The following is a 72089-nucleotide window of genomic DNA, read 5'->3' on the forward strand; positions in this document are numbered from 1 at the left end:
CTCACTGCACTGCATCCCCACTGGTGCCAGTGCACTCTCTACACTCACTGCAGTGCATCCCCAGTGGTGCCAGTGCACTCTCTGGACTCACAGCAGTGCATCCCCACTGGTGCCAGTGCACTCTCTGGACTCACTGCACTGCATCCCCAGTGGTGCCAGTGCACTCTCTGGACTCACTGCACTGCATCCCCGGTGGTGCCAGTGCACTCTCTGGAGTCTCTGCAGTGCATCCCCAGTGGTGCCAGTGCACTCTCTGGACTCACTGCACTGCATCTCCAGTGGTGCCAAGGCACTCTCTCGACTCACTGCACTGCATCCCCAGTGGTGCCAGTGCACTCTCTGGAGTCACTGCAGTGCATCCCAAGTGGTGCCAGTGCACTCTCTGGACTCACTGCAGTGCATCCCCAGTGGTGCCAGTGCACTCTCTGGACTCACTGCACTGCATCCCCAGTGGTGCCAGTGCACTCTCTGGACTCACTTCTGTGCATCCCCATTGGTGCCATCTCACTCTCTGGACTAACTGCAGTACATCCCCAGAGGTGCCTGTGCACTCTCTGCAGTCACGGTAGTGCATCCCCAGTGGTGACAGGGCACTCTCTGGGCTCACGGCACTGCATCCCCAGTGTTGCCAGTGCACTCTCTAGACTCACTGCACTGCATCTCCAGTGGTGCCAGTACACTCTCTGGACTCACTGCACTGCATCCCCAGTGGTGCTGGTGCACTCTCTGGACTCACTGCACTGCATCCCAAGAGGTGCCAGTGCACTCTCTGGAGTCACGGCAGTGCATCCCCAGTGGTGCCAGTGCACTCTCTGGAGTCACTGCTCTGCATCCCCAGTGGTGCCAGGGCACTCTCTGGAGTCACTGCACTGCATCCCGAGTGGTGCCAGTGCACTCTCTGGACTCACTGCAGTGCATCCCCAGTGGTGCCAGTGCACTCTCTGGACTCACTGCACTGCATCCCCAGTGGTCCCAGTGCACTCTCTGGACTCACTGTAGTGCATCCGCAATGGTGCCAGTGCACTCTCTGGAGTCACTGCAGTGCATCCCCCGTGGTGCCAGTGCACTCTCTGGACTCACCGCACTGCATCCCCAGTGGTGCCAGTGCACTCTCTGGACTCACCGCACTGCATCCCCAGTGGTGCCAGTGCACTCTCTGGACTCACTGCACTGCATCCCCAGTGGTGCCAGTGCACTCTCTGGACTCACTGCACTGCATCCACAGTGGTGCCAGAGCACTCTGTGGACTCACTGCAGTGCATCCCCAGTGGTGCCAGTGCACTCTCTGGACTCACTGCACTGCAGCCCCAGTGGTGCCAGTGCACTTTCTGGACTTACTCCAGTGCATTCCCAGTGGTGCCAGTGCACTCTCTGCACTCACTGCAGTGCATCCCCAGTGGTGCCAGTGCACTCTCTCGACTCACTGCAGTGCATCCCCATTGGTGCCATCTCACTCTCTGGACTAACTGCAGAACATCCCCAGAGGTGCCAGTGCACTCTCTGGAGTCACTGAAGTGCATCCCCAGTGTTGCCAGGACACTCTCAGGACTCACGGCACTGCATCCCCAGTGTTGCCAGTGCACTCTCAGGACTCACTGCAGTGCATCCCCAGTGGTGCCAGTACACTCTCTGGACTCACTGCACTGCATCCCCACTGGTGCCAGTAAACTCTCTGCACTCACTGCAGTGCATCCCCAGTGGTGCCAGTGCACTCTCTGGACTCACAGCAGTGCATCCCCAGTGGTGCAAGTGCACTCTCTGGACTCACTGCAGTGCATCCCCAGTGGTGTCAGTGCAGTCTCTGGACTCACTGCACTGCATCCCCAGTGTTGCCAGTGCACTCTCTGGACTCACTGCAGTGCATCCCCAGTGGTGCCTGTGCACTCTCTGGCGTCACTGCACTGCATCCCCAGTGGTGCCAGTGCACTCTCTGGACTCACTGCACTGCATCCCCATTGGTGCCATCTCAATCTCTGGACTAACTGCAGTACATCCCCAGAGGTGCCAGTGCACTCTCTGGAGTCACTGTAGTGCATCCCCAGTGTTGCCAGTACACTCTCAGGACTCACTGCACTGCATCCCCAGTGGTGCCGGTGTACTCTCTGGACTCACTGCACTGCATCCCCAGTGGTGCCAGTGCACTCTCTGGACTCACTGCGCTGCATCACCCGTGGTGCCAGTGCACTCTCTGGAGTCACAGCAGTGCATCCCCAGTGGTGTCAGTGCACTCTCTGGAGTCACTGCAGTGCATCCCCAGTGGTGCCAGTTCACTCTCTGCACTCACTGCACTGCATCCCCAGTGGTGCCAGTGCACTCTCTGGACTCACTGCAGTGCATCCCCAGTGGTGCCAGTGCACTCTCTGCACTCACTGCACTGCATCCCCAGTGGTACCAGTGCACTCTCTGGACTCACTGCAGTGCATCCCCAGTGGTGCCAGTGCACTTTCTGGACTCACTGCACTGCATCCCCCGTGGTGCCAGTGCACTCTCTGGAGTCACTGCACTGCATCCCCAGTGGTGCCAGTGCACTTTCTGGACTCACTGCACTGCATCCCCCGTGGTGCCAGTGCACTCTCTGGAGTCACTGCACTGCATCCCCCGTGGTGCCAGTGCACTCTCTGGAGTCACGGCAGTGCATCCCCAGTGGTGCCAGTGCACTCTCTGGAGTCACGGCAGTGCATCCCCAGTGGTGCCAGTGCACTCTCTGGACTCACTGCACTGCATCCCCCGTGGTGCCAGTGCACTCTCTGGAGTCACGGCAGTGCATCCACAGTGGTGCCAGTGCACTCTCTGGAGTCACGGCAGTGCATCCCCAGTGGTGCCAGTTCACTCTCTGCACTCACTGCACTGCATCCCCAGTGGTGCCAGTGCACTCTCTGGACTCACTGCAGTGCATCCCCAGTGGTGCCAGTGCACTCTCTGCACTCACTGCACTGCATCCCCAGTGGTACCAGTGCACTCTCTGGACTCACTGCAGTGCATCTACAGTGGTGCCAGTGCACTTTCTGGACTCACTGCACTGCATCCCCCGTGGTGCCAGTGCACTCTCTGGACTCACTGCACTGCATCCTCAGTGGTGCCAGTGCACTCTCTGGACTCACTGCACTGCATCCCCAGTGGTCCCAGTGGACTCTCTGGACTCACTGCTGTGCATCCCCAGTGGTGCCAGTGCACTCTCTGGACTCACAGCAGTGCATCCCCAGTGTTGCCAGTGCACTCTCTGGACTCACTGCACTGCATCCCCAGTGGTGCCAGTGCACTCTCTGGACTCACGGCACTGCATCCCCAGTGGTGCCAGTGCACTCTCTGGACTCACTGCAGTGCATCCGCAAGGGTGCCAGTGCACTCTCTGGACTCACTGCACTGCATCCCCAGTGGTGCCAGTGCACTCTCTAGACTCACTGTACTGCATCCCCAGTGGTGCCAGTGCACTCTCTGGACTCACTGCCCTGCATCCCCAGTGGTGCCAGTGCACTCTCTGGACTCACTGCACTGCATCCCCAGTGGTGACAGTGCACTCTCTGGACTCACTGCACTGCATCTCCAGTGGTGCCAGTGCACTCTCTGGACTCACTGCACTGCATCCCCAGTGGTGTCAGTGCACTCTCTGGAGTCACTGCACTGCATCCCCGGTGGTGCCAGGGTACTCTCTGGACTCACTGCAGTGCATCCCCAGTGGTGCCAGTGCACTCTCTGGACTCACTGCAGTGCATCCCCAGTGGTGCCAGTGCACTCTCTGGACTCACTGCACTGCATCCCCAGTGGTGCCAGTGCACTCTCTGGACTCACTGCACTGCATCCCCAGTGGTGCCAGTGCACTCTCTGGACTCACTGCAGTGCATCCCCAGTGGTGCCAGTGCACTTTCTGGACTTACTCCAGTGCATTCCCAGTGGTGCCAGTGCACTCTCTGCACTCACTGCAGTGCATCCCCAGTGGTGCCAGTGCACTCTCTGGACTCACTGCAGTGCATCCCCATTGGTGCCATCTCACTCTCTGGACTAACTGCAGTACATCCCCAGAGGTGCCAGTGCACTCTCTGGACTCACTGCCCTGCATCCCCAGTGTTGCCAGGGCACTCTCTGGACTCACGGCACTGCATCCCCAGTGTTGCCAGTGCACACTCTGGACTCACTGCACTGCATCCCCAGTGGTGCTAGTACACTCTCTGGACTCACTGCACTGCATCCCCACTGGTGCCAGTGCACTCTCTGCACTCACTGCAGTGCATCCCCAGTGGTGCCAGTGCACTCTCTGGACTCACAGCAGTGCATCCCCAGTGGTGCCAGTGCAATCTCTGGAGTCACTGCAGTGCATCCCCAGTGGTGCCAGGGCACTCTCTGGACTCACTGCACTGCATCCCCAGTGGTGCCAGTGCACTCTCTGGACTCACTGTAGTGCATCCGCAAGGGTGCCAGTGCACTCTCTGGACTCACTGCACTGCATCCCCAGTGGTGCCAGTGCACTCTCTGGACTCAATGTACTGCATCCCCAGTGGTGCCAGTGCACTCTCTGGACTCACTGCAGTGGATCCCCAGTGGTGCCAGTGCACTCTCTGGACTCACTGCACTGCATCCCCAGTGGTGACAGTGCACTCTCTGGACTCACTGCACTGCATCCCAAGTGGTGGCAGTGCACTCTCTGGAGTCACGGCAGTGCATCCCCAGTGGTGCCAGTGCACTCTCTGGAGTCACTGCACTGCATCCCCAGTGGTGCCAGGGCACTCTCTGGAGTCACTGCACTGCATCCCCAGTGGTGCCAGTGCACTCTCTGGACTCACTGCAGTGCATCCCCAGGGGTGCCAGTGCACTCTCTGGACTCACTGCACTGCATCCCCAATGGTGCCAGTGCACTCTCTGGACTCACTGCACTGCATCCCCAGTGGTCCCAGTGCACTCCCTGGACTCACTGCACTGCATCCCTAGTGGTGCCAGTGCACTCTCTGGAGTCACTGCAGTGCATCCCCAGTGGTGCCAGTGCACTCTCTGGACTCACTGCACTGCATCCCCAGTGGTGCCAGGGCACTCTCTGGAGTCACTGCCCTGCATCCCCAGTGGTGCCAGTGCACTCTCTGGACTCACTGCACTGCATCCCCAGTGGTGCCAGTGCACTCTCTGGACTCACTGCACTGCATCCCCAGTGGTCCAGTGCACTCTCAGGAGTCACTGCACTGCATCCCCAGTGGTGCCAGTGCACTCTCTGGACTCACTGCACTGCATCCCCAGTGGTGCCAGGGCACTCTGTGGATGCACTGCAGTGCATCCCCAGTGGTGCCAGTGCACTCTCTGGACTCACTGCACTGCATCCCCAGTGGTACCAGTGCACTCTCTGGACTCAATGCACTGCATCCCCAGTGGTGCCAGTGCACTTTCTGGACTTACTCCAGTGCATTCCCAGTGGTGCCAGTGCACTCTCTGGACTCACTGCAGTGCATCCCCATTGGTGCCATCTCACTCTCTGGACTAACTGCAGTACATCCCCAGAGGTGCCAGTGCACTCTCTGGACTCACTGCACTGCATCCCCAGTGGTGCCAGGGCACTCTCTGGACTCACGGCACTGCATCCCCAGTGTTGCCAGTGCACTCTCTGGACTCACTGCACTGCATCCCCAGTGGTGCCAGTACACTCTCTGGACTCACTGCAGTGCATCCCCACTGGTGCCAGTGCACTCTCTACACTCACTGCAGTGCATCCCCTGTGGTGCCAGTGCACTCTCTGGAGTCACTGCACTGCATCCCCAGTGGTGCCAGTGCACTCTCTGCACTCACTGCCGTGCATCCCCAGTGGTGCCAGTGCACTCTCTGGACTAACAGCACTTCATTCCCAGTGGTGCCAGTGCACTCTCTGGACTCACTGCACTGCATCCCCACTGGTGCCAGTGCACTCTCTGGACTCACTGCACTGCATCCCCAGTGGTGCCAGTGTACTCTCTGGACTCACTGCAGTGCATCTGCAGTGGTGCCAAGGCACTCTCTGAACTCATTGCACTGCATCCCCAGTGGTGCCAGTGCACTCTCTGGACTCACTGCACTGCATCCCCAGTGGTGCCAGTCCACTCTCTGGACTCACTGCACTGCATCCCCAGTGGTGCCAGTGTACTCTCTGGACTCACTGCAGTGCATCCCCAGTGGTGCCAGTGCACTCTCTGGACTCACTGCGCTGCATCCCCCGTGGTGCCAGTGCACTCTCTGGACTCACTTCTGTGCATCCCCATTGGTGCCATCTCACTCTCTGGACTAACTGCAGTACATCCCCACAGGTGCCTGTGCACTCTCTGCAGTCACGGTAGTGCATCCCCAGTGGTGCCAGGGCACTCTCTGGACTCACGGCACTGCATCCCCAGTGTTGCCAGTGCACTCTCTAGACTCACTGCACTGCATCTCCAGTGGTGCCAGTACACTCTCTGGACTCAATGTACTGCATCCCCAGTGGTGCCAGTGCACTCTCTGGACTCACTGCAGTGGATCCCCAGTGGTGCCAGTGCACTCTTTGGACTCACTGCACTGCATCCCCAGTGGTGACAGTGCACTCTCTGGACTCACTGCACTGCATCCCAAGTGGTTTCAGTGCACTCTCTGGAGTCACGGCAGTGCATCCCCAGTGGTGCCAGTGCACTCTCTGGAGTCACTGCACTGCATCCCCAGTGGTACCAGGGCACTCTCTGGACTCACTGCACTGCATCCCCAGTGGTGCCAGTGCACTCTCTGGACTCACTGCAGTGCATCCCCAGGGGTGCCAGTGCACTCTCTGGACTCACTGCACTGCATCCCCAGTGGTGCCAGTCCACTCTCTGGACTCACTGCACTGCACCCCCAGTGGTCCCAGTGCACTCTCTGGACTCACTGCAGTGCATCCGCAATGGTGCCAGTGCACTCTCTGGAGTCACTGCAGTGCATCCCCAGTGGTGCCAGTGCACTCTCTGGACTCACTGCACTGCATCCCCAGTGGTGCCAGGGCACTCTCTGGACTCACTGCCCTGCATCCCCAGTGGTGCCAGTGCACTCTCTGGACTCACTGCACTGCATCCCCAGTGGTGCCAGTGCACTCTCTGGACTCACTGCACTGCATCCCCAGTGGTCCAGTGCACTCTCAGGAGTCACTGCAGTGCATCCCCAGTGGTGCCAGTGCACTCTCTGGACTCACTGCACTGCATCCCCAGTGGTGCCAGGGCACTCTCTGGATGCACTGCAGTGCATCCCCAGTGGTGCCAGTGCACTCTCTGGACTCACTGCACTGCATCCCCAGTGGTACCAGTGCACTCTCTGGACTCAATGCACTGCATCCCCAGTGGTGCCAGTGCACTTTCTGGACTTACTCCAGTGCATTCCCAGTGGTGCCAGTGCACTCTCTGCACTCACTGCAGTGCATCCCCAGTGGTGCCAGTGCACTCTCTGGACTCACTGCAGTGCATCCCCATTGGTGCCATCTCACTCTCTGGACTAACTGCAGTACATCCCCAGAGGTGCCAGTGCACTCTCTGGACTCACTGCACTGCATCCCCAGTGGTGCCAGGGCACTCTCTGGACTCACGGCACTGCATCCCCAGTGTTGCCAGTGCACTCTCTGGACTCCCTGCACTGCATCCCCAGTGGTGCCAGTACACTCTCTGGACTCACTGCACTGCATCCCCACTGGTGCCAGTGCACTCTCTACACTCACTGCAGTGCATCCCCAGTGGTGCCAGTGCACTCTCTGGACTCACAGCAGTGCATCCCCACTGGTGCCAGTGCACTCTCTGGACTCACTGCACTGCATCCCCAGTGGTGCCAGTGCACTCTCTGGACTCACTGCACTGCATCCCCAGTGGTGCCAGTGCACTCTCTGGAGTCTCTGCAGTGCATCCCCAGTGGTGCCAGTGCACTCTCTGGACTCACTGCACTGCATCTCCAGTGGTGCCAAGGCACTCTCTCGACTCACTGCACTGCATCCCCAGTGGTGCCAGTGCACTCTCTGGAGTCACTGCAGTGCATCCCCAGTGGTGCCAGTGCACTCTCTGGACTCACTGCAGTGCATCCCCAGTGGTGCCAGTGCACTCTCTGGACTCACTGCACTGCATCCCCAGTGGTGCCAGTGCACTCTCTGGACTCACTTCTGTGCATCCCCATTGGTGCCATCTCACTCTCTGGACTAACTGCAGTACATCCCCAGAGGTGCCTGTGCACTCTCTGCAGTCACGGTAGTGCATCCCCAGTGGTGGCAGGGCACTCTCTGGGCTCACGGCACTGCATCCCCAGTGTTGCCAGTGCACTCTCTAGACTCACTGCACTGCATCTCCAGTGGTGCCAGTACACTCTCTGGACTCACTGCACTGCATCCCCAGTGGTGCTGGTGCACTCTCTGGACTCACTGCACTGCATCCCAAGAGGTGTCAGTGCACTCTCTGGAGTCACGGCAGTGCATCCCCAGTGGTGCCAGTGCACTCTCTGGAGTCACTGCTCTGCATCCCCAGTGGTGCCAGGGCACTCTCTGGAGTCACTGCACTGCATCCCGAGTGGTGCCAGTGCACTCTCTGGACTCACTGCAGTGAATCCCCAGTGGTGCCAGTGCACTCTCTGGACTCACTGCACTGCATCCCCAGTGGTCCCAGTGCACTCTCTGGACTCACTGTAGTGCATCCGCAATGGTGCCAGTGCACTCTCTGGAGTCACTGCAGTGCATCCCCCGTGGTGCCAGTGCACTCTCTGGACTCACCGCACTGCATCCCCAGTGGTGCCAGTGCACTCTCTGGACTCACCGCACTGCATCCCCAGTGGTGCCAGTGCACTCTCTGGACTCACTGCACTGCATCCCCAGTGGTGCCAGTGCACTCTCTGGACTCACTGCACTGCATCCACAGTGGTGCCAGAGCACTCTGTGGACTCACTGCAGTGCATCCCCAGTGGTGCCAGTGCACTCTCTGGACTCACTGCACTGCATCCCCAGTGGTGCCAGTGCACTCTCTGGACTTACTCCAGTGCATTCCCAGTGGTGCCAGTGCACTCTCTGCACTCACTGCAGTGCATCCCCAGTGGTGCCAGTGCACTCTCTCGACTCACTGCAGTGCATCCCCATTGGTGCCATCTCACTCTCTGGACTAACTGCAGAACATCCCCAGAGGTGCCAGTGCACTCTCTGGAGTCACTGAAGTGCATCCCCAGTGTTGCCAGGACACTCTCAGGACTCACGGCACTGCATCCCCAGTGTTGCCAGTGCACTCTCAGGACTCACTGCAGTGCATCCCCAGTGGTGCCAGTACACTCTCTGGACTCACTGCACTGCATCCCCACTGGTGCCAGTAAACTCTCTGCACTCACTGCAGTGCATCCCCAGTGGTGCCAGTGCACTCTCTGGACTCACAGCAGTGCATCCCCAGTGGTGCAAGTGCACTCTCTGGACTCACTGCAGTGCATCCCCAGTGGTGTCAGTGCAGTCTCTGGACTCACTGCACTGCATCCCCAGTGTTGCCAGTGCACTCTCTGGACTCACTGCAGTGCATCCCCAGTGGTGCCTGTGCACTCTCTGGCGTCACTGCACTGCATCCCCAGTGGTGCCAGTGCACTCTCTGGACTCACTGCACTGCATCCCCATTGGTGCCATCTCAATCTCTGGACTAACTGCAGTACATCCCCAGAGGTGCCAGTGCACTCTCTGGAGTCACTGTAGTGCATCCCCAGTGTTGCCAGTGCACTCTCTGGACTCACTGCACTGCATCCCCAGTGGTGCCGGTGTACTCTCTGGACTCACTGCACTGCATCCCCAGTGGTGCCAGTGCACTCTCTGGACTCACAGCGCTGCATCACCCGTGGTGCCAGTGCACTCTCTGGAGTCACAGCAGTGCATCCCCAGTGGTGTCAGTGCACTCTCTGGAGTCACTGCAGTGCATCCCCAGTGGTGCCAGTTCACTCTCTGCACTCACTGCACTGCATCCCCAGTGGTGCCAGTGCACTCTCTGGACTCACTGCAGTGCATCCCCAGTGGTGCCAGTGCACTCTCTGCACTCACTGCACTGCATCCCCAGTGGTACCAGTGCACTCTCTGGACTCACTGCAGTGCATCCCCAGTGGTGCCAGTGCACTCTCTGGACTCACTGCAGTGCATCCGCAGTGGTGCCAGTGCACTCTCTGGACTCACTGCACTGCATCCCCAGTGGTGCCAGTGCACTTTCTGGACTCACTGCACTGCATCCCCCGTGGTGCCAGTGCACTCTCTGGAGTCACTGCACTGCATCCCCCGTGGTGCCAGTGCACTCTCTGGACTCACTGCACTGCATCCCCAGTGGTGCCAGTGCACTCTCTGGAGTCACGGCAGTGCATCTCCAGTGGTGCCAGTGCACTCTCTGGACTCACTGCACTGCATCCCCCGTGGTGCCAGTGCACTCTCTGGAGTCACGGAAGTGCATCCACAGTGGTGCCAGTGCACTCTCTGGAGTCACGGCAGTGCATCCCCAGTGGTGCCAGTTCACTCTCTGGACTCACTGCACTGCATCCCCACTGGTGCCAGTGCACTCTCTGGACTCACTGCAGTGCATCCCCAGTGGTGCCAGTGCACTCTCTGCACTCACTGCACTGCATCCCCAGTGGTACCAGTGCACTCTCTGGACTCACTGCAGTGCATCTACAGTGGTGCCAGTGCACTTTCTGGACTCACTGCACTGCATCCCCCGTGGTGCCAGTGCACTCTCTGGACTCACTGCACTGCATCCTCAGTGGTGCCAGTGCACTCTCTGGACTCACTGCACTGCATCCCCAGTGGTCCCAGTGGACTCTCTGGACTCACTGCTGTGCATCCCCAGTGGTGCCAGTGCACTCTCTGGACTCACAGCAGTGCATCCCCAGTGTTGCCAGTGCACTCTCTGGACTCACTGCACTGCATCCCCGGTGGTGCCAGTGCACTCTCTGGACTCACGGCACTGCATCCCCAGTGGTGCCAGTGCACTCTCTGGACTCACTGCAGTGCATCCGCAAGGGTGCCAGTGCACTCTCTGGACTCACTGCACTGCATCCCCAGTGGTGCCAGTGCACTCTCTAGACTCACTGTACTGCATCCCCAGTGGTGCCAGTGCACTCTCTGGACTCACTGCCCTGCATCCCCAGTGGTGCCAGTGCACTCTCTGGACTCACTGCACTGCATCCCCAGTGGTGACAGTGCACTCTCTGGACTTACTGCACTGCATCTCCAGTGGTGCCAGTGCACTCTCTGGACTCACTGCAGTGCATCCCCAGTGGTGTCAGTGCACTCTCTGGAGTCACTGCACTGCATCCCCGGTGGTGCCAGGGTACTCTCTGGACTCACTGCAGTGCATCCCCAGTGGTGCCAGTGCACTCTCTGGACTCACTGCAGTGCATCCCCAGTGGTGCCAGTGCACTCTCTGGACTCACTGCACTGCATCCCCAGTGGTGCCAGTGCACTCTCTGGACTCACTGCACTGCATCCCCACTGGTGCCAGTGCACTCTCTGCACTCACTGCAGTGCATCCCCAGTGGTGCCAGTGCACTCTCTGGACTCACAGCAGTGCATCCCCAGTGGTGCCAGTGCACTCTCTGGAGTCACTGCAGTGCATCCCCAGTGGTGCCAGGGCACTCTCTGGACTCACTGCACTGCATCCCCAGTGGTGCCAGTGCACTCTCTGGACTCACTGTAGTGCATCCGCAAGGGTGCCAGTGCACTCTCTGGACTCACTGCACTGCATCCCCAGTGGTGCCAGTGCACTCTCTGGACTCAATGTACTGCATCCCCAGTGGTGCCAGTGCACTCTCTGGACTCACTGCACTGCATACCCAGTGGTGCCAGGGCACTCTCTGGACTCACTGCAGTGCATCCCCAGTGGTGCCAGTGCACTCTCTGGACTCACTGCACTGCATCCCCAGTGGTACCAGTGCACTCTCTGGACTCACTGCACTGCATCCCCAGTGGTGCCAGTGCACTTTCTGGACTTACTCCAGTGCATTCCCAGTGGTGCCAGTGCACTCTCTGCACTCACTGCAGTGCATCCCCAGTGGTGCCAGTGCACTCTCTGGACTCACTGCAGTGCATCCCCATTGGTGCCATCTCACTCTCTGGACTAACTGCAGTACATCCCCAGAGGTGCCAGTGCACTCTCTGGACTCACTGCACTGCATCCCCAGTGGTGCCAGGGCACTCTCTGGACTCACGGCACTGCATCCCCAGTGTTGCCAGTGCACTCTCTGGACTCCCTGCACTGCATCCCCAGTGGTGCCAGTACACTCTCTGGACTCACTGCACTGCATCCCCACTGGTGCCAGTGCACTCTCTACACTCACTGCAGTGCATCCCCAGTGGTGCCAGTGCACTCTCTGGACTCACAGCAGTGCATCCCCACTGGTGCCAGTGCACTCTCTGGACTCACTGCACTGCATCCCCAGTGGTGCCAGTGCACTCTCTGGACTCACTGCACTGCATCCCCAGTGGTGCCAGTGCACTCTCTGGACTAACAGCACTTCATTCCCAGTGGTGCCAGTGCACTCTCTGGACTCACTGCACTGCATCCCCAGTGGTGCCAGTGCACTCTCTGGACTCACTGCACTGCATCCCCAGTGGTGCCAGTGCACTCTCTGGAGTCTCTGCAGTGCATCCCCAGTGGTGCCAGTGCACTCTCTGGAGTCACTGCACTGCATCTCCAGTGGTGCCAAGGCACTCTCTCGACTCACTGCACTGCATCCCCAGTGGTGCCAGTGCACTCTCTGGACTCACTGCAGTGCATCCCCAGTGGTGCCAGTGCACTCTCTGGACTCACTGCACTGCATCCCCAGTGGTGCCAGTGTACTCTCTGGACTCACTGCAGTGCATCCCCAGTGGTGCCAGTGCACTCTCTGGACTCACTGCACTGCATCCCCAGTGGTGCCAGTGCACTCTCTGGACTCACTTCTGTGCATTCCCATTGGTGCCATCTCACTCTCTGGACTAACTGCAGTACATCCCCAGAGGTGCCTGTGCACTCTCTGCAGTCACGGTAGTGCATCCCCAGTCGTGGCAGGGCACTCTCTGGGCTCACGGCACTGCATCCCCAGTATTGCCAGTGCACTCTCTAGACTCACTGCACTGCATCCCCAGTGGTGCCAGTACACTCTCTGGACTCACTGCACTGCATCCCCAGTGGTGCTGGTGCACTCAGTGGACTCACTGCACTGCATCCCAAGAGGTGCCAGTGCACTCTCTGGAGTCACGGCAGTGCATCCCCAGTGGTGCCAGTGCACTCTCTGGAGTCACTGCTCTGCATCCCCAGTGGTGCCAGGGCACTCTCTGGAGTCACTGCACTGCATCCCGAGTGGTGCCAGTGCACTCTCTGGACTCACTGCAGTGCATCCCCAGTGGTGCCAGTGCACTCTCTGGACTCACTGCACTGCATCCCCAGTGGTCCCAGTGCACTCTCTGGTCTCACTGTAGTGCATCCGCAATGGTGCCAGTGCACTCTCTGGAGTCACTGCAGTGCATCCCCAGTGGTGCCAGTGCACTCTCTGGACTCACTGCAGTGCATCCCCAGTGGTGCCAGTGCACTCTCTGGACTCACTGCACTGCATCCCCAGTGGTGCCAGTGCACTCTCTGGACTCACTGCACTGCATCCCCAGTGGTGCCAGTGCACTCTCTGGACTCACTGCAGTGCATCCCCAGTGGTGCCAGTGCACTTTCTGGACTTACTCCAGTGCATTCCCAGTGGTGCCAGTGCACTCTCTGCACTCACTGCACTGCATCCCCAGTGGTGCCAGTGCACTCTCTGGACTCACTGCAGTGCATCCCCATTGGTGCCATCTCACTCTCTGGACTAACTGCAGTGCATCCCCAGTGGTGCCAGTGCACTCTCTGGAGTCACTGCAGTGCATCCCCAGTGGTGCCAGTGCACTCTCTGGACTCACTGCACTGCATCCCCAGTGGTGCCAGTGCACTCTCTGGACTCACTGCAGTGCATCCCCAGGGGTGCCAGTGCACTCTCTGGACTCACTGCACTGCATCCCCAGTGGTGCCAGTGCACTCTCTGGACTCACTGCACTGCACCCCCAGTGGTCCCAGTGCACTCTCTGGACTCACTGCAGTGCATCCGCAATGGTGCCAGTGCACTCTCTGGAGTCACTGCAGTGCATCCCCAGTGGTGCCAGTGCACTCTCTGGACTCACTGCACTGCATCCCCAGTGGTGCCAGGGCACTCTCTGGACTCACTGCCCTGCATCCCCAGTGGTGCCAGTGCACTCTCTGGACTCACTGCACTGCATCCCCAGTGGTGACAGTGCACTCTCTGGACTCACTGCACTGCATCCCCAGTGGTCCAGTGCACTCTCAGGAGTCACTGCAGTGCATCCCCAGTGGTGCCAGTGCACTCTCTGGACTCACTGCACTGCATCCCCAGTGGTGCCAGGGCACTCTCTGGATGCACTGCAGTGCATCCCCAGTGGTGCCAGTGCACTCTCTGGACTCACTGCAGTGCATCCCCATTGGTGCCATCTCACTCTCTGGACTAACTGCAGTACATCCCCAGAGGTGCCAGTGCACTCTCTGGACTCACTGCACTGCATCCCCAGTGGTGCCAGGGCACTCTCTGGACTCACGGCACTGCATCCCCAGTGTTGCCAGTGCACTCTCTGGACTCCCTGCACTGCATCCCCAGTGGTGCCAGTACACTCTCTGGACTCACTGCACTGCATCCCCACTGGTGCCAGTGCACTCTCTACACTCACTGCAGTGCATCCCCAGTGGTGCCAGTGCACTCTCTGGACTCACAGTAGTGCATCCCCACTGGTGCCAGTGCACTCTCTGGACTCACTGCACTGCATCCCCAGTGGTGCCAGTGCACTCTCTGGACTCACTGCACTGCATCCCCGGTGGTGCCAGTGCACTCTCTGGAGTCTCTGCAGTGCATCCCCAGTGGTGCCAGTGCACTCTCTGGACTCACTGCACTGCATCTCCAGTGGTGCCAAGGCACTCTCTCGACTCACTGCACTGCATCCCCAGTGGTGCCAGTGCACTCTCTGGAGTCACTGCAGTGCATCCCAAGTGGTGCCAGTGCACTCTCTGGACTCACTGCAGTGCATCCCCAGTGGTGCCAGTGCACTCTCTGGACTCACTGCACTGCATCCCCAGTGGTGCCAGTGCACTCTCTGGACTCACTTCTGTGCATCCCCATTGGTGCCATCTCACTCTCTGGACTAACTGCAGTACATCCCCAGAGGTGCCTGTGCACTCTCTGCAGTCACGGTAGTGCATCCCCAGTGGTGGCAGGGCACTCTCTGGGCTCACGGCACTGCATCCCCAGTGTTGCCAGTGCACTCTCTAGACTCACTGCACTGCATCTCCAGTGGTGCCAGTACACTCTCTGGACTCACTGCACTGCATCCCCAGTGGTGCTGGTGCACTCTCTGGACTCACTGCACTGCATCCCAAGAGGTGCCAGTGCACTCTCTGGAGTCACGGCAGTGCATCCCCAGTGGTGCCAGTGCACTCTCTGGAGTCACTGCTCTGCATCCCCAGTGGTGCCAGGGCACTCTGTGGAGTCACTGCACTGCATCCCGAGTGGTGCCAGTGCACTCTCTGGACTCACTGCAGTGCATCCCCAGTGGTGCCAGTGCACTCTCTGGACTCACTGCACTGCATCCCCAGTGGTCCCAGTGCACTCTCTGGACTCACTGTAGTGCATCCGCAATTGTGCCAGTGCACTCTCTGGAGTCACTGCAGTGCATCCCCCGTGGTGCCAGTGCACTCTCTGGACTCACCGCACTGCATCCCCAGTGGTGCCAGTGCACTCTCTGGACTCACTGCACTGCATCCCCAGTGGTGCCAGTGCACTCTCTGGACTCACTGCATTGCATCCCCAGTGGTGCCAGTGCACTCTCTGGACTCACTGCACTGCATCCCCAGTGGTGCCAGTGCACTCTCTGGAGTCACTGCAGTGCATCCCCAGTGGTGCCAGTGCACTCTCTGGACTCACTGCAGTGCATCCCCAGTGGTGCCAGTGCACTCTCTGGACTCACTGCACTGCATCCCCAGTGGTGCCAGTGCACTCTCTGGACTCACTGCACTGCATCCCCAGTGGTGCCAGTGCACTCTCTGGACTCACTGCAGTGCATCCCCAGTGGTGCCAGTGCACTTTCTGGACTTACTCCAGTGCATTCCCAGTGGTGCCAGTGCACTCTCTGCACTCACTGCACTGCATCCCCAGTGGTGCCAGTGCACTCTCTGGACTCACTGCAGTGCATCCCCATTGGTGCCATCTCACTCTCTGGACTAACTGCAGTGCATCCCCAGTGGTGCCAGTGCACTCTCTGGAGTCACTGCAGTGCATCCCCAGTGGTGCCAGTGCACTCTCTGGACTCACTGCACTGCATCCCCAGTGGTGCCAGTGCACTCTCTGGACTCACTGCAGTGCATCCCCAGGGGTGCCAGTGCACTCTCTGGACTCACTGCACTGCATCCCCAGTGGTGCCAGTGCACTCTCTGGACTCACTGCAGTGCATCCCCATTGGTGCCATCTCACTCTCTGGACTAACTGCAGTACATCCCCAGAGGTGCCAGTGCACTCTCTGGACTCACTGCACTGCATCCCCAGTGGTGCCAGGGCACTCTCTGGACTCACGGCACTGCATCCCCAGTGTTGCCAGTGCACTCTCTGGACTCCCTGCACTGCATCCCCAGTGGTGCCAGTACACTCTCTGGACTCACTGCACTGCATCCCCACTGGTGCCAGTGCACTCTCTACACTCACTGCAGTGCATCCCCAGTGGTGCCAGTGCACTCTCTGGACTCACAGCAGTGCATCCCCACTGGTGCCAGTGCACTCTCTGGACTCACTGCACTGCATCCCCAGTGGTGCCAGTGCACTCTCTGGACTCACTGCACTGCATCCCCGGTGGTGCCAGTGCACTCTCTGGAGTCTCTGCAGTGCATCCCCAGTGGTGCCAGTGCACTCTCTGGACTCACTGCACTGCATCTCCAGTGGTGCCAAGGCACTCTCTCGACTCACTGCACTGCATCCCCAGTGGTGCCAGTGCACTCTCTGGAGTCACTGCAGTGCATCCCAAGTGGTGCCAGTGCACTCTCTGGACTCACTGCAGTGCATCCCCAGTGGTGCCAGTGCACTCTCTGGACTCACTGCACTGCATCCCCAGTGGTGCCAGTGCACTCTCTGGACTCACTTCTGTGCATCCCCATTGGTGCCATCTCACTCTCTGGACTAACTGCAGTACATCCCCAGAGGTGCCTGTGCACTCTCTGCAGTCACGGTAGTGCATCCCCAGTGGTGACAGGGCACTCTCTGGGCTCACGGCACTGCATCCCCAGTGTTGCCAGTGCACTCTCTAGACTCACTGCACTGCATCTCCAGTGGTGCCAGTACACTCTCTGGACTCACTGCACTGCATCCCCAGTGGTGCTGGTGCACTCTCTGGACTCACTGCACTGCATCCCAAGAGGTGCCAGTGCACTCTCTGGAGTCACGGCAGTGCATCCCCAGTGGTGCCAGTGCACTCTCTGGAGTCACTGCTCTGCATCCCCAGTGGTGCCAGGGCACTCTCTGGAGTCACTGCACTGCATCCCGAGTGGTGCCAGTGCACTCTCTGGACTCACTGCAGTGCATCCCCAGTGGTGCCAGTGCACTCTCTGGACTCACTGCACTGCATCCCCAGTGGTCCCAGTGCACTCTCTGGACTCACTGTAGTGCATCCGCAATGGTGCCAGTGCACTCTCTGGAGTCACTGCAGTGCATCCCCCGTGGTGCCAGTGCACTCTCTGGACTCACCGCACTGCATCCCCAGTGGTGCCAGTGCACTCTCTGGACTCACCGCACTGCATCCCCAGTGGTGCCAGTGCACTCTCTGGACTCACTGCACTGCATCCCCAGTGGTGCCAGTGCACTCTCTGGACTCACTGCACTGCATCCACAGTGGTGCCAGAGCACTCTGTGGACTCACTGCAGTGCATCCCCAGTGGTGCCAGTGCACTCTCTGGACTCACTGCACTGCAGCCCCAGTGGTGCCAGTGCACTTTCTGGACTTACTCCAGTGCATTCCCAGTGGTGCCAGTGCACTCTCTGCACTCACTGCAGTGCATCCCCAGTGGTGCCAGTGCACTCTCTCGACTCACTGCAGTGCATCCCCATTGGTGCCATCTCACTCTCTGGACTAACTGCAGAACATCCCCAGAGGTGCCAGTGCACTCTCTGGAGTCACTGAAGTGCATCCCCAGTGTTGCCAGGACACTCTCAGGACTCACGGCACTGCATCCCCAGTGTTGCCAGTGCACTCTCAGGACTCACTGCAGTGCATCCCCAGTGGTGCCAGTACACTCTCTGGACTCACTGCACTGCATCCCCACTGGTGCCAGTAAACTCTCTGCACTCACTGCAGTGCATCCCCAGTGGTGCCAGTGCACTCTCTGGACTCACAGCAGTGCATCCCCAGTGGTGCAAGTGCACTCTCTGGACTCACTGCAGTGCATCCCCAGTGGTGTCAGTGCAGTCTCTGGACTCACTGCACTGCATCCCCAGTGTTGCCAGTGCACTCTCTGGACTCACTGCAGTGCATCCCCAGTGGTGCCTGTGCACTCTCTGGCGTCACTGCACTGCATCCCCAGTGGTGCCAGTGCACTCTCTGGACTCACTGCACTGCATCCCCATTGGTGCCATCTCAATCTCTGGACTAACTGCAGTACATCCCCAGAGGTGCCAGTGCACTCTCTGGAGTCACTGTAGTGCATCCCCAGTGTTGCCAGTACACTCTCAGGACTCACTGCACTGCATCCCCAGTGGTGCCGGTGTACTCTCTGGACTCACTGCACTGCATCCCCAGTGGTGCCAGTGCACTCTCTGGACTCACTGCGCTGCATCACCCGTGGTGCCAGTGCACTCTCTGGAGTCACAGCAGTGCATCCCCAGTGGTGTCAGTGCACTCTCTGGAGTCACTGCAGTGCATCCCCAGTGGTGCCAGTTCACTCTCTGCACTCACTGCACTGCATCCCCAGTGGTGCCAGTGCACTCTCTGGACTCACTGCAGTGCATCCCCAGTGGTGCCAGTGCACTCTCTGCACTCACTGCACTGCATCCCCAGTGGTACCAGTGCACTCTCTGGACTCACTGCAGTGCATCCCCAGTGGTGCCAGTGCACTTTCTGGACTCACTGCACTGCATCCCCCGTGGTGCCAGTGCACTCTCTGGAGTCACTGCACTGCATCCCCAGTGGTGCCAGTGCACTTTCTGGACTCACTGCACTGCATCCCCCGTGGTGCCAGTGCACTCTCTGGAGTCACTGCACTGCATCCCCCGTGGTGCCAGTGCACTCTCTGGAGTCACGGCAGTGCATCCCCAGTGGTGCCAGTGCACTCTCTGGAGTCACGGCAGTGCATCCCCAGTGGTGCCAGTGCACTCTCTGGACTCACTGCACTGCATCCCCCGTGGTGCCAGTGCACTCTCTGGAGTCACGGCAGTGCATCCACAGTGGTGCCAGTGCACTCTCTGGAGTCACGGCAGTGCATCCCCAGTGGTGCCAGTTCACTCTCTGCACTCACTGCACTGCATCCCCAGTGGTGCCAGTGCACTCTCTGGACTCACTGCAGTGCATCCCCAGTGGTGCCAGTGCACTCTCTGCACTCACTGCACTGCATCCCCAGTGGTACCAGTGCACTCTCTGGACTCACTGCAGTGCATCTACAGTGGTGCCAGTGCACTTTCTGGACTCACTGCACTGCATCCCCCGTGGTGCCAGTGCACTCTCTGGACTCACTGCACTGCATCCTCAGTGGTGCCAGTGCACTCTCTGGACTCACTGCACTGCATCCCCAGTGGTCCCAGTGGACTCTCTGGACTCACTGCTGTGCATCCCCAGTGGTGCCAGTGCACTCTCTGGACTCACAGCAGTGCATCCCCAGTGTTGCCAGTGCACTCTCTGGACTCACTGCACTGCATCCCCAGTGGTGCCAGTGCACTCTCTGGACTCACGGCACTGCATCCCCAGTGGTGCCAGTGCACTCTCTGGACTCACTGCAGTGCATCCGCAAGGGTGCCAGTGCACTCTCTGGACTCACTGCACTGCATCCCCAGTGGTGCCAGTGCACTCTCTAGACTCACTGTACTGCATCCCCAGTGGTGCCAGTGCACTCTCTGGACTCACTGCCCTGCATCCCCAGTGGTGCCAGTGCACTCTCTGGACTCACTGCACTGCATCCCCAGTGGTGACAGTGCACTCTCTGGACTCACTGCACTGCATCTCCAGTGGTGCCAGTGCACTCTCTGGACTCACTGCACTGCATCCCCAGTGGTGTCAGTGCACTCTCTGGAGTCACTGCACTGCATCCCCGGTGGTGCCAGGGTACTCTCTGGACTCACTGCAGTGCATCCCCAGTGGTGCCAGTGCACTCTCTGGACTCACTGCAGTGCATCCCCAGTGGTGCCAGTGCACTCTCTGGACTCACTGCACTGCATCCCCAGTGGTGCCAGTGCACTCTCTGGACTCACTGCACTGCATCCCCAGTGGTGCCAGTGCACTCTCTGGACTCACTGCAGTGCATCCCCAGTGGTGCCAGTGCACTTTCTGGACTTACTCCAGTGCATTCCCAGTGGTGCCAGTGCACTCTCTGCACTCACTGCAGTGCATCCCCAGTGGTGCCAGTGCACTCTCTGGACTCACTGCAGTGCATCCCCATTGGTGCCATCTCACTCTCTGGACTAACTGCAGTACATCCCCAGAGGTGCCAGTGCACTCTCTGGACTCACTGCCCTGCATCCCCAGTGTTGCCAGGGCACTCTCTGGACTCACGGCACTGCATCCCCAGTGTTGCCAGTGCACACTCTGGACTCACTGCACTGCATCCCCAGTGGTGCTAGTACACTCTCTGGACTCACTGCACTGCATCCCCACTGGTGCCAGTGCACTCTCTGCACTCACTGCAGTGCATCCCCAGTGGTGCCAGTGCACTCTCTGGACTCACAGCAGTGCATCCCCAGTGGTGCCAGTGCAATCTCTGGAGTCACTGCAGTGCATCCCCAGTGGTGCCAGGGCACTCTCTGGACTCACTGCACTGCATCCCCAGTGGTGCCAGTGCACTCTCTGGACTCACTGTAGTGCATCCGCAAGGGTGCCAGTGCACTCTCTGGACTCACTGCACTGCATCCCCAGTGGTGCCAGTGCACTCTCTGGACTCAATGTACTGCATCCCCAGTGGTGCCAGTGCACTCTCTGGACTCACTGCAGTGGATCCCCAGTGGTGCCAGTGCACTCTCTGGACTCACTGCACTGCATCCCCAGTGGTGACAGTGCACTCTCTGGACTCACTGCACTGCATCCCAAGTGGTGGCAGTGCACTCTCTGGAGTCACGGCAGTGCATCCCCAGTGGTGCCACTGCACTCTCTGGAGTCACTGCACTGCATCCCCAGTGGTGCCAGGGCACTCTCTGGAGTCACTGCACTGCATCCCCAGTGGTGCCAGTGCACTCTCTGGACTCACTGCAGTGCATCCCCAGGGGTGCCAGTGCACTCTCTGGACTCACTGCACTGCATCCCCAATGGTGCCAGTGCACTCTCTGGACTCACTGCACTGCATCCCCAGTGGTCCCAGTGCACTCCCTGGACTCACTGCACTGCATCCCTAGTGGTGCCAGTGCACTCTCTGGAGTCACTGCAGTGCATCCCCAGTGGTGCCAGTGCACTCTCTGGACTCACTGCACTGCATCCCCAGTGGTGCCAGGGCACTCTCTGGAGTCACTGCCCTGCATCCCCAGTGGTGCCAGTGCACTCTCTGGACTGACTGCACTGCATCCCCAGTGGTGCCAGTGCACTCTCTGGACTCACTGCACTGCATCCCCAGTGGTCCAGTGCACTCTCAGGAGTCACTGCACTGCATCCCCAGTGGTGCCAGTGCACTCTCTGGACTCACTGCACTGCATCCCCAGTGGTGCCAGGGCACTCTGTGGATGCACTGCAGTGCATCCCCAGTGGTGCCAGTGCACTCTCTGGACTCACTGCACTGCATCCCCAGTGGTACCAGTGCACTCTCTGGACTCAATGCACTGCATCCCCAGTGGTGCCAGTGCACTTTCTGGACTTACTCCAGTGCATTCCCAGTGGTGCCAGTGCACTCTCTGGACTCACTGCAGTGCATCCCCATTGGTGCCATCTCACTCTCTGGACTAACTGCAGTACATCCCCAGAGGTGCCAGTGCACTCTCTGGACTCACTGCACTGCATCCCCAGTGGTGCCAGGGCACTCTCTGGACTCACGGCACTGCATCCCCAGTGTTGCCAGTGCACTCTCTGGACTCACTGCACTGCATCCCCAGTGGTGCCAGTACACTCTCTGGACTCACTGCAGTGCATCCCCACTGGTGCCAGTGCACTCTCTACACTCACTGCAGTGCATCCCCTGTGGTGCCAGTGCACTCTCTGGAGTCACTGCACTGCATCCCCAGTGGTGCCAGTGCACTCTCTGCACTCACTGCCGTGCATCCCCAGTGGTGCCAGTGCACTCTCTGGACTAACAGCACTTCATTCCCAGTGGTGCCAGTGCACTCTCTGGACTCACTGCACTGCATCCCCACTGGTGCCAGTGCACTCTCTGGACTCACTGCACTGCATCCCCAGTGGTGCCAGTGCACTCTCTGGACTCACTGCACTGCATCCCCAGTGTTGCCAGTGCACTCTCTGGACTCACTGCAGTGCATCCGCAAGGGTGCCAGTGCACTCTCTGGACTCACTGCACTGCATCCCCAGTGGTGCCAGTGCACTCTCTGGACTCAATGTACTGCATCCCCAGTGGTGCCAGTGCACTCTCTGGACTCACTGCAGTGGATCCCCAGTGGTGCCAGTGCACTCTCTGGACTCACTGCACTGCATCCCCAGTGGTGACAGTGCACTCTCTGGACTCACTGCACTGCATCCCAAGTGGTGCCAGTGCACTCTCTGGAGTCACGGCAGTGCATCCCCAGTGGTGCCAGTGCACTCTCTGGAGTCACTGCACTGCATCCCCAGTGGTGCCAGGGCACTCTCTGGAGTCACTGCAGTGCATCCCCAGTGGTGCCAGTGCACTCTCTGGACTCACTGCAGTGCATCACCAGGGGTGCCAGTGCACTCTCTGGACTCACTGCACTGCATCCCCAGTGGTGCCAGTGCACTCTCTGGACTCACTGCACTGCATCCCCAGTGGTCCCAGTGCACTCTCTGGACTCAATGCAGTGCATCCGCAATGGTGCCAGTGCACTCTCAGGAGTCACTGCAGTGCATCCCCAGTGGTGCCAGTGCACTCTCTGGACTCACTGCACTGCATCCCCAGTGGTGCCAGTGCACTCTCTGGACTCACTGCACTGCATCCCCAGTGGTGCCAGTGCACTGTCTGGACTCACTGCACTGCATCCCCAGTGGTGCCAGTGCACTCTCTGGACTCACTGCACTGCATCCCCAGTGGTCCAGTGCACTCTCAGGACTTACTGCAGTGCATCCCCAGTGGTGCCAGTGCACTCTCTGGACTCACTGCACTGCATCCCCAGTGGTACCAGTGCACTCTCTGGACTCAATGCACTGCATCCCCAGTGGTGCCAGTGCACTTTCTGGACTTACTCCAGTGCATTCCCAGTGGTGCCAGTGCACTCTCTGGACTCACTGCAGTGCATCCCCATTGGTGTCATCTCACTCTCTGGACTAACTGCAGTACATCCCCAGAGGTGCCAGTGCACTCTCTGGACTCACTGCACTGCATCCCCAGTGGTGCCAGGGCACTCTCTGGACTCACGGCACTGCATCCCCAGTGTTGCCAGTGCACTCTCTGGACTCACTGCACTGCATCCCCAGTGGTGCCAGTACACTCTCTGGACTCACTGCAGTGCATCCCCACTGGTGCCAGTGCACTCTCTACACTCACTGCAGTGCATCCCCAGTGGTGCCAGTGCACTCTCTGGACTCACAGCAGTGCATCCCCAGTGGTGCCAGTGCACTCTCTGGAGTCACTGCACTGCATCCCCAGTGGTGCCAGTGCACTCTCTGGACTCACTGCCGTGCATCCCCAGTGGTGCCAGTGCACTCTCTGGACTAACAGCACTTCATTCCCAGTGGTGCCAGTGCACTCTCTGGACTCACTGCACTGCATCCCCACTGGTGCCAGTGCACTCTCTGGACTCACTGCACTGCATCCCCAGTGGTGCCAGTGCACTCTCTGGACTCACTGCACTGCATCCCCAGTGGTGCCAGTGCACTCTCTGGAGTCTCTGCAGTGCATCCCCAGTGGTGCCAGTGCACTCTCTGGACTCACTGCACTGCATCTCCAGTGGTGCCAAGGCACTCTCTGGACTCACAGCACTGCATCCCCAGTGGTGCCAGTGCACTCTCTGGACTCACTGCAGTGCATCCGCAGTGGTGCCAGTGCACTCTCTGGACTCACTGCACTGCATCACCAGTGGTGCCAGTGTACTCTCTGGACTCACTGCACTGCATCCCCAGTGGTGCCAGTGCACTCTCTGGACTCACTGCGCTGCATCCCCCGTGGTCCAGTGCACTCTCTGGACTCACTTCTGTGCATCCCCATTGGTGCCATCTCACTCTCTGGACTAACTGCAGTACATCCCCAGAGGTGCCTGTGCACTCTCTGCAGTCACGGTAGTGCATCCCCAGTGTTGCCAGGGCACTCTCTGGACTCACGGCACTGCATCCCCAGTGTTGCCAGTGCACTCTCTAGACTCACTGCACTGCATCTCCAGTGGTGCCAGTACACTCTCTGGACTCAATGTACTGCATCCCCAGTGGTGCCAGTGCACTCTCAGGAGTCACTGCAGTGGATCCCCAGTGGTGCCAGTGCACTCTCAGGACTCACTGCACTGCATCCCCAGTGGTGACAGTGCACTCTCTGGACTCACTGCACTGCATCCCAAGTGGTCTCAGTGCACTCTCTGGAGTCACGGCAGTGCATCCCCAGTGGTGCCAGTGCACTCTCTGGAGTTACTGCACTGCATCCCCAGTGGTGCCAGGGCACTCTCTGGACTCACTGCACTGCATCCCCAAGGTGCCAGTGCACTCTCTGGACTCACTGCAGTGCATCCCCAGGGGTGCCAGTGCACTCTCTGGACTCACTGCACTGCATCCCCAGTGGTACCAGTGCACTCTCTGGACTCACTGCACTGCACCCCCAGTGGTCCCAGTGCACTCTCTGGACTCACTGCAGTGCATCCGCAATGGTGCCAGTGCACTCTCTGGAGTCACTGCAGTGCATCCCCAGTGGTGCCAGTGCACTCTCTGGACTCACTGCACTGCATCCCCAGTGGTGCCAGGGCACTCTCTGGACTCACTGCCCTGCATCCCCAGTGGTGCCAGTGCACTCTCTGGACTCACTGCACTGCATCCCCAGTGGTGCCAGTGCACTCTCTGGACTCACTGCACTGCATCCCCAGTGGTCCAGTGCACTCTCAGGAGTCACTGCAGTGCATCCCCAGTGGTGCCAGTGCACTCTCTGGACTCACTGCACTGCATCCCCAGTGGTGCCAGGGCACTCTCTGGACTCACTGCAGTGCATCCCCAGTGGTGCCAGTGCACTCTCTGGACTCACTGCACTGCATCCCCAGTGGTACCAGTGCACTCTCTGGACTCACTGCACTGCATCCCCAGTGGTGCCAGTGCACTTTCTGGACTTACTCCAGTGCATTCCCAGTGGTGCCAGTGCACTCTCTGCACTCACTGCAGTGCATCCCCAGTGGTGCCAGTGCACTCTCTGGACTCACTGCAGTGCATCCCCATTGGTGCCATCTCACTCTCTGGACTAACTGCAGTACATCCCCAGAGGTGCCAGTGCACTCTCTGGACTCACTGCACTGCATCCCCAGTGGTGCCAGGGCACTCTCTGGACTCACGGCACTGCATCCCCAGTGTTGCCAGTGCACTCTCTGGACTCCCTGCACTGCATCCCCAGTGGTGCCAGTACACTCTCTGGACTCACTGCACTGCATCCCCACTGGTGCCAGTGCACTCTCTACACTCACTGCAGTGCATCCCCAGTGGTGCCAGTGCACTCTCTGGACTCACAGCAGTGCATCCCCACTGGTGCCAGTGCACTCTCTGGACTCACTGCACTGCATCCCCAGTGGTGCCAGTGCACTCTCTGGACTCACTGCACTGCATCCCCAGTGGTGCCAGTGCACTCTCTGGACTCACTGCCCTGCATCCCCAGTGGTGCCAGTGCACTCTCTGGACTAACAGCACTTCATTCCCAGTGGTGCCAGTGCACTCTCTGGACTCACTGCACTGCATCCCCAGTGGTGCCAGTGCACTCTCTGGACTCACTGCACTGCATCCCCAGTGGTGCCAGTGCACTCTCTGGAGTCTCTGCAGTGCATCCCCAGTGGTGCCAGTGCACTCTCTGGACTCACTGCACTGCATCTCCAGTGGTGCCAAGGCACTCTCTCGACTCACTGCACTGCATCCCCAGTGGTGCCAGTGCACTCTCTGGACTCACTGCAGTGCATCCCCAGTGGTGCCAGTGCACTCTCTGGACTCACTGCACTGCATCCCCAGTGGTGCCAGTGTACTCTCTGGACTCACTGCAGTGCATCCCCAGTGGTGCCAGTGCACTCTCTGGACTCACTGCACTGCATCCCCAGTGGTGCCAGGGCACTCTCTGGACTCACGGCACTGCATCCCCAGTGTTGCCAGTGCACTCTCTGGACTCCCTGCACTGCATCCCCAGTGGTGCCAGTACACTCTCTGGACTCACTGCACTGCATCCCCACTGGTGCCAGTGCACTCTCTACACTCACTGCAGTGCATCCCCAGTGGTGCCAGTGCACTCTCTGGACTCACAGCAGTGCATCCCCACTGGTGCCAGTGCACTCTCTGGACTCACTGCACTGCATCCCCAGTGGTGCCAGTGCACTCTCTGGACTCACTGCACTGCATCCCCAGTGGTGCCAGTGCACTCTCTGGACTCACTGCCCTGCATCCCCAGTGGTGCCAGTGCACTCTCTGGACTAACAGCACTTCATTCCCAGTGGTGCCAGTGCACTCTCTGGACTCACTGCACTGCATCCCCAGTGGTGCCAGTGCACTCTCTGGACTCACTGCACTGCATCCCCAGTGGTGCCAGTGCACTCTCTGGAGTCTCTGCAGTACATCCCCAGTGGTGCCAGTGCACTCTCTGGACTCACTGCACTGCATCTCCAGTGGTGCCAAGGCACTCTCTCGACTCACTGCACTGCATCCCCAGTGGTGCCAGTGCACTCTCTGGACTCACTGCAGTGCATCCCCAGTGGTGCCAGTGCACTCTCTGGACTCACTGCACTGCATCCCCAGTGGTGCCAGTGTACTCTCTGGACTCACTGCAGTGCATCCCCAGTGGTGCCAGTGCACTCTCTGGACTCACTGCACTGCATCCCCAGTGGTGCCAGTGCACTCTCTGGACTCACTTCTGTGCATTCCCATTGGTGCCATCTCACTCTCTGGACTAACTGCAGTACATCCCCAGAGGTGCCTGTGCACTCTCTGCAGTCACGGTAGTGCATCCCCAGTGGTGGCAGGGCACTCTCTGGGCTCACGGCACTGCATCCCCAGTATTGCCAGTGCACTCTCTAGACTCACTGCACTGCATCCCCAGTGGTGCCAGTACACTCTCTGGACTCACTGCACTGCATCCCCAGTGGTGCTGGTGCACTCAGTGGACTCACTGCACTGCATCCCAAGAGGTGCCAGTGCACTCTCTGGAGTCACGGCAGTGCATCCCCAGTGGTGCCAGTGCACTCTCTGGAGTCACTGCTCTGCATCCCCAGTGGTGCCAGGGCACTCTCTGGAGTCACTGCACTGCATCCCGAGTGGTGCCAGTGCACTCCCTGGACTCACTGCAGTGCATCCCCAGTGGTGCCAGTGCACTCTCTGGACTCACTGCACTGCATCCCCAGTGGTCCCAGTGCACTCTCTGGTCTCACTGTAGTGCATCCGCAATGGTGCCAGTGCACTCTCTGGAGTCACTGCAGTGCATCCCCAGTGGTGCCAGTGCACTCTCTGGACTCACTGCAGTGCATCCCCAGTGGGGCCAGTGCACTCTCTGGACTCAATGCACTGCATCCCCAGTGGTGCCAGTGCACTCTCTGGACTCACTGCACTGCATCCCCAGTGGTGCCAGTGCACTCTCTGGACTCACTGCAGTGCATCCCCAGTGGTGCCAGTGCACTTTCTGGACTTACTCCAGTGCATTCCCAGTGGTGCCAGTGCACTCTCTGCACTCACTGCACTGCATCCCCAGTGGTGCCAGTGCACTCTCTGGACTCACTGCAGTGCATCCCCATTGGTGCCATCTCACTCTCTGGACTAACTGCAGTGCATCCCCAGTGGTGCCAGTGCACTCTCTGGAGTCACTGCAGTGCATCCCCAGTGGTGCCAGTGCACTCTCTGGACTCACTGCACTGCATCCCCAGTGGTGCCAGTGCACTCTCTGGACTCACTGCAGTGCATCCCCAGGGGTGCCAGTGCACTCTCTGGACTCACTGCACTGCACCCCCAGTGGTCCCAGTGCACTCTCTGGACTCACTGCAGTGCATCCGCAATGGTGCCAGTGCACTCTCTGGAGTCACTGCAGTGCATCCCCAGTGGTGCCAGTGCACTCTCTGGACTCACTGCACTGCATCCCCAGTGGTGCCAGGGCACTCTCTGGACTCACTGCCCTGCATCCCCAGTGGTGCCAGTGCACTCTCTGGACTCACTGCACTGCATCCCCAGTGGTGCCAGTGCACTCTCTGGACTCACTGCACTGCATCCCCAGTGGTCCAGTGCACTCTCAGGAGTCACTGCATTGCATCCCCAGTGGTGCCAGTGCACTCTCTGGACTCACTGCACTGCATCCCCAGTGGTGCCAGGGCACTCTCTGGATGCACTGCAGTGCATCCCCAGTGGTGCCAGTGCACTCTCTGGACTCACTGCACTGCATCCCCAGTGGTACCAGTGCACTCTCTGGACTCAATGCACTGCATCCCCAGTGGTGCCAGTGCACTTTCTGGACTTACTCCAGTGCATTCCCAGTGGTGCCAGTGCACTCTCTGCACTCACTGCAGTGCATCCCCAGTGGTGCCAGTGCACTCTCTGGACTCACTGCAGTGCATCCCCATTGGTGCCATCTCACTCTCTGGACTAACTGCAGTACATCCCCAGAGGTGCCAGTGCACTCTCTGGACTCACTGCACTGCATCCCCAGTGGTGCCAGGGCACTCTCTGGACTCACGGCACTGCATACCCAGTGTTGCCAGTGCACTCTCTGGACTCCCTGCACTGCATCCTCAGTGGTGCCAGTACACTCTCTGGACTCACTGCACTGCATCCCCACTGGTGCCAGTGCACTCTCTACACTCACTGCAGTGCATCCCCAGTGGTGCCAGTGCACTCTCTGGACTCACAGTAGTGCATCCCCACTGGTGCCAGTGCACTCTCTGGACTCACTGCACTGCATCCCCAGTGGTGCCAGTGCACTCTCTGGACTCACTGCACTGCATCCCCAGTGGTGCCAGTGCACTCTCTGGAGTCTCTGCAGTGCATCCCCAGTGGTGCCAGTGCACTCTCTGGACTCACTGCACTGCATCTCCAGTGGTGCCAAGGCACTCTCTCGACTCACTGCACTGCATCCCCAGTGGTGCCAGTGCACTCTCTGGAGTCACTGCAGTGCATCCCAAGTGGTGCCAGTGCACTCTCTGGACTCACTGCAGTGCATCCCCAGTGGTGCCAGTGCACTCTCTGGACTCACTGCACTGCATCCCCAGTGGTGCCAGGGCACTCTCTGGACTCACTTCTGTGCATCCCCATTGGTGCCATCTCACTCTCTGGACTAACTGCAGTACATCCCCAGAGGTGCCTGTGCACTCTCTGCAGTCACGGTAGTGCATCCCCAGTGGTGGCAGGGCACTCTCTGGGCTCACGGCACTGCATCCCCAGTGTTGCCAGTGCACTCTCTAGACTCACTGCACTGCATCTCCAGTGGTGCCAGTACACTCTCTGGACTCACTGCACTGCATCCCCAGTGGTGCTGGTGCACTCTCTGGACTCACTGCACTGCATCCCAAGAGGTGCCAGTGCACTCTCTGGAGTCACGGCAGTGCATCCCCAGTGGTGCCAGTGCACTCTCTGGAGTCACTGCTCTGCATCCCCAGTGGTGCCAGGGCACTCTCTGGAGTCACTGCACTGCATCCCGAGTGGTGCCAGTGCACTCTCTGGACTCACTGCAGTGCATCCCCAGTGGTGCCAGTGCACTCTCTGGACTCACTGCACTGCATCCCCAGTGGTCCCAGTGCACTCTCTGGACTCACTGTAGTGCATCCGCAATGGTGCCAGTGCACTCTCTGGAGTCACTGCAGTGCATCCCCCGTGGTGCCAGTGCACTCTCTGGACTCACCGCACTGCATCCCCAGTGGTGCCAGTGCACTCTCTGGACTCACCGCACTGCATCCCCAGTGGTGCCAGTGCACTCTCTGGACTCACTGCACTGCATCCCCAGTGGTGCCAGTGCACTCTCTGGACTCACTGCACTGCATCCACAGTGGTGCCAGAGCACTCTGTGGACTCACTGCAGTGCATCCCCAGTGGTGCCAGTGCACTCTCTGGACTCACTGCACTGCAGCCCCAGTGGTGCCAGTGCACTTTCTGGACTTACTCCAGTGCATTCCCAGTGGTGCCAGTGCACTCTCTGCACTCACTGCAGTGCATCCCCAGTGGTGCCAGTGCACTCTCTCGACTCACTGCAGTGCATCCCCATTGGTGCCATCTCACTCTCTGGACTAACTGCAGAACATCCCCAGAGGTGCCAGTGCACTCTCTGGAGTCACTGAAGTGCATCCCCAGTGTTGCCAGGACACTCTCAGGACTCACGGCACTGCATCCCCAGTGTTGCCAGTGCACTCTCAGGACTCACTGCAGTGCATCCCCAGTGGTGCCAGTACACTCTCTGGACTCACTGCACTGCATCCCCACTGGTGCCAGTAAACTCTCTGCACTCACTGCAGTGCATCCCCAGTGGTGCCAGTGCACTCTCTGGACTCACAGCAGTGCATCCCCAGTGGTGCAAGTGCACTCTCTGGACTCACTGCAGTGCATCCCCAGTGGTGTCAGTGCAGTCTCTGGACTCACTGCACTGCATCCCCAGTGTTGCCAGTGCACTCTCTGGACTCACTGCAGTGCATCCCCAGTGGTGCCTGTGCACTCTCTGGCGTCACTGCACTGCATCCCCAGTGGTGCCAGTGCACTCTCTGGACTCACTGCACTGCATCCCCATTGGTGCCATCTCAATCTCTGGACTAACTGCAGTACATCCCCAGAGGTGCCAGTGCACTCTCTGGAGTCACTGTAGTGCATCCCCAGTGTTGCCAGTGCACTCTCAGGACTCACTGCACTGCATCCCCAGTGGTGCCGGTGTACTCTCTGGACTCACTGCACTGCATCCCCAGTGGTGCCAGTGCACTCTCTGGACTCACTGCGCTGCATCACCCGTGGTGCCAGTGCACTCTCTGGAGTCACAGCAGTGCATCCCCAGTGGTGTCAGTGCACTCTCTGGAGTCACTGCAGTGCATCCCCAGTGGTGCCAGTTCACTCTCTGCACTCACTGCACTGCATCCCCAGTGGTGCCAGTGCACTCTCTGGACTCACTGCAGTGCATCCCCAGTGGTGCCAGTGCACTCTCTGCACTCACTGCACTGCATCCCCAGTGGTACCAGTGCACTCTCTGGACTCACTGCAGTGCATCCCCAGTGGTGCCAGTGCACTTTCTGGACTCACTGCACTGCATCCCCCGTGGTGCCAGTGCACTCTCTGGAGTCACTGCACTGCATCCCCAGTGGTGCCAGTGCACTTTCTGGACTCACTGCACTGCATCCCCCGTGGTGCCAGTGCACTCTCTGGAGTCACTGCACTGCATCCCCCGTGGTGCCAGTGCACTCTCTGGAGTCACGGCAGTGCATCCCCAGTGGTGCCAGTGCACTCTCTGGAGTCACGGCAGTGCATCCCCAGTGGTGCCAGTGCACTCTCTGGACTCACTGCACTGCATCCCCCGTGGTGCCAGTGCACTCTCTGGAGTCACGGCAGTGCATCCACAGTGGTGCCAGTGCACTCTCTGGAGTCACGGCAGTGCATCCCCAGTGGTGCCAGTTCACTCTCTGCACTCACTGCACTGCATCCCCAGTGGTGCCAGTGCACTCTCTGGACTCACTGCAGTGCATCCCCAGTGGTGCCAGTGCACTCTCTGCACTCACTGCACTGCATCCCCAGTGGTACCAGTGCACTCTCTGGACTCACTGCAGTGCATCTACAGTGGTGCCAGTGCACTTTCTGGACTCACTGCACTGCATCCCCCGTGGTGCCAGTGCACTCTCTGGACTCACTGCACTGCATCCTCAGTGGTGCCAGTGCACTCTCTGGACTCACTGCACTGCATCCCCAGTGGTCCCAGTGGACTCTCTGGACTCACTGCTGTGCATCCCCAGTGGTGCCAGTGCACTCTCTGGACTCACAGCAGTGCATCCCCAGTGGTGCCAGTGCACTCTCTGGACTCACTGCACTGCATCCCCAGTGGTGCCAGTGCACTCTCTGGACTCACGGCACTGCATCCCCAGTGGTGCCAGTGCACTCTCTGGACTCACTGCAGTGCATCCGCAAGGGTGCCAGTGCACTCTCTGGACTCACTGCACTGCATCCCCAGTGGTGCCAGTGCACTCTCTAGACTCACTGTACTGCATCCCCAGTGGTGCCAGTGCACTCTCTGGACTCACTGCCCTGCATCCCCAGTGGTGCCAGTGCACTCTCTGGACTCACTGCACTGCATCCCCAGTGGTGACAGTGCACTCTCTGGACTCACTGCACTGCATCTCCAGTGGTGCCAGTGCACTCTCTGGACTCACTGCACTGCATCCCCAGTGGTGTCAGTGCACTCTCTGGAGTCACTGCACTGCATCCCCGGTGGTGCCAGGGTACTCTGTGGACTCACTGCAGTGCATCCCCAGTGGTGCCAGTGCACTCTCTGGACTCACTGCAGTGCATCCCCAGTGGTGCCAGTGCACTCTCTGGACTCACTGCACTGCATCCCCAGTGGTGCCAGTGCACTCTCTGGACTCACTGCACTGCATCCCCAGTGGTGCCAGTGCACTCTCTGGACTCACTGCAGTGCATCCCCAGTGGTGCCAGTGCACTTTCTGGACTTACTCCAGTGCATTCCCAGTGGTGCCAGTGCACTCTCTGCACTCACTGCAGTGCATCCCCAGTGGTGCCAGTGCACTCTCTGGACTCACTGCAGTGCATCCCCATTGGTGCCATCTCACTCTCTGGACTAACTGCAGTACATCCCCAGAGGTGCCAGTGCACTCTCTGGACTCACTGCCCTGCATCCCCAGTGTTGCCAGGGCACTCTCTGGACTCACGGCACTGCATCCCCAGTGTTGCCAGTGCACACTCTGGACTCACTGCACTGCATCCCCAGTGGTGCTAGTACACTCTCTGGACTCACTGCACTGCATCCCCACTGGTGCCAGTGCACTCTCTGCACTCACTGCAGTGCATCCCCAGTGGTGCCAGTGCACTCTCTGGACTCACAGCAGTGCATCCCCAGTGGTGCCAGTGCACTCTCTGGAGTCACTGCAGTGCATCCCCAGTGGTGCCAGGGCACTCTCTGGACTCACTGCACTGCATCCCCAGTGGTGCCAGTGCACTCTCTGGACTCACTGTAGTGCATCCACAAGGGTGCCAGTGCACTCTCTGGACTCACTGCACTGCATCCCCAGTGGTGCCAGTGCACTCTCTGGACTCAATGTACTGCATCCCCAGTGGTGCCAGTGCACTCTCTGGACTCACTGCAGTGGATCCCCAGTGGTGCCAGTGCACTTTCTGGACTCACTGCACTGCATCCCCAGTGGTGACAGTGCACTCTCTGGACTCACTGCACTGCATCCCAAGTGGTGCCAGTGCACTCTCTGGAGTCACGGCAGTGCATCCTCAGTGGTGCCAGTGCACTCTCTGGAGTCACTGCACTGCATCCCCAGTGGTGCCAGGGCACTCTCTGGAGTCACTGCACTGCATCCCCAGTGGTGCCAGTGCACTCTCTGGACTCACTGCAGTGCATCCCCAGGGGTGCCAGTGCACTCTCTGGACTCACTGCACTGCATCCCCAGTGGTGCCAGTGCACTCTCTGGAGTCACGGCAGTGCATCCACAGTGGTGCCAGTGCACTCTCTGGAGTCACGGCAGTGCATCCCCAGTGGTGCCAGTTCACTCTCTGCACTCACTGCACTGCATCCCCAGTGGTGCCAGTGCACTCTCTGGACTCACTGCAGTGCATCCCCAGTGGTGCCAGTGCACTCTCTGCACTCACTGCACTGCATCCCCAGTGGTACCAGTGCACTCTCTGGACTCACTGCAGTGCATCTACAGTGGTGCCAGTGCACTTTCTGGACTCACTGCACTGCATCCCCCGTGGTGCCAGTGCACTCTCTGGACTCACTGCACTGCATCCTCAGTGGTGCCAGTGCACTCTCTGGACTCACTGAACTGCATCCCCAGTGGTCCCAGTGGACTCTCTGGACTCACTGCTGTGCATCCCCAGTGGTGCCAGTGCACTCTCTGGACTCACAGCAGTGCATCCCCAGTGTTGCCAGTGCACTCTCTGGACTCACTGCACTGCATCCCCAGTGGTGCCAGTGCACTCTCTGGACTCACGGCACTGCATCCCCAGTGGTGCCAGTGCACTCTCTGGACTCACTGCAGTGCATCCGCAAGGGTGCCAGTGCACTCTCTGGACTCACTGCACTGCATCCCCAGTGGTGCCAGTGCACTCTCTAGACTCACTGTACTGCATCCCCAGTGGTGCCAGTGCACTCTCTGGACTCACTGCCCTGCATCCCCAGTGGTGCCAGTGCACTCTCTGGACTCACTGCACTGCATCCCCAGTGGTGACAGTGCACTCTCTGGACTCACTGCACTGCATCTCCAGTGGTGCCAGTGCACTCTCTGGACTCACTGCACTGCATCCCCAGTGGTGTCAGTGCACTCTCTGGAGTCACTGCACTGCATCCCCGGTGGTGCCAGGGTACTCTCTGGACTCACTGCAGTGCATCCCCAGTGGTGCCAGTGCACTCTCTGGACTCACTGCAGTGCATCCCCAGTGGTGCCAGTGCACTCTCTGGACTCACTGCACTGCATCCCCAGTGGTGCCAGTGCACTCTCTGGACTCACTGCACTGCATCCCCAGTGGTGCCAGTGCACTCTCTGGACTCACTGCAGTGCATCCCCAGTGGTGCCAGTGCACTTTCTGGACTTACTCCAGTGCATTCCCAGTGGTGCCAGTGCACTCTCTGCACTCACTGCAGTGCATCCCCAGTGGTGCCAGTGCACTCTCTGGACTCACTGCAGTGCATCCCCATTGGTGCCATCTCACTCTCTGGACTAACTGCAGTACATCCCCAGAGGTGCCAGTGCACTCTCTGGACTCACTGCCCTGCATCCCCAGTGTTGCCAGGGCACTCTCTGGACTCACGGCACTGCATCCCCAGTGTTGCCAGTGCACACTCTGGACTCACTGCACTGCATCCCCAGTGGTGCTAGTACACTCTCTGGACTCACTGCACTGCATCCCCACTGGTGCCAGTGCACTCTCTGCACTCACTGCAGTGCATCCCCAGTGGTGCCAGTGCACTCTCTGGACTCACAGCAGTGCATCCCCAGTGGTGCCAGTGCACTCTCTGGAGTCACTGCAGTGCATCCCCAGTGGTGCCAGTGCACTCTCTGGACTCACTGTAGTGCATCCGCAAGGGTGCCAGTGCACTCTCTGGACTCACTGCACTGCATCCCCAGTGGTGCCAGTGCACTCTCTGGACTCACTGCACTGCATCCCCAGTGGTGCCAGTGCACTCTCTGGACTCAATGTACTGCATCCCCAGTGGTGCCAGTGCACTCTCTGGACTCACTGCAGTGGATCCCCAGTGGTGCCAGTGCACTCTCTGGACTCACTGCACTGCATCCCCAGTGGTGACAGTGCACTCTCTGGACTCACTGCACTGCATCCCAAGTGGTGCCAGTGCACTCTCTGGAGTCACGGCAGTGCATCCCCAGTGGTGCCAGTGCACTCTCTGGAGTCACTGCACTGCATCCCCAGTGGTGCCAGGGCACTCTCTGGAGTCACTGCACTGCATCCCCAGTGGTGCCAGTGCACTCTCTGGACTCACTGCAGTGCATCCCCAGGGGTGCCAGTGCACTCTCTGGACTCACTGCACTGCATCCCCAGTGGTGCCAGTGCACTCTCTGGACTCACTGCACTGCATCCCCAGTGGTCCCAGTGCACTCCCTGGACTCACTGCACTGCATCCCTAGTGGTGCCAGTGCACTCTCTGGAGTCACTGCAGTGCATCCCCAGTGGTGCCAGTGCACTCTCTGGACTCACTGCACTGCATCCCCAGTGGTGCCAGGGCACTCTCTGGACTCACTGCCCTGCATCCCCAGTGGTGCCAGTGCACTCTCTGGACTCACTGCAGTGCATCCCCAGTGGTGCCAGTGCACTCTCTGGACTCACTGCACTGCATCCCCAGTGGTCCAGTGCACTCTCAGGAGTCACTGCACTGCATCCCCAGTGGTGCCAGTGCACTCTCTGGACTCACTGCACTGCATCCCCAGTGGTGCCAGGGCACTCTGTGGATGCACTGCAGTGCATCCCCAGTGGTGCCAGTGCACTCTCTGGACTCACTGCACTGCATCCCCAGTGGTACCAGTGCACTCTCTGGACTCAATGCACTGCATCCCCAGTGGTGCCAGTGCACTTTCTGGACTTACTCCAGTGCATTCCCAGTGGTGCCAGTGCACTCTCTGGACTCACTGCAGTGCATCCCCATTGGTGCCATCTCACTCTCTGGACTAACTGCAGTACATCCCCAGAGGTGCCAGTGCACTCTCTGGACTCACTGCACTGCATCCCCAGTGGTGCCAGGGCACTCTCTGGACTCACGGCACTGCATCCCCAGTGTTGCCAGTGCACTCTCTGGACTCACTGCACTGCATCCCCAGTGGTGCCAGTACACTCTCTGGACTCACTGCAGTGCATCCCCACTGGTGCCAGTGCACTCTCTACACTCACTGCAGTGCATCCCCTGTGGTGCCAGTGCACTCTCTGGAGTCACTGCACTGCATCCCCAGTGGTGCCAGTGCACTCTCTGCACTCACTGCCGTGCATCCCCAGTGGTGCCAGTGCACTCTCTGGACTAACAGCACTTCATTCCCAGTGGTGCCAGTGCACTCTCTGGACTCACTGCACTGCATCCCCACTGGTGCCAGTGCACTCTCTGGACTCACTGCACTGCATCCCCAGTGGTGCCAGTGTACTCTCTGGACTCACTGCACTGCATCCCCAGTGGTGCCAGTGCACTCTCTGGAGTCTCTGCAGTGCATCCCCAGTGGTGCCAGTGCACTCTCTGGACTCACTGCACTGCATCTCCAGTGGTGCCAAGGCACTCTCTGAACTCATTGCACTGCATCCCCAGTGGTGCCAGTGCACTCTCTGGACTCACTGCAGTGCATCTGCAGTGGTGCCAGTGCACTCTCTGGACTCACTGCACTGCATCCCCAGTGGTGCCAGTGTACTCTCTGGACTCACTGCAGTGCATCCCCAGTGGTGCCAGTGCACTCTCTGGACTCACTGCGCTGCATCCCCCGTGGTGCCAGTGCACTCTCTGGACTCACTTCTGTGCATCCCCATTGGTGCCATCTCCCTCTCTGGACTAACTGCAGTACATCCCCACAGGTGCCTGTGCACTCTCTGCAGTCACGGTAGTGCATCCCCAGTGCTGCCAGGGCACTCTCTGGACTCACGGCACTGCATCCCCAGTGTTGCCAGTGCACTCTCTAGACTCACTGCACTGCATCTCCAGTGGTGCCAGTACACTCTCTGGACTCAATGTACTGCATCCCCAGTGGTGCCAGTGCACTCTCTGGACTCACTGCAGTGGATCCCCAGTGGTGCCAGTGCACTCTTTGGACTCACTGCACTGCATCCCCAGTGGTGACAGTGCACTCTCTGGACTCACTGCACTGCATCCCAAGTGGTCTCAGTGCACTCTCTGGAGTCACGGCAGTGCATCCCCAGTGGTGCCAGTGCACTCTCTGGAGTCACTGCACTGCATCCCCAGTGGTGCCAGGGCACTCTCTGGACTCACTGCACTGCATCCCCAGTGGTGCCAGTGCACTCTCTGGACTCACTGCAGTGCATCCCCAGGGGTGCCAGTGCACTCTCTGGACTCACTGCACTGCATCCCCAGTGGTGCCAGTCCACTCTCTGGACTCACTGCACTGCACCCCCAGTGGTCCCAGTGCACTCTCTGGACTCACTGCAGTGCATCCGCAATGGTGCCAGTGCACTCTCTGGAGTCACTGCAGTGCATCCCCAGTGGTGCCAGTGCACTCTCTGGACTCACTGCACTGCATCCCCAGTGGTGCCAGGGCACTCTCTGGACTCACTGCCCTGCATCCCCAGTGGTGCCAGTGCACTCTCTGGACTCACTGCACTGCATCCCCAGTGGTGCCAGTGCACTCTCTGGACTCACTGCACTGCATCCCCAGTGGTCCAGTGCACTCTCAGGAGTCACTGCAGTGCATCCCCGGTGGTGCCAGGGCACTCTCTGGACTCACTGCACTGCATCCCCAGTGGTGCCAGGGCACTCTCTGGATGCACTGCAGTGCATCCCCAGTGGTGCCAGTGCACTCTCTGGACTCACTGCACTGCATCCCCAGTGGTACCAGTGCACTCTCTGGACTCAATGCACTGCATCCCCAGTGGTGCCAGTGCACTTTCTGGACTTACTCCAGTGCATTCCCAGTGGTGCCAGTGCACTCTCTGCACTCACTGCAGTGCATCCCCAGTGGTGCCAGTGCACTCTCTGGACTCACTGCAGTGCATCCCCATTGGTGCCATCTCACTCTCTGGACTAACTGCAGTACATCCCCAGAGGTGCCAGTGCACTCTCTGGACTCACTGCACTGCATCCCCAGTGATGCCAGGGCACTCTCTGGACTCACGGCACTGCATCCCCAGTGTTGCCAGTGCACTCTCTGGACTCCCTGCACTGCATCCCCAGTGGTGCCAGTACACTCTCTGGACTCACTGCACTGCATCCCCACTGGTGCCAGTGCACTCTCTACACTCACTGCAGTGCATAACCAGTGGTGCCAGTGCACTCTCTGGACTCACAGCAGTGCATCCCCACTGGTGCCAGTGCACTCTCTGGACTCACTGCACTGCATCCCCAGTGGTGCCAGTGCACTCTCTGGACTCACTGCACTGCATCCCCAGTGGTGCCAGTGCACTCTCTGGACTCACTGCCCTGCATCCCCAGTGGTGCCAGTGCACTCTCTGGACTAACAGCACTTCATTCCCAGTGGTGCCAGTGCACTCTCTGGACTCACTGCACTGCATCCCCAGTGGTGCCAGTGCACTCTCTGGACTCACTGCACTGCATCCCCAGTGGTGCCAGTGCACTCTTTGGAGTCTCTGCAGTGCATCCCCAGTGGTGCCAGTGCACTCTCTAGACTCACTGCACTGCATCTCCAGTGGTGCCAGTACACTCTCTGGACTCACTGCACTGCATCCCCAGTGGTGCTGGTGCACTCTCTGGACTCACTGCACTGCATCCCAAGAGGTGCCAGTGCACTCTCTGGAGTCACGGCAGTGCATCCCCAGTGGTGCCAGTGCACTCTCTGGAGTCACTGCTCTGCATCCCCAGTGGTGCGAGGGCACTCTCTGGAGTCACTGCACTGCATCCCAAGTGGTGCCAGTGCACTCTCTGGACTCACTGCAGTGCATCCCCAGTGGTGCCAGTGCACTCTCTGGACTCACTGCACTGCATCCCCAGTGGTCCCAGTGCACTCTCTGGACTCACTGCAGTGCATCCGCAATGGTGCCAGTGCACTCTCTGGAGTCACTGCAGTGCATCCCCCGTGGTGCCAGTGCACTCTCTGGACTCACCGCACTGCATCCCCAGTGGTGCCAGTGCACTCTCTGGACTCACCGCACTGCGTCCCCAGTGGTGCCAGTGCACTCTCTGGACTCACTGCACTGCATCCCCAGTGGTGCCAGTGCACTCTCTGGACTCACTGCACTGCATCCACAGTGGTGCCAGGGCACTCTGTGGACTCACTGCAGTGCATCCCCAGTGGTGCCTGTGCACTCTCTGGACTCACTGCACTGCAGCCCCAGTGGTGCCAGTGCACTTTCTGGACTTACTCCAGTGCATTCCCAGTGGTGCCAGTGCACTCTCTGCACTCACTGCAGTGCATCCCCAGTGGTGCCAGTGCACTCTCTCGACTCACTGCAGTGCATCCCCATTGGTGCCATCTCACTCTCTGGACTAACTGCAGAACATCCCCAGAGGTGCCAGTGCACTCTCTGGAGTCACTGAAGTGCATCCCCAGTGTTGCCAGGACACTCTCAGGACTCACGGCACTGCATCCCCAGTGTTGCCAGTGCACTCTCAGGACTCACTGCAGTGCATCCCCAGTGGTGCCAGTACACTCTCTGGACTCACTGCACTGCATCCCCACTGGTGCCAGTGCACTCTCTGCACTCACTGCAGTGCATCCCCAGTGGTGCCAGTGCACTCTCTGGACTCACTGCACTGCATCCCCAGTGGTGCAAGTGCACTTTCTGGACTTACTCCAGTGCATTCCCAGTGGTGCCAGTGCACTCTCTGCACTCACTGCAGTGCATCCCCAGTGGTGCCAGTGCACTCTCTGGACTCACTGCAGTGCATCCCCATTGGTGCCATCTCACTCTCTGGACTAACTGCAGTACATCCCCAGAGGTGCCAGTGCACTCTCTGGAGTCACGGCAGTGCATCCCCAGTGGTGCCAGTGCACTCTCTGGAGTCACTGTACTGCATCCCCGGTGGTGCCAGTGCACTCTCTGGAGTCACTGCACTGCATCCCCATTGGTGCCAGTGCACTCTCTGGACTCACTGCAGTGCATCCCCAGTGGTGCCAGTGCACTCTCTGGACTCACTGCACTGCATCCCCAGTGGTGCCAGTGCACTCTCTGGACTCACTGCACTGCATCCCCAGTGGTCCCAGTGCACTCTCTGGATTCACTGCAGTGCATCCGGAATGGTGCCAGTGCACTCTCTGGAGTCACTGCAGTGCATCCCCAGTGGTGCCAGTGCACTCTCTGGACTCACTGCAGTGCATCCCCAGTGGTGCCAGTGCACTCTCTGCACTCACTGCACTGCATCCCCAGTGGTGCCAGTGCACTCTCTGGACTCACTGCACTGCATCCCCAGTGGTGCCAGTGCACTCTCTGGACTCACTGCAGTGCATCCCCAGTGGTGCCAGTGCACTCTCTGCACTCACCGCACTGCATCCCCAGTGGTACCAGTGCACTCTCTGGACTCACTGCAGTGCATCCCCAGTGGTGCCAGTGCACTTTCTGGACTCACTGCACTGCATCCCCCGTGGTGCCAGTGCACTCTCTGGAGTCACTGCACTGCATCCCCAGTGGTGCCAGTGCACTTTCTGGACTCACTGCACTGCATCCCCCGTGGTGCCAGTGCACTCTCTGGACTCACTGCACTGCATCCCCACTGGTGCCAGTGCACTCTCTGCACTCACTGCAGTGCATCCCCAGTGGTGCCAGTGCACTCTCTGGACTCACAGCAGTGCATCCCCAGTGGTGCCAGTGCACTCTCTGGAGTCACTGCAGTGCATCCCCAGTGGTGCCAGGGCACTCTCTGGACTCACTGCACTGCATCCCCAGTGGTGCCAGTGCACTCTCTGGACTCACTGTAGTGCATCCGCAAGGGTGCCAGTGCACTCTCTGGACTCACTGCACTGCATCCCCAGTGGTGCCAGTGCACTCTCTGGACTCAATGTACTGCATCCCCAGTGGTGCCAGTGCACTCTCTGGACTCACGGCACTGCATCCCCAGTGGTGCCAGTGCACTCTCTGGACTCACTGCACTGCATCCCCAGTGGTGCCAGTGCACTCTCTGGACTCACTGCACTGCATCCACAGTGGTGCCAGTGCACTCTCTGGAGTCACGGCAGTGCATCCCCAGTGGTGCCAGTGCACTCTCTGGAGTCACTGCACTGCATCCCCAGTGGTGCCAGGGCACTCTCTGGAGTCACTGCACTGCATCCCCAGTGGTGCCAGTGCACTCTCTGGAGTCACTGCAGTGCATCCCCAGGGGTGCCAGTGCACTCTCTGGACTCACTGCACTGCATCCCCAGTGGTGCCAGTGCACTCTCTGGACTCACTGCACTGCATCCCCAGTGGTCCCAGTGCACTCCCTGGACTCACTGCACTGCATCCCTAGTGGTGCCAGTGCACTCTCTGGAGTCACTGCAGTGCATCCCCAGTGGTGCCAGTGCACTCTCTGGACTCACTGCACTGCATCCCCAGTGGTGCCAGGGCACTCTCTCGACTCACTGCCCTGCATCCCCAGTGGTGCCAGTGCACTCTCTGGACTCACTGCACTACATCCCCAGTGGTGCCAGTGCACTCTCTGGACTCACTGCACTGCATCCCCAGTGGTGCCAGTGCACTCTCTGGACTCACTGCACTGCATCCCCAGTGGTGCCAGGGCACTCTGTGGATGCACTGCAGTGCATCCCCAGTGGTGCCAGTGCACTCTCTGGACTCACTGCACTGCATCCCCAGTGGTACCAGTGCACTCTCTGGACTCAATGCACTGCATCCCCAGTGGTGCCAGTGCACTTTCTGGACTTACTCCAGTGCATTCCCAGTGGTGCCAGTGCACTCTCTGGACTCACTGCAGTGCATCCCCATTGGTGCCATCTCACTCTCTGGACTAACTGCAGTACATCCCCAGAGGTGCCATTGCACTCTCTGGACTCACTGCACTGCATCCCCAGTGGTGCCAGGGCACTCTCTGGACTCACGGCACTACATCCCCAGTGTTGCCAGTGCACTCTCTGGACTCACTGCACTGCATCCCCAGTGGTGCCAGTACACTCTCTGGACTCACTGCAGTGCATCCCCACTGGTGCCAGTGCACTCTCTGCACTCACTGCAGTGCATCCCCAGTGGTGCCAGTGCACTCTCTGGACTCACTGCCCTGCATCCCCAGTGGTGCCAGTGCACTCTCTGGACTCACTGCACTGCATCCCCAGTGGTGCCAGTGCACTCTCTGCACTCACTGCCGTGCATCCCCAGTGGTGCCAGTGCACTCTCTGGACTAACAGCACTTCATTCCCAGTGGTGCCAGTGCACTCTCTGGACTCACTGCACTGCATCCCCACTGGTGCCTGTGCACTCTCTGGACTCACTGCACTGCATCCCCAGTGGTGCCAGTGCACTCTCTGGACTCACTGCAGTGCATCCCCAGTGGTGCCAGTGCACTCTCTGGAGTCTCTGCAGTGCATCCCCAGTGGTGCCAGTGCACTCTCTGGACTCACTGCACTGCATCTCCAGTGGTGCCAAGGCACTCTCTGAACTCATTGCACTGCATCCCCAGTGGTGCCAGTGCACTCTCTGGACTCACTGCAGTGCATCTGCAGTGGTGCCAGTGCACTCTCTGGACTCACTGCACTGCATCCCCAGTGGTGCCAGTGTACTCTCTGGACTCACTGCAGTGCATCCCCAGTGGTGCCAGTGCACTCTCTGGACTCACTGCGCTGCATCCCCCGTGGTGCCAGTGCACTCTCTGGACTCACTTCTGTGCATCCCCATTGGTGCCATCTCACTCTCTGGACTAACTGCAGTACATCCCCACAGGTGCCTGTGCACTCTCTGCAGTCACGGTAGTGCATCCCCAGTGCTGCCAGGGCACTCTCTGGACTCACGGCACTGCATCCCCAGTGTTGCCAGTGCACTCTCTAGACTCACTGCACTGCATCTCCAGTGGTGCCAGTACACTCTCTGGACTCAATGTACTGCATCCCCAGTGGTGCCAGTGCACTCTCTGGACTCACTGCAGTGGATCCCCAGTGGTGCCAGTGCACTCTTTGGACTCACTGCACTGCATCCCCAGTGGTGCCAGTGCACTCTCTGGACTCACTGCACTGCATCCCAAGTGGTCTCAGTGCACTCTCTGGAGTCACGGCAGTGCATCCCCAGTGGTGCCAGTGCACTCTCTGGAGTCACTGCACTGCATCCCCAGTGGTGCCAGGGCACTCTCTGGAGTCACTGCACTGCATCCCCAGTGGTGCCAGTGCACTCTCTGGACTCACTGCAGTGCATCCCCAGGGGTGCCAGTGCACTCTCTGGACTCACTGCACTGCATCCCCAGTGGTGCCAGTCCACTCTCTGGAGTCACTGCACTGCACCGCCAGTGGTCCCAGTGCACTCTCTGGACTCACTGCAGTGCATCCGCAATGGTGCCAGTGCACTCTCTGGAGTCACTGCACTGCATCCCCAGTGGTGCCAGTGCACTCTCTGGACTCACGGCACTGCATCCCCAGTGGAGCCAGTGCACTCTCTGGACTCACTGCACTGCATCCCCACTGGTGCCAGTACACTCTCTGGACTCACTGCACTGCATTCCCACTGGTGCCAGTGCACTCTCTACACTCACTGCAGTGCATCCCCAGTGGTGCCAGTGCACTCTCTGGAGTCACTGCAGTGCATCCCCAGTGGTGCCAGTTCACTCTCTGGACTCACTGCACTGCATCCCCAGTGGTGCCAGTGCACTCTCTGGACTCACTGCACTGCATCCCCAGTGGTGCCAGTGCACACTCTGGACTCACTGCACTGCATCCCAAGTGGTGCCAGTACACTCTCTGGAGTCACGGCAGTACATCCCCAGTGGTGCCGGTGCACTCTCTGGAGTCACTGCACTGCATCCCCAGTGGTGCCAGTGCACTCTCTGGACTCACTGCAGTGGATCCCCAGTGGTGCCAGTGCACTCTCTGGACTCACGGCACTGCATCCCCAGTGGTGCCAGTGCACTCTCTGGACTCACTGCAGTGCATCCCCACTGCTGCCAGTGCACTCTCTGGAGTCACTGTAGTGCATACCCAGTGTTGCCAAGGCACTCTCTGGACTCACTGCAGTGCAACCCCAGTGGTCCCAGTGCACTCTCTGGACTCACTGCACTGAATTTCCAGTGGTGCCAGTGCACTCTCTGGACTCACTGCACAGCATCCCCAGTGGTGCCAGTACACTCTCTGGACTCACTGCAGTGCATCCCCAGTGGTGCCAGTGCACTCTCTGGACTCACTGCACTGCATCCCCAGTGGTGACAGTGCACTCTCTGGACTCACTGCACTGCATCCCCAGTGGTGCCAATGAACTCTCTGGACTCACTGCACTGCATCCCCAGTGGTGCCAGTGCACTCTCTGGACTCACTGCTGTGCATCCCCAGTGGTGCCAGTGCACTCTCTGTACTCACTGCAGTGCATCCCCAGTGGTGCCAGTGCACTCTCTGGACTCACTGCACTGCATCCCCAGTGGTGCCAGTGCACTCTCTGGACTCACTGCAGTGCATCCCCAGTGGTGCCAGTGCACTCTCTGGACTCACTGCCCTGCATCCCCAGTGGTGCCAGTGCACTCTCTGGACTCACTGCACTGCATCCCCAGTGGTGACAGTGCACTCTCTGGACTCACTGCACTGCATCCCAAGTGGTGCCAGTGCACTCTCTGGAGTCACGGCAGTGCATCCCCAGTGGTGCCAGTGCACTCTCTGGAGTCACTGCACTGCATCCCCAGTGGTGCCAGGGCACTCTCTGGAGTCACTGCACTGCATCCCCAATGGTGCCAGTGCACTCTCTGGACTCACTGCAGTGCATCCCCAGGGGTGCCAGTGCACTCTCTGGACTCACTGCAGTGCATCCCCAGTGGTGACAGTGCACTCTCTGGATTCACTGCAGTGTATCCGCAATGGTGCCAGTGCACTCTCTGGAGTCACTGCAGTGCATCCCCAGTGGTGCCAGTGCACTCTCTGGACTCACTGCAGTGCATCCCCAGTGGTGCCAGTGCACTCTCTGGACTCACTGCCCTGCATCCCCAGTGGTCCAGTGCACTCTCAGTAGTCACTGCAGTGCATCCCCAGTGGTTCCAGTGCACTCTCTGGACTCACTGCACTGCATCCCCAGTGGTGCCAGTGCACTCTGTGGATGATCTGCAGTGCATCCCCAGTGGTGCCAGTGCACTCTCTGGACTCACTGCACTGCATCCCCAGTGGTGACAGTGCACTCTCTGGACTCAATGCACTGCATCCCCAGTGGTGCCAGTGCACTTTCTGGACTTACTCCAGTGCATTCCCAGTGGTGCCAGTGCACTCTCTGCACTCACTGCACTGCATCCCCAGTGGTGCCAGTGGACTCTCTGGACTCACTGCAGTGCATCCCCATTGGTGCCATCTCACTCTCTGGACTAACTGCAGTACATCCCCAGAGGTGCCAGTGCACTCTCTGCACTCACTGCACTGCATCCCCAGTGGTGCCAGGGAACTCTCTGGACTCACGGCACTCCATCCCCAGTGTTGCCAGTGCAGTCTCTGGACTCACTGCACTGCATCCCCAGTGGTGCCAGTACACTCTCTGGACTCACTGCACTGCATCCCCAGTGGTGCCAGTGCACTCTCTGGACTCACTGCAGTGGATCCCCAGTGGTGCCAGTGCACTCTCTGCACTCACTGCAGTGCATCCCCAGTGGTGCCAGTGCACTCTCTGGAGTCACTGCACTGCATCCCCAGTGGTGCCAGTGCACTCTCTGGACTCACTGCACTGCATCCCCAGTGGTGCCAGTGCACTCTCTGGACTCACGGCACTGCATCACCAGTGGTGCCAGTGCACTCTCTGGACTCACTGCAGTGCATCCCCACTGGTGCCAGTGCACTCTCTGGAGTCACTGTAGTGCATAGCCAGTGTTGCCAGGGCACTCTCTGGACTCAAGGCAATGCAACACCAGTGGTCCCAGTGCACTCTCTGGACTCACTGCACTGAATCTCCAGTGCTGCCAGTGCACTCTCTGGACTCACTGCACAGCATCCCCAGTGGTGCCAGTACACTCTCTGGACTCACTGCAGTGCATCCCCAGTGGTGCCAGTGCACTCTCTGGACTCACTGCACTGCATCCCCAGTGGTGCCAGTGCACTCTCTGGACTCACTGCACTGCATCCCCAGTGGTGCCAGTGCACTCTCTGGACTCACTGCACTGCATCCCCAGTGGTGCCAGTGGACTCTCTGGACTCACTGCTGTGCATCCCCAGTGGTGCCAGTGCACTCTCTGTACTCACTGCAGTGCATCTCCAGTGGTGCCAGTGCACTCTCTGGACTCACAGCAGTGCATCCCCAGTGGTGCCAGTGCACTCTCTGGAGTCACTGCAGTGCATCCCCAGTGGTGCCAGTGCACTCTCTGGACTCACTGCAGTGCATCCCCAGTGGTGCCAGTGCACTCTCTGGACTCACTGTACTGCATCCCCAGTGGTGCCAGTGCACTCTACGGACTCACTGCCGTGCATCCCCAGTGGTGCCAGTGCACTCTCTGGACTCACTGCACTGCATCCCAAGTGGTGCCAGTGCACTCTCTGGAGTCACGGCAGTGCATCCCCAGTGGTGCCAGTGCACTCTCTGGAGTCACTGCACTGCATCCCCAGTGGTGCCAGGGCACTCTCTGGACTCACTGCACTGCATCCCCAGTGGTACCAGTGCACTCTATGGACTCACTGCAGTGCATCCCCAGGGGTGCCAGTGCACTCTCTGGACTCACTGCAGTGCATCCCCAGTGGTGACAGTGCACTCTCTGGATTCACTGCAGTGTATCCGCAATGGTGCCAGTGCACTCTCTGGAGTCACTGCAGTGCATCCCCAGTGGTGCCAGTGCACTCTCTGGACTCACGGCACTGCATCCCCAGTGTTGCCAGTGCACTCTCTGGACTCACTGCAGTGCATCCCCACTGGTGCCAGTGCACTCTCTGGAGTCACTGTAGTGCATACCCAGTGTTGCCAGGGCACTCTCTGGACTCAAGGCAATGCAACCCCAGTGGTCCCAGTGCACTCTCTGGACTCACTGCACTGAATCTCCAGTGGTGCCAGTGCACTCTCTGGACTCACTGCACAGCATCCCCAGTGGTGTCAGTACACTCTCTGGACTCACTGCAGTGCATCCCCAGTGGTGCCAGTGCACTCTCTGGACTCACTGCACTGCATCCCCAGTGGTGCCAGTGCACTCTCTGGACTCACTGCACTGCATCCCCAGTGGTGCCAGTGGACTCTCTGGACTCACTGCTGTGCATCCCCAGTGGTGCCAGTGCACTCTCTGTACTCACTGCAGTGCATCTCCAGTGGTGCCAGTGCACTCCCTGGACTCACAGCAGTGCATCCCCAGTGGTGCCAGTGCACTCTCTGGAGTCACTGCAGTGCATCCCCAGTGGTGCCAGTGCACTCTCTGGACTCACTGCAGTGCATCCCCAGTGGTGCCAGTGCACTCTCTGGACTCACTGCAGTGCATCCCCAGTGGTGCCAGTGCACTCTCTGGACTCACTGCACTGCATCCCCAGTGGTGCCAGTGCACTCTCTGGACTCACTGTACTGCATCCCCAGTGGTGCCAGTGCACTCTCTGGACTCACTGCCGTGCATCCCCAGTGGTGCCAGTGCACTCTCTGGACTCACTGCACTGCATCCCCAGTGTTGCCAGTGCACTCTCTGGACTCACTGCACTGCATCCCAAGTGGTGCCAGTGCACTCTCTGGAGTCACGGCAGTGCATCCCAAGTGGTGCCAGTGCACTCTCTGGAGTCACTGCACTGCATCCCCAGTGGTGCCAGGGCACTCTCTGGAGTCACTGCACTGCATCCCCAGTGGTGCCAGTGCACTCTCTGGACTCACTGCAGTGCTTCCCCAGGGGTGCCAGTGCACTCTCTGGACTCACTGCAGTGCATCCCCAGTGGTCCCAGTGCACTCTCTGGATTCACTGCAGTGCATCCGCAATGGTGCCAGTGCACTCTCTGGAGTCACTGCAGTGCATACCCAGTGGTGCCAGTGCACTCTCTGGACTCACTGCACTGCATCCCCTGTGGTGCCAGGGCACTCTCTGGACTCACTGCACTGCATCCCCAGTGGTGCCAGTGCACTCTCTGGACTCACTGCCCTGCATCCCCAGTGGTGCCAGTGCACTCTCTGGACTCACTGCACTGCATCCCCAGTGGTCCAGTGCACTCTCAGTAGTCACTGCAGTGCATCCCCAGTGGTGCCAGTGCAATCCCTGGACTCACTGCACTGCATCCCCAGTGGTGCCAGGGCACTCTGTGGATGCACTGCAGTGCATCCCCAGTGGTGCCAGTGCACTCTCTGGACTCACTGCACTGCATCCCCAGTGGTACCAGTGCACTCTCTGGACTCAATGCACTGCATTCCCAGTGGTGCCAGTGCACTCTCTGCACTCACTGCAGTGCATCCCCAGTGGTGCCAGTGGACTCTCTGGAGTCACTGCAGTGCATCCCCATTGGTGCCATCTCACTCTCTGGACTAACTGCAGTAAATCCCCAGAGGTGCCAGTGCACTCTCTGGACTCACTGCACTGCATCCCCAGTGGTGCCAGTGCACTCTCTGGAGTCACTGCAGTGCATCCCCAGTGTTGCCAGTGCACTCTCTGGACTCACTGCACTGCATCCCCAGTGGTGCCAGTACATTCTCTGGACTCACTGCACTGCATCCCCACTGGTGCCAGTGCACTCTCTACACTCACTGCAGTGCATCCCCAGTGGTGCCAGTGCACTCTCTGCACTCACTGCAGTGCATCCCCAGTGGTGCCAGTGCACTCTCTGGAGTCACTGTACTGCATCCCCAGTGGTGCCAGTGCACTCTCTGGACTCACTGCACTGCATCCCTAGTGGTGCCAGTGCACTCTCTGGACTCACTGCCCTGCATCCCCAGTGGTGCCAGTGCACTCTCTGGACTAACAGCACTTCATTCCCAGTGGTGCCAGTGCACTCTCTGGACTCACTGCACTGCATCCCCAGTGTTGCCAGTGCACTCTCTGGACTCACTGCACTGCATCCTCAGTGTTGCCAGTGCACTCTCTGGAATCACTGCACTGCATCCCCAGTGGTGCCAGTGCACTCTCTGGAGTCTCTGCAGTGCATCCCCAGTGGTGCCAGTGCACTCTCTGGACTCTTTGCACTGCATCTCCAGTGGTGCCAAGGCACTCTCTGGACTCACTGCACTGCATCCCCAGTGGTGCCAGGGCACTCTCTGCACTCACTGCACTGCATCCCCAGTGGTGCCAGTGCACTCTCTGGACTCACTGCACTGCATCCCCAGTGGTGCCAGTGTACTCTCTGGACTCACTGCAGTGCATCCCCAGTGGTGCCAGTGCACTCTCTGGACTCACTGCGCTGCATCCCCCGTGGTGCCAGTGCACTCTCTGGACTCACTTCTGTGCATCCCCATTGGTACCATCTCACTCTCTGGACTAACTGCAGTACATCCCCAGAGGTGCCTGTGCACTCTCTGCAGTCACTGTAGTGCATCCCCAGTGGTGCTAGGGCACTCTCTGGAGTCACGGCACTTCATCCCCAGTGTTGCCAGTGCACTCTCTAGACTCACTGCACTGCATCTCCAGTGGTGCCAGTACACTCTCTGGACTCACTGCACTGCATCCCAAGTGGTGCCAGTGCACTCTCTGGAGTCACGGCAGTGCATCCCCAGTGGTGCCAGTGCACTCGCTGGAGTCACTGCTCTGCATCCCCAGTGGTGCCAGTGCACTCTCTGGACTCACTGCACTGCATCCCCAGTGGTGACAGTGCACTCTCTGGACTCACTGCAGTGCATCCCCAGGGGTGCCAGTGCACTCTCTGGACTCACTGCACTGCATCCCCAGTGGTGCCAGTGCACTCTCTGGACTCACTGCACTGCATCCCCAGTGGTCCCAGTGCACTCTCTGGACTCACTGCAGTGCATCCCCAGTGGTGCCAGTGCACTCTCTGGACTCACGGCACTGCATCCCCAGTGGTGCCAGTGCACTCTCTGCACTCACTGCACTGCATCCCCAGTGGTTCCAGTGCACTCTCTGGAGTCACTGCACTGCATCCACAGTGGTGCCAGGGCACTCTGTGGACTCACTGCAGTGCATCCCCAGTGGTGCCAGTGCACTCTCTGGACTCACTGCACTGCATCCCCAGTGGTACCAGTGCACTTTCTGGACTTACTCCAGTGCATTCCCAGTGGTGCGAGTGCACTCTCTGCACTCACTGCAGTGCATCCCCAGTGGTGCCAGTGCACTCTCTCGACTCACTGCAGTGCATCCCCATTGGTGCCATCTCACTCTCTGGACTAACTGCAGTACATCCCCAGAGGTGCCAGTGCACTCTCTGGAGTCACTGAAGTGCATCCCCAGTGTTGCCAGGACACTCGCAGGACTCACGGCACTGCATCCCCAGTGTTGCCAGTGCACTCTCTGGACTCACTGCAGTGCATCCCCAGTGGTTCCAGTACACTCTCTGGACTCACTGCACTGCATCTCCACTGGTGCCAGTACACTCTCTGCACTCACTGCAGTGCATCCCCAGTGGTGCCAGTGCACTCTCTGGACTCACAGCAGTGCATCCCCAGTGGTGCCAGTGCACTCTCTGGACTCACTGCACTGCATCCCCAGTGGTGCCAGTGCACTCTCTGGCGTCACTGCACTGCATCCCCAGTGGTGCCAGTGCACTCTCTGGACTCACTGCACTGCATCCCCATTGGTGCCATCTCAATCTCTGGACTAACTGCAGTACATCCCCAGAGGTGCCACTGCACTCTCTGGAGTCACTGTAGTGCATCCCCAGTGTTGCCAGTGCACTCTCTGGACTCACTGCACTGCATCCCCAGTGGTGGGGGTGCACTCTCTGGACTCACTGCACTGCATCCCAAGTGGTGCCAGTGCACTCTCTGCAGTCACGGCAGTGCATCCCCAGTGGTGCCAGTGCACTCTCTGGACTCACTGCACTGCATCCCCAGTGGTGCCAGGGCACTCTCTGGAGTCACTGTACTGCATCCCCAGTGGTGCCAGTGCACTCTCTGGACTCACTGCAGTGCACCCCAGGGGTGCCAGTGCACTCTCTGGACTCACTGCACTGCATCCCCAGTGGTACCAGTGCACTCTCTGGACTCAATGCACTGCATCCCCAGTGGTGCCAGAGCACTTTCTGGACTTATCCAGTGCATCCCCAGTGGTGCCAGTGAACTCTCTGCACTCACTGTAGTGCATCCCCAGTGGTGCCAGGGCACTCTCTGGACTCACGGCACTGCATCCCCAGTGTTGCCAATGCACTCTCTGGACTCACTGCCCTGCATCCCCAGGGGTGGCAGTGCGCTCTCTGGACTCACTGCACTGCATCCCCAGTGGTCCCAGTGCACTCTCTGGACTCACTGTAGTGCATCCGCAATGGTGCCAGTGCACTCTCTGGAGTCACTGCAGTGCATCCCCAGGGGTGCCAGTGCACTCTCTGGACTCACCGCACTGCATCCCCAGTGGTGCCAGTGCACTCTCTGGACTCACTGCACTGCATCCCCACTGGTGCCAGTGCACTCTCTGGAGTCACTGCAGTGCATCCCCAGTGGTGCCAGTGCACTCTCTGGACTCACTGCACTGCATCCCCAGTGGTGCCAGTGCACTCTCTGGACTCACTGCACTGCATCCCCAGTGGTCCAGTGCACTCTCAGGAGTCACTGCAGTGCATCCCCAGTGGTGCCAGTGCACTCTCTGGACTCACTGCACTGCATCCCCAGTGTTGCCAGTGCACTCTCTGGAGTCACTGCAGTGCATCCCCAGTGGTGCCAGTGCACTCTCTGGACTCACTGCACTGCATCCCCAGTGGTCCCAGTGCACTCTCTGGACTCAATGCACTGCATCCCCAGTGGTGCCAGTACACTCTCTGGACTTACTCCAGTGCATTCCCAGTGGTGCATGTGCACTCTCTGCACTCACTGCAGTGCATCCCTAGTGGTGCCAGTGCACTCTCTCGACTCACTGTAGTGCATCCCCATTGGTGCCATCTCACTCTCTGGACTAACTGCAGTACATCCCCAGAGGTGCCAGTGCACTCTCTGGAGTCACTGTAGTGCATCCCCAGTGATGCCAGGGCACTCTCAGTACTCACGGCACTGCATCCCCATTTGTGCCAGGGCACTCTCTGCACTCACTGCACTGCATCCCCAGTGGTGCCACTACACTCTCTGGACTCACTGCAGTGCATCCCCACTGGTGCCAGTGCACTCTCTGGACTCACTGCACTGCATCCCCAGTGGTGCCGGTGCACTCTCTGGACTCACAGCAGTGCATCCCCAGTGGTGCCAGTGCAGTCTCTGGACTCACTGCAGTGCATCCCCAGTGGTGCCAGTGCACTCTCTGGACTCACTGCACTGCATCCCCAGTGGTGCCAGTGCACTCTCTGGCGTCACTGCACTGCATCCCCAGTGGTGCCAGTGCACTCTCTGGACTCACTGCAGTGCATCCCCATTGGTGCCATCTCACTCTCTGGACTAACTGCAGTACATCCCCAGAGGTGCCAGTGCACTCTCTTAAGTCACTGTAGTGCATCCCCAGTGTTGCCAGGGCACTCTCTGGACTCACGGCACTACATCACCAGTGTTGCCAGTGCACTCTCTGGACTCACTGCGCTGCATCCCCTGTGGTGCCAGTGCACTCTCTGGAGTCACGGCAGTGCATCACCAGTGGTGCCAGTGCACTCTCTGGAGTCACTGCACTGCATCCCCAGTGGTGCCAGTTCACTCTCTGGACTCACTGCACTGCATCCCCAGTGGTCCCAGTGGACTCTCTGGACTCACTGCTGTGCATCCCCAGTGGTGCCAGTGCACTCTCTGGACTCACAGCAGTGCATCCCCAGTGTTGCCAGTGGACTCTCTGGACTCACTGCACTGCATCCCCAGTGGTGCCAGTGCACTCTCTGGACTCACGGCACTGCATCCCCAGTGGTGCCAGTGCACTCTCTGGACTCACTGCAGTGCATCCGCAAGGGTGCCAGTGCACTCTCTGGACTCACTGCACTGCATCCCCAGTGGTGCCAGTGCACTCTCTGGCGTCACTGCAGTGCATCCCCCGTGGTGCCAGTGCACTCTCTGGACTCACTGCAGTGCATCCCCAGTGGGGCCAGTGCACTCTCTGGACTCACTGCAGTACATCCCCAGAGGTGCCAGTGCACTCTCTTAAGTCACTGTAGTGCATCCCCAGTGTTGCCAGGGCACTCTCTGGACTCACGGCACTACATCACCAGTGTTGCCAGTGCACTCTCTGGACTCACTGCGCTGCATCCCCTGTGGTGCCAGTGCACTCTCTGGAGTCACGGCAGTGCATCACCAGTGGTGCCAGTGCACTCTCTGGAGTCACTGCACTGCATCCCCAGTGGTGCCAGTTCACTCTCTGGACTCACTGCACTGCATCCCCAGTGGTGCCAGTGAACTCTCTGGACTCACTGCACTGCATCCCCAGTGGTGCCAGTGCACTCTCTGGACTCACTGCGCTGCATCCCCCGTGGTGCCAGAGCACTCTCTGGACTCACTGCAGTGCATCCCCAGTGGTGCCAGTGCACTCTCTGGACTCACTGTAGTGCATCCCCAGTGGTGCCAGTGCACTCTCTGCACTCACTGCAGTGCATCCCCAGTGGTACCAGTGCACTCACTGGTGTCACAACAGTGCATCCCCAGTGGTGCCAGTGCACTTTCTGGACTCACTCCAGTGCATCCCCAGTGGTGCCAGGGCACTCTCTGGAGTCACTGCACTGCATCCCCAGTGGTGCCAGTGCACTCTCTGGAGTCACTGTAGTGCATCCCCAGTGGTGCCAGTGCACTCTCTGGACTCACTGCACTGCATCCCAAGTGGTGCCAGTGCACTCTCTGGAGTCAAGGCAGTGCATCCCCATTGGTGCCAGTGCACTCTCTGGACTCACTGCACTGCATCCCCAGTGGTGCCAGGGCACTCTCTGGAGTCACTGCACTGCATCGCCAGTGGTGCCAGGGCACTCTCTGGACTCACTGCAGTGCATCCCCAGTGTTGCCAGTGCACTCTCTGGACTCACTGCACTGCATCCCCAGTGGTGCCAGTGCACTCTATGGACTCACAGCACTGCATCCCCAGTGGTGCCAGTGCACTCTCTGGACTCAGTGCTGTGCATCCCCAGTGGTGCCATAGCACTCTCTGGACTCACTGCAGTGCATCCCCAGTGGTACCAGTGTAGTCTCTGGACTCACTGCAGTGCATCCCCACTGGTGCCAGTGCACTCTCTGGAGTCACTGTAGTGCATACCAAGTGTTGCCAGGTTACTCTCTGGACTCAAGGCAATGCATCCCCAGTGGTCCCAGTGCACTCTCTGGACTCACTGCACTGAATCCCCAGTGGTGCCAGTGCACTCTCTGGACTCACTGCACTGCATCCCCAATGGTGCCAGTACACTCTCTGGACTCACTGCACTGCATCCCCAGTGGTGCCAGTGCACTCTCTGGACTCACTGCACTGCATCCCCAGTGGTGCCAGTGAACTCTCTGGACTCCCTGCACTGCATCCCCAGTGGTGCCAGTGCACTCTCTGGACTCACTGCACTGCATCCCCAGTGGTGCCACTGCACTCTCTGGACTCACTGCTGTGCATCCCCAGTGGTGCCAGTGCACTCTCTGGACTCACTGCAGTGCATCCCCAGTGGTGCCAGTGCACTCTCTGCACTCACTGCAGTGCATCCCCAGTGGTGCCAGTGCACTCTCTGGACTCACTGCCCTGCATCCCCAGTGGTGCCAGTGCACTCTCTGGACTCACTGCACTGCATCCCCACTGGTGACAGTGCACTCTCTGGACTCACTGCACTGCATCCCCAGTGGTGCCAGTGCACTCTCTGGACTCACTGCCCTGCATCCCCAGTGGTCCAGTGCATTCTCAGGAGTCCTGCCAGTGCATCCCCAGTGGTGCCAGTGCACTCTCTGGACTCACTGCACTGCATCACTAGTGGTGCCAGGGCACTCTGTGGACTCACTGCACTGCATCCCCAGTGGTGCCAGTGCACTCTCTGGACTCACTGCACTGCATCCCCAGTGGTGCCAGTGCACTCTCTGGACTGAATGCACTGCATCCCCAGTGGTGCCAGTGCACTTTCTGGACTTACTCCAGTGCATTCCCAGTGGTGCCAGTGCACTCTCTGGACTCACTGCAGTGCATTCCCAGTGGTGCCAGTGCACTCTCTGGACTCACTGCAGTGCATCCCCAGAGGTGCCAGTGCACTCTCTGGAGTCACTGTAGTGCATCCCCAGTGTTGCCAGGGCACTCTCTGGACTCACGGCACTGCATCCCCAGTGTTGCCAGTGCACTCTCTGGACTCACTGCGCTGCATCCCCCGTGGTGCCAGTGCACTCTCTGGAGTCACGGCAGTGCATCCCCAGTGGTACCAGTGCACTCTCTGGACTCACTGCACTGCATCCCCAGTGGTGCCAGTGCACTCTCTGGACTCACTGCAGTGCATCCCCAGTGGTGCCAGTGCACTCTCTGCACTCACTGCACTGCATCCCCAGTGGTACCAGTGCACTCTCTGGACTCAATGAACTGCATCCCCACTGGTGCCAGTGCACTTTCTGGACTCACTCCAGTGCATCCCCAGTGGTGCCAGTGCACTCTCTGGAGTCACTGCAGTGCATCCCCAGTGGTGCCAGTGCACTCTCTCGACTCACTGCAGTGCATCCCCATTGGTGTCATCTCACACTCTGGACTAACTGCAGTACATCCCCAGGGGTGCCAGTGAACTCTCTGCACTCACTGCACTGCATCACCAGTGGTGCCAGTGCACTCTCTGGACTCACTGCTGTGCATCACCCGTGGTGCCAGTGCACTCTCTGGACTCACGGCAGTGCATCCCCAGTGGTGCCAGTGCACTCTCTGGACTCACTGCACTGCATCCCCAGTGGTGACAGTGCACTCTCTGGAGTCACTACAGTGCATCTCCAGTGGTGCTAGTGCACTCTTTAGAGTCACTGCAGTGCATCCCCAGTTGTGCCATGCACTCTCTGGACTCACTGCAATGCATCCCCCGTGGTGCCAGTGTACTCTCTGGGCTCACTGTACTGCATCCCCAGAGGTGCCAGTGCACTCTCTGGACTCACTGCACTGCATCCCCAGTGGTGCCAGTGCACTCTCTGGACTCACTGCTGTGCATTCCCAGTGGTGCCAGTGCACTCTCTGGACTCACTGCACTGAATCCCCAGTGGTGCCGGTGCACTCTCTGGCGTAACTGCAGTGCATCCCCACTGGTGCCAGTGCACTCTCTGGAGTCACTGTAGTGCATACCCAGTGTTGACAGGGCACTCTCTGGACTCAAGGCAGTGCATCCCCAGTGGTGCCAGTGCACTCTCTGGACTCACTGCACTGCATCCCCAGTGGTGCCAGTGCACTCTCTGGACTCACTGCACTGCATCCCCAGTGGTGCCAGTGCACTCTCTGGACTCACTGCACTGCATCCCCAGTGGTGCCAGTGCACTCTCTGGACTCACTGCAGTGCATTCCCAGTGGTGCCAGTGCACTCTCTGGACTCACTGCACTGCATCCCCAGTGGTGCCAGTGCACTCTCTGGACTCACTGCAGTGCATCCCCACTGGTGCCAGTGCACTCTCTGGACTCACTGCACTGCATCCCCAGTGGTGCCAGTGCACTCTCTGGAGTCACTGCACTGCATCCCCAGTGGTGCCAGTGCACTTTCTGGACTCACTCCAGTGCATCCCCAGTGGTGCCAGTGCACTCTCTGGAGTCACTGTAGTGCATCCCCCGTGGTGCCAGTGCACTCTCTGGACTCACTGCACTGCATCAGTAGTGGTGCCAGTGCACTCTCTGGAGTCACGGCAGTGCATCCCCAGTGGTGACAGTGCACTCTCTGGACTCACTGCACTGCATCCCCAGTGGTCCAGTGCACTCTCAGGAGTCACTGCAGTGCATCCCCAGTGGTGCCAGTGCACTCTCTGGACTCACTGCACTGCATCCCCAGTGGTGCCAGTGCACTCTCTGCACTCACTGCACTGCATCCCCAGTGGTGCCAGTGCACTCTTTGAACTCACTGCACTGCATCCCCAGTGGTGCCAGTGCACTCTCTGGACTCACTGCAGTGCATCTCCAGTGGTGCCAGTGCACTCTCTGGACTCACTGCGCTGCATTCCCCGTGGTGCCAGTGCACTCTCTGGACTTACTGCACTGCATCCCCAGTGGTGCCAGTGCACTCTCTGGACTCACTGCACTGCATCCCCAGTGGTGCCAGCTCTCTCTCTGGACTCACTGCAGTGCATCCCCACTGGTGCCAGTGCACTCTCTCGACTCACTGCAGTGCATCCCCAAGGGTGCCAGTGCACTCTCTGGACTCACTGTAGTGCATCCCCAGTGGTGCCAGTGCACTCTCTGGAGTCACTGCAGTGCATCCCCAGGGGTGCCAGTGCACTCTCTGGACTCACTGCACTGCATCCCCAGTGGTGCCAGTGCACTCTCTGGACTCACTGCACTGCATCCCCAGTGGTCCAGTGCACTCTCAGGAGTCACTGCAGTGCATCCCCAGTGGTGCCAGTGCACTCTCTGGACTCACTGCACTGCATCCCCCGTGGTGCCAGGGCACTCTGTGGACTCACTGCACTGCATCCCCAGTGGTGCCAGTGCACTCTCTGGACTCACTGCACTGCATCCCCAGTGGTCCCAGTGCACTCTCTGGACTCACTGCACTGAATCCCCAGTGGTGCCAGTGCACTCTCTGGACTCACTGCACTGCATCCCCAGTGGTGCCAGTACACTCTCTGGACTCACTGCACTGCATCCCCAGTGGTGCCAGTGCACTCTCTGGACTCACTGCACTGCATCCCCAGTGGTGCCAGTGCACTCTCTGGACTCACTGCACTGCATCCCCAGTGGTGCCAGTGCACTCTCTGGACTCACTGCAGTGCATCCCCACTGGTGCCAGTGCACTCTCTGGAGTCACTGTAGTGCATACCCAGTGTTGACAGGGCACTCTCTGGACTCAAGGCAGTGCATCCCCAGTGGTGCCAGTGCACTCTCTGGACTCACTGCACTGCATCCCCAGTGGTGCCAGTGCACTCTCTGGACTCACTGCACTGCATCCCCAGTGGTGCCAGTGCACTCTCTGGACTCACTGCACTGCATCCCCACTGGTGCCAGTGCACTCTCTGGACACACTGCTGTGCATCCCCAGTGTTGCCAGTGCACTCTCTGGACTCACTGCAGTGCATTCCCAGTGGTGCCAGTGCACTCTCTGGACTCACTGCAGTGCATCCCCAGTGGTGCCAGTGCACTCTCTGGACTCATTGCAGTGCATCACCACTGGTGCCAGTGCACTCTCTGGACTCACTGCACTGCATCCCCAGTGGTGCCAGTGCACTCTCTGGACTCACTGCAGTGCATCCCCAGTGGTGCCAGTGCACTTTCTGGACTCACTGCACTGCATCCCCAGTGGTGCCAGTGCACTCTCTGGAGTCACTGTAGTGCATCCCCCGTGGTGCCAGTGCACTCTCTGGACTCACTGCACTGCATCAGTAGTGGTGCCAGTGCACTCTCTGGAGTCACGGCAGTGCATCCCCAGTGGTGACAGTGCACTCTCTGGACTCACTGCACTGCATCCCCAGTGGTCCAGTGCACTCTCAGGAGTCACTGCAGTGCATCCCCAGTGGTGCCAGTGCACTCTCTGGACTCACTGCACTGCATCCCCAGTGGTGCCAGTGCACTCTCTGGACTCACTGCACTGCATCCCCAGTGGTGCCAGTGCACTCTCTGGACTCACTGCACTGCATCCCCAGTGGTGCCAGTGCACTCTCTGGACTCACTGCAGTGCATCTCCAGTGGTGCCAGTGCACTCTCTGGACTCACTGCGCTGCATTCCCCGTGGTGCCAGTGCACTCTCTGGACTCACTGCACTGCATCCCCAGTGGTGCCAGTGCACTCTCTGGACTCACTGCACTGCATCCCCAGTGGTGCCAGCTCTCTCTCTGGACTCACTGCAGTGCATCCCCACTGGTGCCAGTGCACTCTCTCGACTCACTGCAGTGCATCCCCAAGGGTGCCAGTGCACTCTCTGGACTCACTGTAGTGCATCCCCAGTGGTGCCAGTGCACTCTCTGGAGTCACTGCAGTGCATCCCCAGGGGTGCCAGTGCACTCTCTGGACTCACTGCAGTGCATCCCCAGTGGTGCCAGTGCACTCTCTGGACTCACTGCACTGCATCCCCAGTGGTCCAGTGCACTCTCAGGAGTCACTGCAGTGCATCCCCAGTGGTGCCAGTGCACTCTCTGGACTCACTGCACTGCATCCCCAGTGTTGCCAGGGCACTCTCTGGACTCACTGCACTGCATCCCCAGTGGTGCCAGTGCACTCTCTGGACTCACTGCACTGCATCCCCAGTGGTCCCAGTGCACTCTCTGGACTCACTGCACTGAATCCCCAGTGGTGCCAGTGCACTCTCTGGACTCACTGCACTGCATCCCCAGTGGTGCCAGTACACTTTCTGGACTCACTGCACTGCATCCCCAGTGGTGCCAGTGCACTCTCTGGACTCACTGCACTGCATCCCCAGTGGTGCCAGTGCACTCTCTGGACTCACTGCACTGCATCCCCAGTGGTGCCAGTGCACTCTCTGGACTCACTGCAGTGCATCCCCACTGGTGCCAGTGCACTCTCTCGACTCACTGCAGTGCATCCGCAATGGTGCCAGTGCACTCTCTGGACTCACTGTAGTGCATCCCCAGTGGTGCCAGTGCACTCTCTGGAGTCACTGCAGTGCATCCCCAGGGGTGCCAGTGCACTCTCTGGACTGACTGCAGTGCATCCCCAGTGGTGCCAGTGCACTCTCTGCACTCACTGCAGTGCATCCCCAGTGGTGCCAGTGCACTCTCTGGACTCACTGCACTGCATCCCCAGTGGTCCAGTGCACTCTCAGGAGTCACTGCAGTGCATCCCCAGTGGTGCCAGTGCACTCTCTGGACTCACTGCACTGCATCCCCAGTGGTGCCAGGGCACTCTGTGGACTCACTGCACTGCATCCCCAGTGGTGCCAGTGCACTCTCTGGACTCACTGCACTGCATCCCCAGTGGTACCAGTGCACTCTCTGGACTCAATGCACTGCATCCCCAGTGGTACCAGTGCACTTTCTGGACTTACTACAGTGCATTCCCAGTGGTGCCAGTGCACTCTCTGCACTCACTGCAGTGCATCCCCAGTGGTGCCAGTGCACTCTCTCGACTCACTGCAGTGCATCCCCATTGGTGCCATCTCACACTCTGGACTAACTGCAGTACATCCCCAGAGGTGCCAGTGAACTCTCTGGACTCACTGCAGTGCATCCCCAGTGGTGCCAGTGAACTCTCTGCACTCACTGCACTGCATCACCAGTGGTGCCAGTGCACTCTCTGGACTCACTGCTGTGCATCACCCGTGGTGCCAGTGCACTCTCTGGACTCACTGCAGTGCATCCCCAGTGGTGCCAGTGCACTCTCTGGACTCACTGCAGTGCATCCCCAGTGGTGCCAGTGCACTCTCTGGACTCACTGCACTGCATCCCCAGTGGTGCCAGTGCACTCTCTGGAGTCACTACAGTGCATCTCCAGTGGTGCTAGTGCACTCTTTAGAGTCACTGCAGTGCATCCCCAGTGGTGCCATGCACTCTCTGGACTCACTGCAGTGCATCTCCAGTGGTGCCAGTGCACTCTCAGGACTCACTGCGCTGCATCCCCCGTGGTGCCAGTGCACTCTCTGGACTCACTGCACTGCATCCCCAGTGGTGCCAGTGCACTCTCTGGACTCACTGCAGTGCATCCCCAGTGGTGCCAGCTCTCTCTCTGGACTCACTGCAGTGCATCCCCACTGGTGCCAGTGCACTCTCTCGACTCACTGCAGTGCATCCCCAAGGGTGCCAGTGCACTCTCTGGACTCACTGTAGTGCATCCCCAGTGGTGCCAGTGCACTCTCTGGAGTCACTGCAGTGCATTCCAGGGGTGCCAGTGCACTCTCTGGACTCACTCCAGTGCATCCCCAGTGGTGCCAGTGCACTCTCTGGACTCACTGCACTGCATCCCCAGTGGTCCAGTGCACTCTCAGGAGTCACTGCAGTGCATCCCCAGTGGTGCCAGTGCACTCTCTGGACTCACTGCACTGCATCCCCAGTGGTGCCAGGGCACTCTGTGGACTCACTGCACTGCATCCCCAGTGGTGCCAGTGCACTCTCTGGACTCACTGCACTGCATCCCCAGTGGTCCCAGTGCACTCTCTGGACTCACTGCACTGAATCCCCAGTGGTGCCAGTGCACTCTCTGGACTCACTGCACTGCATCCCCAGTGGTGCCAGTACACTCTCTGGACTCACTGCACTGCATCCCCAGTGGTGCCAGTGCACTCTCTGGACTCACTGCACTGCATCCCCAGTGGTGCCAGTGCACTCTCTGGACTCACTGCACTGCATCCCCAGTGGTGCCAGCTCTCTCTCTGGACTCACTGCAGTGCATCCCCACTGGTGCCAGTGCACTCTCTGGACTCACTGCACTGCATCCCCAAGGGTGCCAGTGCACTCTCTGGACTCACTGTAGTGCATCCCCAGTGGTGCCAGTGCACTCTCTGGAGTCACTGCAGTGCATCCCCAGGGGTGCCAGTGCACTCTCTGGACTGACTGCAGTGCATCCCCAGTGGTGCCAGTGCACTCTCTGCACTCACTGCAGTGCATCCCCAGTGGTGCCAGTGCACTCTCTGGACTCACTGCACTGCATCCCCAGTGGTCCAGTGCACTCTCAGGAGTCACTGCAGTGCATCCCCAGTGGTGCCAGTGCACTCTCTGGACTCACTGCACTGCATCCCCAGTGGTGCCAGGGCACTCTGTGGACTCACTGCACTGCATCCCCAGTGGTGCCAGTGCACTCTCTGGACTCACTGCACTGCATCCCCAGTGGTACCAGTGCACTCTCTGGACTCAATGCACTGCATCCCCAGTGGTACCAGTGCACTTTCTGGACTTACTACAGTGCATTCCCAGTGGTGCCAGTGCACTCTCTGCACTCACTGCAGTGCATCCCCAGTGGTGCCAGTGCACTCTCTCGACTCACTGCAGTGCATCCCCATTGGTGCCATCTCACACTCTGGACTAACTGCAATACATCCCCAGAGGTGCCAGTGAACTCTCTGGACTCACTGCAGTGCATCCCCAGTGGTGCCAGTGAACTCTCTGCACTCACTGCACTGCATCACCAGTGGTGCCAGTGCACTCTCTGGACTCACTGCTGTGCATCACCCGTGGTGCCAGTGCACTCTCTGGACTCACTGCACTGCATCCCAAGAGGTGCCAGTGCACTCTCTGGAGTCACTGCTCTGCATCCCCAGTGGTGCCAGGGCACTCTCTGGAGTCACTGCACTGCATCCCGAGTGGTGCCAGTGCACTCTCTGGACTCACTACACTGCATCCCCAGTGGTGCCAGTGCACTCTCTGGACTCACTGTAGTGCATCCGCAATGGTGCCAGTGCACTCTCTGGAGTCACTGCAGTGCATCCCCCGTGGTGCCAGTGCACTCTCTGGACTCACTGCAGTGCATCCCCAGTGGTGCCAGTGCACTCTCTGGACTCACTGCACTGCATCCCCCGTGGTGCCAGTGCACTCTCTGGACTCACTGCACTGCATCCCCAGTGGTGCCAGTGCACTCTCTGGACTCACTGCAGTGCATCCCCAGTGGTGCCAGTGCACTTTCTGGACTTACTCCAGTGCATTCCCAGTGGTGCCAGTGCACTCTCTGCACTCACTGCAGTGCATCCCCAGTGGTGCCAGTGCACTCTCTGGACTCACTGCACTGCATCGCCATTGGTGCCATCTCACTCTCTGGACTAACTGCAGTGCATCCCCAGTGGTGCCAGTGCACTCTCTGGAGTCACTGCAGTGCATCCCCAGTGGTGCCAGTGCACTCTCTGGACTCACTGCACTGCATCCCCAGTGGTGCCAGGGCACTCTCTGGACTCACTGCCCTGCATCCCCAGTGGTGCCAGTGCACTCTCTGGACTCACTGCACTGCATCCCCAGTGGTGCCAGTGCACTCTCAGGAGTCACTGCACTGCATCCCCAGTGTTGCCAGTGTACTCTCTGGACTCACTGCACTGCATCCCCAGTGGTGCCAGTGCACTCTCTGGACTCACTGCATTGCATCCCCAGGGGTGCCAGTGCACTCTCTGGACTTACTGCACTGCATCCCCAGTGGTGCCAGTGCACTCTCTGGACTCACTGCACTGCATCAACAGTGGTCCCAGTGCACTCTCTGGACTCACTGCCCTGCATCCCCAGTGGTGCCAGTGCACTCTCTGGACTCACTGCACTGCATCCCCAGTGGTGCCAGTGCACTTTCTGGACTTACTCCAGTGCATTCCCAGTGGTGCCAGTGCACTCTCTGCACTCACTGCAGTGCATCCCCAGTGGTGCCAGTGCACTCTCTGGACTCACTGCAGTGCATCCCCATTGGTGCCATCTCACTCTCTGGACTAACTGCAGTACATCCCCAGAGGTGCCAGTGCACTCTCTGGACTCACTGTAGTGCATCCCCAGTGTTGCCAGGGCACTCTCTGGACTCACGGCACTGCATCCCCAGTGTTGCCAGTGCACACTCTGGACTCACTGCACTGCATCCCCAGTGGTGCTAGTACACTCTCTGCACTCACTGCAGTGCATCCCCAGTGGTGCCAGTGCACTCTCTTGACTCACAGCAGTGCATCCCCAGTGGTGCCAGTGCACTCTCTGGAGTCACTGCACTGCATCCCCAGTGGTGCCAGTGCACTCTCTGGACTCACTGCACTGCATCCCCAGTGTTGCCAGTGCACTCTCTGGACTCACTGCAGTGCATCCGCAAGGGTGCCAGTGCACTCTCTGGACTCACTGCACTGCATCCCCAGTGGTGCCAGTGCACTCTCTGGACTCAATGTACTGCATCCCCAGTGGTGCCAGTGCACTCTCTGGACTCACTGCAGTGGATCCCCAGTGGTGCCAGTGCACTCTCTGGACTCACTGCACTGCATCCCCAGTGGTGACAGTGCACTCTCTGGACTCACTGCACTGCATCCCAAGTGGTGCCAGTGCACTCTCTGGAGTCACGGCAGTGCATCCCCAGTGGTGCCAGTGCACTCTCTGGAGTCACTGCACTGCATCCCCAGTGGTGCCAGGGCACTCTCTGGAGTCACTGCACTGCATCCCCAGGGGTGCCAGTGCACTCTCTGGACTCACTGCAGTGCATCACCAGGGGTGCCAGTGCACTCTCTGGACTCACTGCACAGCATCCCCAGTGGTGCCAGTGCACTCTCTGGACTCACTGCACTGCATCCCCAGTGGTCCCAGTGCACTCTCTGGACTCAATGCAGTGCATCCGCAATGGTGCCAGTGCACTCTCAGGAGTCACTGCAGTGCATCCCCAGTGGTGCCAGTGCACTCTCTGGACTCACTGCACTGCATCCCCAGTGGTGCCAGTGCACTCTCTGGACTCACTGCACTGCATCCCCAGTGGTGCCAGTGCACTCTCTGGACTCACTGCACTGCATCCCCAGTGGTCCAGTGCACTCTCAGGACTTACTGCAGTGCATCCCCAGTGGTGCCAGTGCACTCTCTGGACTCACTGCACTGCATCCCCAGTGGTACCAGTGCACTCTCTGGACTCAATGCACTGCATCCCCAGTGGTGCCAGTGCACTTTCTGGACTTACTCCAGTGCATTCCCAGTGGTGCCAGTGCACTCTCTGGACTCACTGCAGTGCATCCCCATTGGTGTCATCTCACTCTCTGGACTAACTGCAGTACATCCCCAGAGGTGCCAGTGCACTCTCTGGACTCACTGCACTGCATCCCCAGTGGTGCCAGGGCACTCTCTGGACTCACGGCACTGCATCCCCAGTGTTGCCAGTGCACTCTCTGGACTCACTGCACTGCATCCCCAGTGGTGCCAGTACACTCTCTGGACTCACTGCAGTGCATCCCCACTGGTGCCAGTGCACTCTCTACACTCACTGCAGTGCATCCCGAGTGGTGCCAGTGCACTCTCTGGACTCACAGCAGTGCATCCCCAGTGGTGCCAGTGCACTCTCTGGAGTCACTGCACTGCATCCCCAGTGGTGCCAGTGCACTCTCTGGACTCACTGCCGTGCATCCCCAGTGGTGCCAGTGCACTCTCTGGACTAACAGCACTTCATTCCCAGTGGTGCCAGTGCACTCTCTGGACTCACTGCACTGCATCCCCACTGGTGCCAGTGCACTCTCTGGACTCACTGAACTGCATCCCCAGTGGTGCCAGTGCACTCTCTGCACTCACTGCACTGCATCCCCAGTGGTGCCAGTGCACTCTCTGGAGTCTCTGCAGTGCATCCCCAGTGGTGCCAGTGCACTCTCTGGACTCACTGCACTGCATCTCCAGTGGTGCCAAGGCACTCTCTGGACTCACAGCACTGCATCCCCAGTGGTGCCAGTGCACTCTCTGGACTCACTGCAGTGCATCCGCAGTGGTGCCAGTGCACTCTCTGGACTCACTGCACTGCATCCCCAGTGGTGCCAGTGTACTCTCTGGACTCACTGCAGTGCATCCCCAGTGGAGCCAGTGCACTCTCTGGACTCACTGCGCTGCATCCCCCGTGGTCCAGTGCACTCTCTGGACTCACTTCTGTGCATCCCCATTGGTGCCATCTCACTCTCTGGACTAACTGCAGTACATCCCCAGAGGTGCCTGTGCACTCTCTGCAGTCACGGTAGTGCATCCCCAGTGCTGCCAGGGCACTCTCTGGACTCACGGCACTGCATCCCCAGTGTTGCAAGTGCACTCTCTAGACTCACTGCACTGCATCTCCAGTGGTGCCAGTACACTCTCTGGACTCAATGTACTGCATCCCCAGTGGTGCCAGTGCACTCTCAGGAGTCACTGCAGTGGATCCCCAGTGGTGCCAGTGCACTCTCAGGACTCACTGCACTGCATCCCCAGTGGTGACAGTGCACTCTCTGGACTCACTGCACTGCATCCCAAGTGGTCTCAGTGCACTCTCTGGAGTCACGGCAGTGCATCCCCAGTGGTGCCAGTGCACTCTCTGGAGTCACTGCACTGCATCCCCAGTGGTGCCAGGGCACTCTCTGGACTCACTGCACTGCATCCCCAAGGTGCCAGTGCACTCTCTGGACTCACTGCAGTGCATCCCCAGGGGTGCCAGTGCACTCTCTGGACTCACTGCACTGCATCCCCAGTGGTGCCAGTGCACTCTCTGGACTCACTGCACTGCACCCCCAGTGGTCCCAGTGCACTCTCTGGACTCACTGCAGTGCATCCGCAATGGTGCCAGTGCACTCTCTGGAGTCACTGCAGTGCATCCCCAGTGGTGCCAGTGCACTCTCTGGACTCACTGCAGTGCATCCCCATTGGTGCCATCTCACTCTCTGGACTAACTGCAGTACATCCCCAGAGGTGCCAGTGCACTCTCTGGACTCACTGCACTGCATCCCCAGTGGTGCCAGGGCACTCTCTGGACTCACGGCACTGCATCCCCAGTGTTGCCAGTGCACTCTCTGGACTCCCTGCACTGCATCCCCAGTGGTGCCAGTACACTCTCTGGACTCACTGCACTGCATCCCCACTGGTGCCAGTGCACTCTCTACACTCACTGCAGTGCATCCCCAGTGGTGCCAGTGCACTCTCTGGACTCACAGCAGTGCATCCCCACTGGTGCCAGTGCACTCTCTGGACTCACTGCACTGCATCCCCAGTGGTGCCAGTGCACTCTCTGGACTCACTGCACTGCATCCCCAGTGGTGCCAGTGCACTCTCTGGACTCACTGCCCTGCATCCCCAGTGGTGCCAGTGCACTCTCTGGACTAACAGCACTTCATTCCCAGTGGTGCCAGTGCACTCTCTGGACTCACTGCACTGCATCCCCAGTGGTGCCAGTGCACTCTCTGGACTCACTGCACTGCATCCCCAGTGGTGCCAGTGCACTCTCTGGAGTCTCTGCAGTGCATCCCCAGTGGTGCCAGTGCACTCTCTGGACTCACTGCACTGCATCTCCAGTGGTGCCAAGGCACTCTCTCGACTCACTGCACTGCATCCCCAGTGGTGCCAGTGCACTCTCTGGACTCACTGCAGTGCATCCCCAGTGGTGCCAGTGCACTCTCTGGACTCACTGCACTGCATCCCCAGTGGTGCCAGTGTACTCTCTGGACTCACTGCAGTGCATCCCCAGTGGTGCCAGTGCACTCTCTGGACTCACTGCACTGCATCCCCAGTGGTGCCAGTGCACTCTCTGGACTCACTTCTGTGCATTCCCATTGGTGCCATCTCACTCTCTGGACTAACTGCAGTACATCCCCAGAGGTGCCTGTGCACTCTCTGCAGTCACGGTAGTGCATCCCCAGTGGTGGCAGGGCACTCTCTGGGCTCACGGCACTGCATCCCCAGTATTGCCAGTGCACTCTCTAGACTCACTGCACTGCATCCCCAGTGGTGCCAGTACACTCTCTGGACTCACTGCACTGCATCCCCAGTGGTGCTGGTGCACTCTCTGGACTCACTGCACTGCATCCCAAGAGGTGCCAGTGCACTCTCTGGAGTCACGGCAGTGCATCCCCAGTGGTGCCAGTGCACTCTCTGGAGTCACTGCTCTGCATCCCCAGTGGTGCCAGGGCACTCTCTGGAGTCACTGCACTGCATCCCGAGTGGTGCCAGTGCACTCTCTGGACTCACTGCAGTGCATCCCCAGTGGTGCCAGTGCACTCTCTGGACTCACTGCACTGCATCCCCAGTGGTCCCAGTGCACTCTCTGGTCTCACTGTAGTGCATCCGCAATGGTGCCAGTGCACTCTCTGGAGTCACTGCAGTGCATCCCCAGTGTTGCCAGTGCACTCTCTGGACTCACTGCAGTGCATCCCCAGTGGTGCCAGTGCACTCTCTGGACTCACTGCACTGCATCCCCAGTGGTGCCAGTGCACTCTCTGGACTCACTGCACTGCATCCCCAGTGGTGCCAGTGCACTCTCTGGACTCACTGCAGTGCATCCCCAGTGGTGCCAGTGCACTTTCTGGACTTACTCCAGTGCATTCCCAGTGGTGCCAGTGCACTCTCTGCACTCACTGCACTGCATCCCCAGTGGTGCCAGTGCACTCTCTGGACTCACTGCACTGCATCCCCATTGGTGCCATCTCACTCTCTGGACTAACTGCAGTGCATCCCCAGTGGTGCCAGTGCACTCTCTGGAGTCACTGCAGTGCATCCCCAGTGGTGCCAGTGCACTCTCTGGACTCACTGCTCTGCATCCCCAGTGGTGCCAGTGCACTCTCTGGACTCACTGCAGTGCATCCCCAGGGGTGCCAGTGCACTCTCTGGACTCACTGCACTGCATCCCCAGTGGTGCCAGTGCACTCTCTGGACTCACTGCACTGCACCCCCAGTGGTCCCAGTGCACTCTCTGGACTCACTGCAGTGCATCCGCAATGGTGCCAGTGCACTCTCTGGAGTCACTGCAGTGCATCCCCAGTGGTGCCAGTGCACTCTCTGGACTCACTGCACTGCATCCCCAGTGGTGCCAGGGCACTCTCTGGACTCACTGCCCTGCATCCCCAGTGGTGCCAGTGCACTCTCTGGACTCACTGCACTGCATCCCCAGTGGTGCCAGTGCACTCTCTGGACTCACTGCACTGCATCCCCAGTGGTCCAGTGCACTCTCAGGAGTCACTGCAGTGCATCCCCAGTGGTGCCAGTGCACTCTCTGGACTCACTGCACTGCATCCCCAGTGGTGCCAGGGCACTCTCTGGATGCACTGCAGTGCATCCCCAGTGGTGCCAGTGCACTCTCTGGACTCACTGCACTGCATCCCCAGTGGTACCAGTGCACTCTCTGGACTCAATGCACTGCATCCCCAGTGGTGCCAGTGCACTTTCTGGACTTAGTCCAGTGCATTCCCAGTGGTGCCAGTGCACTCTCTGCACTCACTGCAGTGCATCCCCAGTGGTGCCAGTGCACTCTCTGGACTCACTGCAGTGCATCCCCATTGGTGCAATCTCACTCTCTGGACTAACTGCAGTACATCCCCAGAGGTGCCAGTGCACTCTCTGGACTCACTGCACTGCATCCCCAGTGGTGCCAGGGCACTCTCTGGACTCACGGCACTGCATCCCCAGTGTTGCCAGTGCACTCTCTGGACTCCCTGCACTGCATCCCCAGTGGTGCCAGTACACTCTCTGGACTCACTGCACTGCATCCCCACTGGTGCCAGTGCACTCTCTACACTCACTGCAGTGCATCCCCAGTGGTGCCAGTGCACTCTCTGGACTCACAGCAGTGCATCCCCACTGGTGCCAGTGCACTCTCTGGACTCACTGCACTGCATCCCCAGTGGTGCCAGTGCACTCTCTGGACTCACTGCACTGCATCCCCAGTGGTGCCAGTGCACTCTCTGGAGTCTCTGCAGTGCATCCCCAGTGGTGCCAGTGCACTCTCTGGACTCACTGCACTGCATCTCCAGTGGTGCCAAGGCACTCTCTCGACTCACTGCACTGCATCCCCAGTGGTGCCAGTGCACTCTCTGGAGTCACTGCAGTGCATCCCAAGTGGTGCCAGTGCACTCTCTGGACTCACTGCAGTGCATCCCCAGTGGTGCCAGTGCACTCTCTGGACTCACTGCACTGCATCCCCAGTGGTGCCAGTGCACTCTCTGGACTCACTTCTGTGCATCCCCATTGGTGCCATCTCACTCTCTGGACTAACTGCAGTACATCCCCAGAGGTGCCTGTGCACTCTCTGCAGTCACGGTAGTGCATCCCCAGTGGTGGCAGGGCACTCTCTGGGCTCACGGCACTGCATCCCCAGTGTTGCCAGTGCACTCTCTAGACTCACTGCACTGCATCTCCAGTGGTGCCAGTACACTCTCTGGACTCACTGCACTGCATCCCCAGTGGTGCTGGTGCACTCTCTGGACTCACTGCACTGCATCCCAAGAGGTGCCAGTGCACTCTCTGGAGTCACGGCAGTGCATCCCCAGTGGTGCCAGTGCACTCTCTGGAGTCACTGCTCTGCATCCCCAGTGGTGCCAGGGCACTCTCTGGAGTCACTGCACTGCATCCCGAGTGGTGCCAGTGCACTCTCTGGACTCACTGCAGTGCATCCCCAGTGGTGCCAGTGCACTCTCTGGACTCACTGCACTGCATCCCCAGTGGTCCCAGTGCACTCTCTGGACTCACTGTAGTGCATCTGCAATGGTGCCAGTGCACTCTCTGGAGTCACTGCAGTGCATCCCCCGTGGTGCCAGTGCACTCTCTGGACTCACCGCACTGCATCCCCAGTGGTGCCAGTGCACTCTCTGGACTCACCGCACTGCATCCCCAGTGGTGCCAGTGCACTCTCTGGACTCACTGCACTGCATCCCCAGTGGTGCCAGTGCACTCTCTGGACTCACTGCACTGCATCCACAGTGGTGCCAGAGCACTCTGTGGACTCACTGCAGTGCATCCCCAGTGGTGCCAGTGCACTCTCTGGACTCACTGCACTGCAGCCCCAGTGGTGCCAGTGCACTTTCTGGACTTACTCCAGTGCATTCCCAGTGGTGCCAGTGCACTCTCTGCACTCACTGCAGTGCATCCCCAGTGGTGCCAGTGCACTCTCTCGACTCACTGCAGTGCATCCCCATTGGTGCCATCTCACTCTCTGGACTAACTGCAGAACATCCCCAGAGGTGCCAGTGCACTCTCTGGAGTCACTGAAGTGCATCCCCAGTGTTGCCAGGACACTCTCAGGACTCACGGCACTGCATCCCCAGTGTTGCCAGTGCACTCTCAGGACTCACTGCACTGCATCCCCAGTGGTGCCAGTACACTCTCTGGACTCACTGCACTGCATCCCCACTGGTGCCAGTAAACTCTCTGCACTCACTGCAGTGCATCCCCAGTGGTGCCAGTGCACTCTCTGGACTCACAGCAGTGCATCCCCAGTGGTGCAAGTGCACTCTCTGGACTCACTGCAGTGCATCCCCAGTGGTGTCAGTGCAGTCTCTGGACTCACTGCACTGCATCCCCAGTGTTGCCAGTGCACTCTCTGGACTCACTGCAGTGCATCCCCAGTGGTGCCTGTGCACTCTCTGGCGTCACTGCACTGCATCCCCAGTGGTGCCAGTGCACTCTCTGGACTCACTGCACTGCATCCCCATTGGTGCCATCTCAATCTCTGGACTAACTGCAGTACATCCCCAGAGGTGCCAGTGCACTCTCTGGAGTCACTGTA

This window comes from Anser anser (assembly GCF_964211835.1).
Source record: "Anser anser genome assembly, contig: HAP1_SCAFFOLD_44, whole genome shotgun sequence".
Taxonomy (NCBI): domain Eukaryota; kingdom Metazoa; phylum Chordata; class Aves; order Anseriformes; family Anatidae; genus Anser; species Anser anser.